Source organism: Pantherophis guttatus, chromosome 3 (assembly GCF_059756535.1).
Source record: "Pantherophis guttatus breed Tessera chromosome 3, ASM5975653v1, whole genome shotgun sequence".
NCBI classification, from domain to species: domain Eukaryota; kingdom Metazoa; phylum Chordata; class Lepidosauria; order Squamata; family Colubridae; genus Pantherophis; species Pantherophis guttatus.
The window spans coordinates 16,900,973-16,973,061 of record NC_142065.1 but is presented as its reverse complement, the minus strand read 5'-3'; the positions used below and the strand labels follow the sequence as shown (position 1 = coordinate 16,973,061).

General features: G+C 40.7%; 1 long non-coding RNA gene across 2 annotated transcripts; it reads right to left on the bottom strand.

Moving 5' to 3' along the window:
* Window positions 1-42,736: 42,736 nt before the first annotated feature.
* On the bottom strand, window positions 42,737-71,251 carry LOC132711184 (uncharacterized). Of its 2 annotated transcripts, none has more exons than XR_009622011.2 (3): window positions 71,101-71,251; window positions 62,983-63,124; window positions 42,737-42,778 (listed from the first exon to the last, which is right to left on the bottom strand). It is a non-coding gene; the product is annotated as an uncharacterized LOC132711184 (long non-coding RNA). The 2 variants fall into 2 exon arrangements; XR_009622010.2 differs by lacking the exon at window positions 71,101-71,251 and adding an exon at window positions 63,999-64,068.
* Window positions 71,252-72,089: the final 838 nt, after the last annotated feature.

Genomic DNA, 72,089 nt, shown 5'->3' with positions numbered 1-72,089 from the left:
CATTAACCATTCCTGGTGGCTAAGAATTGACACCAGAAGAGCAACACAGTGAGTGAGCAACTTCACATTTTATAAACAAATACATTTCTGTTTGCAGAACACAGTTTCTAGGAATATGTTTCTTGTCCCTGAAATGATTTATAACCTAAAAAGTATAACTCAACTTTGCTTAGTCTGGGCCAGGGGTGAAATCCAGCAGGTTCTGGAGAACCAGTAGGGAAAATTTTGAACAGTTTGGAGAACCAGTAGGGGAAATTTTGAACCATTTGGAGAACCGGTAGGGGAAATTTTGAGTAGTTCGGAGAACCCGCAAATACCACCTCTGGCTGGCCCCAGAGTGGGATGCGAATGGAGATTTTACAGTATCCTTCCCCAGGAGTGGGGCGGGAATGGAGATTTTACAGTATCCTTCCCCTGCCATGCTCACCAAGCCACGCCCACCAAGTCACATCATGCCCACCAACCCAGGCTTACAGAACCGGTAGTAAAAAAATTTGGATTTCACCACTGATCTGGCCCTTTTCCATAGATGTAGGCTACAATTCTCAGCCAGCAGAAGAGAGCTGTAATGTATGAAATTAACTTCACTGAATGTCATGGCTTAATTATTTTCAAGATTTAATGAGATCAGGGTTAAACTATGTACTCAGTCTCAGTCATGAACATAGTAAATACCCTTGGGACAGTGGTTATTATTGCTGCTTAACTTATTTTGCAGGGTTGTTATGAGCATCCTAAAAGAAATTGAGGACACAAATAGGGTAAACAAAGAAGATTAATATTCTAGGTACTAACACCTCCAATTTATCAGTCCCATCAATGTCTCATGAATTTACAATATAGACATTTGAGGGATATTGGTATTTCTCCCTGCCCCTCTTCAATTTCAAAATACATGTAATGCTATCTCAATTTTAGTTGGAGATGAGAGGTTTACCGTCTGGCCCACCGAGGCATCTGTACTACAAATTAAGTATGAATATTTAAAGTCAGTCTAGATGCCTCATCTGAACCCATAAAGGTCATCAAAAAGATCTTGAATGATTTATAACAATCTTTGTTATATTTCTCATTTCCTGCCTTCTCAAAGCAGAACTGCAGTTATCTTGTTGGACAAAGAGATTGTAATTAAAACCTTGAGGGACACCATAGCGTGGTGTTTCTTTCTTTCTGTCTCCCCCATCCTGCTGTTGTCCTGGTCAAGGTAGAAAGTATAAGGTACATGTAGTGATGTGGAGAGGGACATGGTGGCTCACTGGCTAAGATGCTGAGCTTGCCGATCAAAAGGTCAGCAGTTCAGCGGTTCAAATCCCTAGCTTCTGCCAACCTAGCAGTTTGAAAGCACATAAGTAATGCAAGTAGAAAAATAGGGACCACCTTTGGTGGGAAGGTAACAGTGTTCCGTGTGCCTTTGGCATTTTGTCATGCTGGCCACATGACCATGGAGACGTCTTTGGACAGCGCTGGCTCATTGGCTTTGAAACGGAGATGAGCACCGCCCCCTAGAGTTGGGAACGACTAGCACATATGTGCGAGGGGAACCTTTACCTTTAGTAATGTGTATTTGTTTGTGATTGTGAATGTTTTTCCTTTCTTCCCCTCTCTGGCAAAGCACTTTTTTAAAAAGTTGTCTTTTATAATGATTGCAACAATAAATGTTTGTTTGGAGCCTGGTGCAGTTGAGAAGTTCAATTACAATAATTCAGGAAAAAAAAGCAGTTCTGAATACAGCCTATTCAAAGTGAGCTCCAATTTCTCCCAAGAATTTTTCTTATTGAAAATTTATTTTTTCTCTCTCAAAGCTGAGGAGTTCTGCCATGATTGTATTTTGTGTTCACAGGTGTGTATACTTTTGCACCCAGGTATACTCTGGTGAACACCACAGAAACATTGGGCTCTTTTACAAAGATATGGCATAGCTGAAAAACAGATGCGCTGCATTTAATCAAAGCAGAAAAAAAAAATAGTTCACCAGTAGAAAATAAAATTAAATCATATGAACACCATTGTTTTGTAAATGTTCATAGAAAACAACTGGATTTGGTTTTCTAGACCAGAAAATTCAGAACATTTGGGTAAATAATGAGAAATAAAGGTGAATGATTTCTATTAGAAGTATATTTTAAAAAATAACTGAGATAGAAAGATGTCCATGGAGATTCTCAGTCATCCAGGTCATGGTTGTCCCAAAGGTGCTTTTTCAAGAGGTAACTAGACTTTCTTGTTTTCCTTTGAAGACATTTTGCTTCTCATCCAAGAAGCTTCTTCAGCTCTGACTGGGTGGTGGGGAATGGAAGGATTTATATTCCTTGAAGACAGCTGGTCATTTGCATTCTTTTAGAGAGTTTTTGAGGCCACTTGGAGTTTTATTTGTCTCCTCAGGATCACCTGAGTAGTGCAAATGAGTATGGAGCCTTCTTGGAATTGATGAAAGGACTTGTAGACTGAAGATAGATGATGTCGTATCCCTCCTGCTCTGTTGAGAGAGGGCTGCTCAATTTTGTCATAGATGGCCTCTTTGACCCCTCTTTCAAACCTCTCTGTCCTCGATCCAAAATGTGGACTTTACTGGGAAAAGAATGGCCTTTGTAAATGCAGATGGACTGCTGAATCTTGTCCTGAAGGATTTGTTCTCCTATGCTGTGCCATGTGTTTATGAAGTGATTGTTTTGTTTCCCCAATGTACAGATCTGCACGTCTCACTGCATTGTAATGCATATACCACGTTGCTCATTTTGTGTCTGAGTGTTTTATCCTTGGGGTGAACAAGCTTCTGCCTTAGTGTATTCTTGGGTTTAAAGTGTGCACATATGTTGTGTTGACTGAAGATCCTCCCAATCCTTCCATTCCCCATTATCCAGTTAGGGCTGAAGAAGCTTCTTGGATGAGAAGCAAAATCTCTTCAAAGAAAAATGAGAAAGTCCACTTGCCTCTTGAAAAAGCACCTTTGGAGACAGAAAGATGGAATACAAATAGAAAATAGAAACAGCTGCATAACTGAGAGCCAGTGTTATGGAACATACAAACCATGGTGTAACTGCTGGATGTTGCAGTAACGTTCAAAACACATTCCCTGGAACAAGTTCATGTACAGCCTGTTAGGGTAGTCTTAATATCAGCGGAACATTAATAGTCACTTTATGACACAGTTACCAGCAGGAGGCATATCTTTTCTGCCATGGTGCCCGGCTTATGCAACACTATCCCCCCCTCCAAAGTGAAATCTGGCTTCATCCCTGTTTGTTTTCCAGAAGCCCTCAGAACTTGGTTATGCTCTTAGGGCAGAGGCAGGGGTGAAATCCAGCAGGTTCTGGCGAACGGGTAGCGGATATTTTGAGTAGTTCGGAGAACCGGTAGCAGAAATTTTGAGTAGTTCAAAGAACCAGCAAATAACCTCTGGCTGGCCCCAGAGTAGGGTGGGAATGGGGATTTTGCAGTATCCTTCCCCTGCCACGCCCACCAAGCCACACCATGCCCACTAAGCCACGCCCACAGAACCGATAGTAAAAAAAAATTGGATTTCACCACTGCGCGGGGGTCTCCAAAGGGCATGAGTTGCAGAGGTGGCTCCATTGCCATTAGTCTCTGCTTCCCTCTCTCTTTTCATCACAATTTTAAGTTCTTTAGATTTCTTAAATCGTTTTATAGCTTTTACAGCACACCTCCCCTTATGTCGTTTTTCATGAGCTTGGTAGCAGCCATATAAATATGGTAAATGATTGAATCAATAACAGGCTTTGCAGTCTAGCACCTCTGTAGTGCAGTACTCTGGGGAAAAGTTGCTTTATCGCTTTTTTTTTCTTTTTCTTTTTAACACCGAGCGACCTCTGCCCTCTGGAACGAGGTTCCCCTTGAGATTTGAATAGGCCATCAGCGTCCTGACCTTTCAAAGGGCCCTGAAGACCTGGTTCTCGGCCCAAGGCCTTTGGCAAAGCGCGAGGGAAGGAAGCCCTTTTTCGTTGTTGCCAACCAGGTTTGTTCTCTCTGTCATCTTCACCCTTGTTTTATGTTTTGTGCATTTTCTCATTTGTGTAAACATCCAAAGTCACTGGGAGTCAGGCAGCATATAAATTTAATTAACCGATTGACTGATTATTACAGCTAATGGTATCTCATAGTTAAAGCCACCCTTTTTTTCCCCAACCGACTGTAGCTCTGTGAAAACAGTGAACAGCACAGCATACCCGGTCAAGCCTTCGGCTCTCTTGGCTTAATCTGGCTGCCCCCGTTGCCTTGTCACTGCAGGCTGTGTTGTTATGCTTTGCTCCTATCCTCCCGGTCCCTTCCTTCAAAAGGCTCGTTTTCCCCATAATAGAAACCTGCGTGCAATTATTTCAGGAGGACAGAAATTGGCCACAAGAGCAGTAAAAGTATCGGGGCAGAAGACGCCCTGCCTGACCCGTTCCTAGTTTTGAGCTCTGAGCACATGCCGTCTTAGTATATTCTATCAACCCTTAAAAGTGCTCACACACGCACACGCAGAGTCTATTTTAAGTGGAGAATTTCAGGGTGCTAAATTCTGCGTTTGAGCACTTCCCTACACACACCTGTTTCACACTCCACATGAAAAGAACATCTTTGCACCGTCCTAGGAGTGTCCTCACTGATGCCACCCTTCCTTCGCACAGAGCTCACCCTGAGCCAACTAGCATGCCCTCCAGCTGATTAAAGGGAGAGGGGGGGCATTCCCTCCAGCCCCCTGATTCTCGTGCTTGCTTTGCCTTGACAGTTTCCAGGGTGAGAGAAAAACAAACAAACTGCTTATCTTTAAGCCTGGTGAACTGGGGACAGATTACCATAATGCTTAACTTTTATTAGTTTAACAGAAGCCCAGTAAAATGGTGCCAGGCTCCATGACTTCAGCAGGGAGGTTGTGGGGGTGGGTGGGCGTAGGGCAGAGAAAGGGGAAAGTTTCTGCTAACGTAAAACCATCGGCTCAAAAATCAACACATGCCAGCCAAATTAGATAGTCCTCTTCTTACAACCGTTTCATTTAGCGACCGTTGAAGTTACAGCGGCACGTAAAGTGACCCACAACCAGTCCTTGCCTGTACACCTGCTGCAACGTTTTATTTATTTATTTATTTTATTTAGAAAATTTATATTGCTGCCTATTCGCACATGGCGACCCAGGAATATAAAAACATCGTATATAAAAAAAATAAAAGCAATAAAAGAAAATAATAAAATAATAAAATAATATAATAGCTCCCCACCCCACCCAACACATCACACAAGCCACTTAATGGTCACGTGATTAAGATTGATTAAAATTCAAATGCTTGGCAATCAGCATATATTTATAATGGTCGCAGCATCCCAAGATCATGTGATCGCCATGGAGCCACGGTGGCGCAGTGGTTAGAATGCAATACTGCAGGCTACTTCTGCTGACAGCCGGCTGCCTGCAAATTGGCAATTTGAGTCTCACCAGGGTCAAGGTTGACTCAGCCTTCCATCTTTCCGAGGTCGGTAAAATTAGTATCCAGATTGTTGGGTGCAATTTTGCTGACTCTGTAAACCGCTTAGAAAATACTGTGAAGTGGTATATAAGTCTAAGTGCTATTGCTTTTTGTGACCTTCCCAGCCGGCTTCCAACAAGCATAGTTCATGCGGGAAGCCAGTTTTGCTGAACCACTGCATGGTTCATTTAACAATGGCAGGGATTCACTTAACAACCACAGCCAAACAGTTGCTAAAATTGGACATGACTTAACAATTGCCTTGCTTAACAATGGAAATTCTGGTACTAATTCTGGTCCTAAGTTGAGGGCTACCTGTAATTTCAATTCAGAATTTAGTTAAACCTGACATCTTCAGAAGGATGCGAGGATTCCCTCGATGACCCCGGGGATGTTGGAAGGACACATAGTGCTGATCTCAGATTGGTGCAAATTCCCACATTGAGAAGAGGGCTTACAGTCTAAAATTTGCATATCAAAGGAAGGGGATGAAAGTGCTAGGTGAAGAGATAGCATCTTCCATTTGGAATCTTAAAAATCAGAAGTCAACGCCTTTTCTGACCAACAACCATTATTAAAAAGTATAACCTATTGTGAGCTGTAGCTTAGTTTTCTCAGATGTTGGAAATGCAGAATTTCTTGAATCTTATACGTTCAATTCTTAGCCATTTAATACAGGTAGTCCTTGACCTATGACGACAATTAAGCCCAAAATTTCTGTGGCTAAGTGAAGTTAGTTAAATGTTAGCTAACTGAGTTTTGTCACATTTTACGACTTTTCTTGTTAAGTGAATCACTACAGTAGTAAAGGTAGTTGTCAGGCCTGGAAGATCCTGTCAGGCCTGGAAGCCATCTTTTGCATTGGATCTTCAGGCCTGCCACATTTAGTACTATGGGAAACTGGGAGGGGGGGATTGTATGCAGCAGGAGAGATATATAGTCATAACAACATTCCTTTCTCTGAGAGTCAAGGACATCTTGCCCTGCACCTGGAGGGGTGTGACTGTGAGGCATCTCCAGATAGGATGCTGGGCAGGGATCTGGACTTTCCTTTGGGTGGGGAAAACCTGGAAGCTTTCAGATTCGGATTTTCCAGATGTGTCAATATGACATCTCTAATAAAATGGAACTTTGAGGAATTTCTAACCTCGGAGTCTTCTTGAGGGTGTTACTTGGAACCCTAGCAGTAGTAACATGACTGTTAAATGAATCTGGCTTCCAATTTATTTTATTTTATTTATTTTATTGGTTCGATTTATATGCCGCCCTTCTCCGGAGACTCAGGGCGGCTTACAATGCGTTAAGCAATAGCCTTCATACTTTTGTATATACCTGCTTAGTAGGGCTTTCGCCCCCCCCAAGCGGTGTTCTTTTTTATACAAAGTCAGCTTATTCCCCCCACAATTGCTTGTCAGAAGTCGCAAAAGGAGAATCACATGACTCCCTTGGGACCCTGCAACCATCATAAATATGAATCAGTTGCCAAGCATCTGGATCTTTTTAAAAATATATTTTTATTGTTTACATATAAATATATTGAATGCAGTGTAATTGTCCTGGCATTCCACTTCCCATGAAACAAAGGTAAAAACAAAATAACATAAAGGTAAAGGTTGCCCTCACACATATGTTCTAGTCGTTCCCGACTCTAGGGAGCGGTGCTCATCTCCGTTTCAAAGCCGATGAGCCAGCGCTGTCTGAAGACGTCTCCATGGTCATGTGGCCAGCATGACTAAATGCCAAAGGCACACCGAACGCTGTTACCTTCCCACCAAAGGTGGTCCCTATTTTTCTACTTGCATTTTTTATGTGCTTTCGAACTGCTAGGTTGGCAGAAGCTGGGACAAGTAACAGGAGCTCACCCCGTTACGCGGCACTAGGGATTTGAACTACTGAACTGCCGACCTTTCAATCAACAAGCTCAGCATCTTAGCCACTGAGTCACTGTGTCCCTAAAATAACATATGTACTATTTTAAAGAGTGCTAGTGTTGTACAGTTATTTCTGGCTATCATATTCTAGAATGTCAACTTATCTATCATCCTAATACCTACATTCTAATACCTATATAGTATCTCTTTCCATGTCCACCTAATCTGATTCTTTCGCATTCCAACTTCAAGCACCTGGATTTTGATCACAAGACCATGGGGATGCTGCAACAGTCATAAGTGTGAATAACAGTCATAAGTCACTTTCTTCAGTGCTGTTGTAATTTCAAACGGTCACTAAATGAACTGTTGTAACTCGAGTACTACTTGTAGCAAGTGATGGGGGAAGGCTAAGACGGGAACTATAGCCCCACATATATAGAGGATATCAGATCAGGGGGGCGGGGAAAGCACCCTAGAAAGCAATTATTCATAAAATGAAGGCAATTCTGGACTGCTTTAAAAAGATCAGAATTTCGTCTTGCTAATTATTAAGCACATTTTTTTTAAAAAAAACCCTGCATTATATTAAATCGGGCCGCGGCAGGGTAGTATGGAGGTGTATCTATCTATAGAAAATCTTGTCCCACAGCATTTTAAAAAGCGGCATTTCTGACTCACTCCCATTTAGTAACATATTAAAATGCGCATTGCAATAGCTATTTTCAACAGGGCTCCATTAACACTGTAGGTAAAGACTGCTGTTCCCCCCCATTCAGCTGTGAAATTCTTGTAAAAAGTGCAGTGAGTGAGAGAGAGAAAAAAGTTCCCAAATTGGCAACAGGTATTTGTTCTCACTTTCCCTTCTGCTTAATTTACCTCCCATACTTTACAACTCACTCTCTCTCACACACACACAGACTCCAAATCTGGATTCCTCTCTGTACTCTTATCTCACACTAGATATTTAGAGCTTAGTGCAGACAACACGTTGACTTCTATACTTTAGAACAGTGATCCCCAAACTTTCGGGCACCAGAGAATGGTTCAGTGGTGGGTTCCTCCCGGTTCCTCCGAACCGGTAGTGGTGACAATATGACATCACTGAACCGGTTCTTCCCCCCAGTCCCCCCGTTATTCTTACCTTTTATTTGGCCCCACCCCCAATCTATTGCTGCCTCCTGAGTCCCAGCTGATCGGCTAGAAGGAAAAAAAACTGTTTAAACTCTTGCCGTGGGGCTTCAAAGGGCCGCCCTACAGCTGATCAGTGTTAAAAGGCAGTTTGGTGGTAGACCAGTGCCTCCAAAAACAAATGAGTAGACCGGTGCCTGCAAAAATAAATGGGTAGACCAGTGCCTCCAAAAACAAATGAGTAGACAGGTACAGCTCTGCAAGCAGTTAAATGCCTGGTAGACCAGTACCTCTGCTAAATCCTAAAGAATTGTCACATGACCCTCAAGCCATGCCCACAAAATAAGCCACACCCATAGAACCGGCAGTAAAAAAAATTTTAGAACTCCGTGGAACTGTAATGGTTCCACGGAGAGGGGTTTTTCTGTGGACCGGAGGGTACGTGGTTTTGCAGGTTGCCTGCATCTGAAGGATGGGGCTTTGCTTGTTTACGTGGCCTGGTTGCTGGCATGCCACTCTGATACCGGTCCACTGCCCGGGGGTTGGGGACCCCTGCTTTAGAGCAGTGTTTCTCAATCTTGGCAACTTTAAGATATGTGGGCTTCAACTCCCAGAATTCCCCAACCAGCAAGCATGCTACTTAGATGATGGTTTAGCAATGCCAAATCCAGCTCATTATGAGTTATTCAATAAATCCAAATTGAACAGGCCATAGCTTAACATGATGTATTTTAAAAAAGGCAAAATAAAAATATGTCGACCATTCCTACCAGCTTAATAGGGCCATGTGGCTTCCTATGAAGCAGGAACAAACAAGAGCAGCCCCAAATGTAACAGCTTTGACTCAGCCACCTTTTCAATTAAGGAATGAAATACATATTCGTCGTGTATGCACTGAACCACAAACCGGCCATCCAGATTTTAGTTTAATATTGGATTTTGTGCTGACTGCTGGTGACTGCCTGGACAAGCCCCTACAGTTTTCTTGGCAAGATTATTAGATACACACATAAGAATGCAGAAAAATAGAGGATAGTCCCCGTTTAACAACCCTAATTGAGACTGGTGACTCCGTTGCTAAGGAAAGTGGTCATTAAGCAAAATATTGTGTGACTGCTCTGCTTAGAAACAGCAATTCTAGCAGTCTTAGTTGTGGTTGTTGTATAAATCACCTGTGGTCATTAAGCAAGACATCAGGTGTGACCACAATTTGTAACCTTTGGCTGGCTTCACCATTGTTGGAAATTGGCTGGAAAAAAAATCCGCAAATGGTGATCATACAACCACACTAGATGGCTGTAACATTTATTGATGCATGACGGTTGCCAGGTGCCTGACTCGCAATTGTAAGGATGCTGCTGCGATTGTAAATGCACGGCCCAGTCATAAGTCCTCGTTTTCAGTGCTGTCATAACTTGTTGGTAAACAGATGATCGATAATCAAGGATTACCTGTGGAACTGAAAAGCTCATTTCTTCTGCCCCCCCCAAATTACAGGTAGTTCTCGACTTGCGACAATTGAGCCCAAAATTTGTGTTGCAAAGTGAGACATTTGTTAAGTGAGTTTTGTTCCCATTTAATGACCTTTCTTGCCGCAATTGTTAAGTGAATCACTGCAGTTGTTAAGTTAGTAATGTGGTTATTTACTGCAATTGTCATAAATACAAGTCAGTGGCCAAACCTCTTAATTTTGATCACGTGGCCATGGAGATGCTGCAACTGTCATCCGTGTGAAAAATGGTCACAAATCACTTTTTTCAGTGCCTTATATTTTTGAATGGTCACTAAACAAATGGCAGTAAGTTGAGGACTATCTGTATTGTCATGTGTGAGGTGGCCATAAGTCTAAAATTACCTAATTGCCACAGAAAATCTTTAGAAGTCATGTTGGTCAGGGATGGTGGGCATTTAGGTCTAAAACATCTGGAGGTCGTCTGGTTTGTGGAAGACCATGAGGCTCTCGCCGCTAAGCAATGAGGATTTAAAATGAGATCTTGACCCCACCCAGGGTAGCTTGTTAATTTTTGGCTTAGCATGGTAAGTGAAGACCCCCCACTGTGCCTTATACAGATAGTCCTCAATTTACGACCAAAATTGACCCCAAATGTCTATGTTTGAAATTTGTAATGTGAGTTTTGCCCCATTTTACGACATTTCTTGCCACAGTTGTTAAGTGCAACTAGTTGACAAGTTAGTACCACGGTTGTTAAATGAATCTGGCTTTCCCTACTGATTTTGCTGTATCAAAAAGGTTGTAAAAAATGATCACATGACCTTTGGACACAAGCAGCGGGTCGTACATATGAACCCGTTGCCAAGCATCTGAACGTTGATCCCGTGACCGTGGGGTTGCTACAAAGGTCGTAAGTGTGAAACACGTTCCTAAGTCACCTTTTTCCAGTGGCGTTGTAACGTTGAACGGTTGCTACACAAACTGAGGACTATGTATAGTACGGATGGATCAGCAAAACCTGCACCGGGCCTGAAGCAGGTCAGAACTCTTGTCAATCTCCGATTTAAGAGAAGACAAGAGAAATCTTGAGGTTCTGTTTATAAAATGGTGAGAATTGAGGTTTATCATTCACCACCTATTTTTTTACCCTGGAGGGCATTCGGGCATTCAGAGAGTTAAAGCTGCCCAGCCCTAAAACCCTCAAGCCAAGCAGCGTTTCCAGACGGTACTTAAGGAGCAGCTCCCTGAAGGGTCTCCTCCAAACACCTGGAGGCAGGTTAAAAAAAAAAAGGCGAGGCCGTTTGCTTTATTTTTTATTTATTTATTTTTTTGTGCACCGTGTAATCCGGACGTTTCCCATATCGGCGGAGCCCGCCAAAGGCCTGTCCCTTTAAGACGTCTCCGGAGGCAACCCCGCCCCGGCGTGGATTCCGGACGTGGTTTAGATAGCGCAGACTAGGATTTTCCCTGTCTGAAATACTCCAAACGTATCCGCCTCTTTGGCTCTCCCCCCCCTCCCTCCCGCCCGCTTTTCCCTTTGGCCAATCCGAAGTTCAGCCCTCGCAGGTGGAAGCTTCCCATTGGTTGGGAGCGGAGTTCATCAGCGCCCGGGGTAAAGAAGGGACTCGGCCTGTCTGTACGCGGCGGCTTTTTGAAGCCACGTGGCTGGCGGAGGAGGGAGGGGCTGTCTGGAAAGGCAGACACAATTCATTACCCGGGCAATCAGCGCTGTTAAAAAGAGAGAGAGAGAGAGAGAGAGGGAGGGAGGGAGGGAAAGGTGGGGAGGGGAGGGGGGAGTTGTCTGTTAACCTCAAATTGACCTAACGCTTTCACAAAGGAATAAACAGTTTCTCCTCTCCTCTCCTCTCTCCCCCCCCCCCGCCCCGGTTCGTCTTCTCGAAGCCGCGAGCTGGAGCGCCTCAGCGTTCAACGCTTTGTGTCTGCTGGAAAAAGGGAGGGAAAAAAAAAGGGGGGAAAGAGTTCCCCAAATCAAGAGCAGCCGATCCCAGCTGCCGCATAAGGCTCAAATCGGTTCGAATTGACTTTTGCTGGATTTAGCCTGAACAAAACAAAACAAAAAACGAACCCCCGCTCATTTGCTCTTCCGCTTGTCAGACTTTGCCCGAACCGTTTTGTTCAGCCGAAATGTGCAGGGGTTTTTTTAGCCTCGGGAGGGAGGGGGGGGGGGCAGCGCCCGCCGCCCGTTCTGTAGATTCGGATTAAGGGCGCGGCGGAGAAAAGTAGAGGCAGAACTTGATCGGGGAGAAGGTTTGAAGCGAGGTCTTTCCAAGTCTCTTTCTTTGGAAATAGGAGGAAGCTGGGTCTCTGAAGCCCCCGGAGAGCTGCTGATAGCAAAAGTCAACTAGCATGGACAATTGGACTTTGCATGACACTCGGATTTCCCAATTCAAGAATGAAAAGAGTTGACTTCCCTTTGTGAAATAATGCTGGTTTTTACTGCCCTGATTCTCAGAACTGAACTGTAAGGTGATCAGTTTGCTTGAGTCACAAAGGTGCTTTAAAAAAAAAAAAAAGAGGCAACTGGACTTTGTGGTTTTTCTGTGAAGAGGTTTCGCTTCTCATCCAAGAAGCTTCTTCAGCTCCAGGAAGCTTCTTGGATGAGAAGTGAAACGTCTTCAGAGAAAAAAACAAAACAAAACAGAAAGTCCAGTTGCCTCTTGGAAAAAAAAGCACCTTTGGGACAACCATGATCTGGATGATGGAGAATTTCCATAGACAGTTTGGTTACATCATGGTTCCCAGATAAATAACAGATTTCCCCAGCCAACAATTGAAGTTTACACATCTTCCAGTTGCCAAGGTTAACATTGGCTTATAGTATTATTACAGTATTATGTGTGAGACACACATAAAAAAGACAAAGGTTTGATTGCATCATTGGGGATGCCTATAGAGACTTTTTGGACCGTACCCTGTGGAGACTGCCACACTTTGCCTTCAAAGGTTTTTTTTTTTAAAAAAATAAGGGCTCCCTTGAGTCAAAGTCAACCATTGGAGACTTCTTTGTCACATCAATGTACTTTTCTTGGCAACTATATGGAAACGGGTACTGTTGCCATCTCCTGGGAAATATATTGATTTCCTAGGCTATCTTACAGTCTTGGGATTCCCAAACCAATGTCTCATCCAAGTTTCTGAAGCTGGCATGTAAGCAGGGTCAAGATGGGAGTCTTTATTGGCTCTCTTCCAAAGTAGTCTAAATACAATATATTTCAGTAAGCCTGTGTGAATGCAAACAAGTACCTCCATCCAGATATAACTATGTCTGAAACAATGGAACTAGCTGTGATCCTCAAGAGGAGACTGGATGATTATCAAGTTTGGAGACTGCTCTTTGAGAGGGAAGGTGATCCTGTTTGGAGCAGCTACATACTATTTTAATTTGTAAACTATAATTTGTAAACTGCCTGGAATCCCTGGGAAGTTGGGCAGCATATGAATTCAAATAATAATAAGTTTAATTTGCCATATGAATCACCTCCTAGGAGAACTTCAGTTTTATTCAGACTGAAGTTTAGTTTAACTGGCACTCATCCAGACCATTATCAAGTTTGGGCATTGCTTTAGGATATTTTTCCACCCAACCTGAATTTGATAAAAGGATAAGACAGAACTGTATGCCAATTGCTCTCTTCCAGATAATTGCTCCTAGGAGCTTCATATCAGTGTTAAAAAACATAGGAGACAGAATAAAGTTCAAGGCAGCAGTTACTCCAGAATCAGTCCTAAAGGCAAATGTACAAAGGGATGAAGGAAAAAAATAATTCAGGTACTAATTCTTAGTACTGTGTTTTGTGGTTCTAATAATGCTCAGCTATGAAGAAAATTAGACAACACTTCAGCACTCTGTAACAGATAGCTTTGTGGTTCTTTCTCGTGAGCAAATTCAGAGATTACTACAGCAGTGAGTAGAGATGGTTGGATTCATGTAAGCTTGAGTTAACACTACTCTTGTGTTCATGAAATATGCTATGCTAAACAAATAAACCATATTATGGTTTAACAACAGGGTCATTCACATAATATATTATTAAGGCAATAACATGATTCTCACAACACACTGAACTACAAATGGTCCAACTCCTTTTAACCTTAGTCTATGTTGTAGGAACCCAGTCACCATTATTGACTAGTGCTCTTTTGGCTAGGGCAATGTTTTGATGAATTCTTGCATAGCCCATTTTAGGGAGGGCAACCATAGCTTTTCAGCTCAACATATAGGATTATCCTATCCAAAATTAAAAGAAAAAGATTTCCTCATAATACCTACTGACTACATAGACCAAGTAGTTTACTTGGTAACAAAATGGAAGCCATTTTCCTTGTCCTTCTGCAATGATTTTTTTGACTTCCCTTGCCTAGGCTGGGAATCCCCAGTGGTTTCCTACCCAGATCTTAAAATAATTAAATAGATGGATCATTTTCATTATTGGCAATTTTCCATGTCTTTGTTTTGCCCCACTTTCTTAACTGGGCCATTGAGTGCAGCGGACAAGAGCAAAGGAGGAAAAAAAATTACATGAATCCAACATTCAGCGGAAAGAAAATAGATGTACCGTGTGCAACGCAAAACAGGTGGCTCAAGGTTTTAAAATTACCCTTGTCTTCATGCCTGTCAGCCTTGTGGCATAGTCTAGACAAGGAGTATACCCAAATGAAATAATTCAACTTTATTGTAAGGTTACATTAACAGAATCCTGCAAGTCTGAAAGTACATTTCTCCCCCATTGCCAGATCCACATTCCTTCTGTCAGCTCAGCTGCCTCTTGTCCCTCCAGGATCTTCCCCCTGTCTCTCAAGGTCATTCCCACATGCCATTACAATGGCATGGGGGGCCATCAGCCATGTTGCTGGGAATTTTAAGAGCAGCATCCTATCAGAATAACTCATTGGGGAAGACTGCTATAGGTAATGCAGGGGGCCTGGCTGTTGCTTAGCAACCAGAATACTCAAAGTATAGACTGGCCTAGGATTTGAGAACATCAAGGTAGAAAACTGAAAATCTCATACACTACATAATTCTGACTAATGCTGAGGAAGATGTGAAGCCTGTATAAATAAATGTAATATTTTGTATATTAAATATAAAATATATAAAATATATAATATTAAATATATAATATTTAAATTGGGATATTTAAATTTATTGGGGTTTTAAATCTGAGCCACTTTATTTAATTATTTTAAATTTTATATTGTTGTTTTGTTTGTGTTTTTAAACAGGCTGTACACCGCCCTGAGTCCTTCGGGAGAAGGGCGGTATAGAAATAAAATTATTATTATTATTATTATTATTATTATTTCAAATACTCTTAAGAAATGCTGGAATAAAGTGATGTAAGGACTTTTGCAACTATACCAACTAATTCTAAAAGCTGTGATTTGTTTAACTCCCCCCCCCCAAAAAAGAAGGAACGAGAGAAAAGGAAAAAGAGAAAAATGAACAAAAGAAGTATGATTTGTGTTGGAATAAAACCCTATAATACTGATGGACTCCAGATTTCTTCCACCACTGAGTAATTTGCTTGAAGAACTAGAAGAAGTAATCACTGAAGCTGATTCTAACGGAACTTCTGAAATAAGACTTCAATAATTTTTTTTGTTTCTCTTCTCTTTTTAATAAACTGTTTTTTAAACAAAATGAGAAGGGCTTACAAAAGGGGGAAAAGTATCATTTTCGTCTCATTTGCTAAAATGAGAGAAAAAGAGTTATAAATGAGAGAAAAAGTTATAATGTTGTTTGAGACAGAAGGGTTCACTTCTGGATTTTATTTATTTATTTATTTTTGGTAGATTTGATACAGCTAAAACATTGCCAATGTTTCCAAGGGAACAAATATGCTTCTGCACTTTCTCAGAAAAGTAAAGGTAAAACACTTCAGAACTTAATCTCAAATTCTATTTTTTTAGAGTATGATTCCTTTTACACATTTTAATTAAAGCTACAATTGTGATAATTTTTGTTTGTTTGTTTGACTACATATGCTGGAATTATATCGTTCATTTCAAGAAATAAGCCAAACCTGTTCCCAACACATTTTAATTACAAAGTGAATGTATTTTCTAACCAATGTAATTGGGGGATAATGTGAAATCACAGTATTAAGTCGTCTTTTTTTAAAAAAAGAAAAGAAAAGAAAAGAAGGACAGCCATTTGGTCATCTTAATTCTGAAATCAGGTAAAATACAAATAAAATGTAACTGCAAGAAAAAATGTTCATTAGCTCAGTGCAACAACTGACTTTCTCTAATGAAATCTTTTCCCATTAGGAATACAGAAATAAAATTTTCCTATTCTTTCTCCTTGCAAGATAAGAGTAAGGTAACTATGTAATATTTGAGGCTCCTTACAGCAAGACACTTTGTACAAATTCTCAGGTCTTCAATATCAAAGATGAATAAGCAAAAAACTAGAAGAGCGAGATGTGGTTTTTTGATTAAAGAGCTGCATATTTTCTTATGTCAAAAGAGGCTCCAATTATACAAATTGCAGCTGTCAATTTGTGGTATAAAGTAGGAATATGCAAGGAAATAGCACACAGTGATACAAGCTTTGGCATTAAGGACAGAGAGATTTACAGCTCTGAGAGCAGTACTGAGGTATGCATCTTAAGACATTTCAGGAAGCCATCGTCTTGAAAATATTAGTTCCAGTGAGAGAACATTCCTAGAAGTTTACTCTAGGGAACAGCTATAAAATGCTCTTTCCAAAACCCAGTTTCCTTTTCCTCGGGAGAGTAAAAATGGGCAGTTAGAGTAATTCTTTTAAAACCAGGTTTTGTTTTCTCTGAAAAATAAGGCAAAATCTCCTTTGACTTAAGCTGATATAGGTAGTCCTTGACTTATGACCACAACTGAGCCCAACATTTCTATTGCTAAATGAGACATTTGTTAAGTGAGTTTTACCCCATTTTATGACATTTCTTGCCACAGTTGTTAAGTGAACCATTGCAGTTGTTAAGTTAGTAACATGGTTGTTAAGTGTATCTGACTTCCCCATTGGCTTTGCTTGTCAGAAGGTCTCAAAGGGTAATCACATAACCCAGGGACACTGCAACTGTCATAAATATGAGTCAGTGGCCAAGCATTTGAATGTTGATCATGTGGCCATGAGAATAGAATAGAATAGAATTCTTTATTGGCCAAGTGTGATTGGACACACAAGGAATTTGTCTTTGGTGCATATGCTCTCAGTGTACATAAAAAGACAAGATATGAGGATGCTCCAATGGTCATAAGTGTGAAAAACAGTCATAAGTCACTTTTCTTCAGTGTCTGTATAACTTTGAACGGTCACTAAATGAACTGTTGTAAGTGAAGAACTACCTGTACCATGGGGATATGTCTGAAATACTTTCTTGCCAGGAATGTTTTCTCAATGTAACTAACTGTGAATTTTCTAGTGGTCTATCTAAGTGTCATTGAAGCCTGAACCTGGTTATGTAGATATTTATGTATTTATTGAGCTCAGTTAAGGTTAACAAGGAGCTGTCGCCGGGTATGACTATCTGAAAGAGCTAAAACTGGAAGAAAAGTTGTAGTAACTTTGGCATCTGCACTTGGCAGCGTGAATCAGACTGTGATAGAATGGCTTCTAGCAGCTGCTTCCCTGGGAGCAGCATTGCAATGTCTGTTCCAGCTGTGAATTCAAATTCCAAAAGAGATATTCAAATGTGGAATAAAATAGGTCATATGAAAGGTGTCCTCCTTCCCACCCTTTCTCCCCCCCCCTTTGGGAATTAAATGTGTAGAATTCTTCTTAACCAGCTGCCTCAACATTTCTATGTAATTTTTGGAATCTATTCCAGTTTCCTAATGAACATATAATAATAGTAGGAAGGTAAAAGAGATTTACAATAAACCTTAATAGTGAAAAAGAACTATCTCTGCAGGTTTAATTGCATTTGACTCAAGTTTTGAAGTAAGGGATATTTCTTCATAGGCCAAGTGCTGTATGGAATTAATTGCAGAATTGTCTAAGGCTTATTTGAAATTTAAATATAGGGAACATCCAGAGACATAGCGTGTGCTTAGAAGAATCTGTAGAAAGAATCCAGTTTCTGACAAGAGTGTCTTTTGGCAAAAGGGAGGGGAGAGAATCTCCTACAGGTTTGGCCATCTTTTTGCAACTTAATCCAAAACAATCTCCTTTGTTTTCTTAAACACAGTTCTCTCTGCTATCATCTTTCCCTTCAGCTGCACTCTTGTCCTAAGATAAGTGCACATGGCACACTGCTGCTTTACGATTAGTATATCATGCAGACCTACTTAATTAAGTAAACAATTGGTGAAGATTTTGTGTGAACCCAGCCTTACTGTAGACTCGTAAGACAGCAACAACATCTGCAGCAGGTCAGATAAGGGTGTCTAGTAGCAGCTTAGATTGAGGGTTATTTTGTAAAGGTGCAAAGGGGCTGAGCAAGAAGTTTCAGTAGTTAAAGAAACAATCTTAAAAGCTAGATAAGCGGTTCCCCAAAAATACTTGCAGAGTTTTTGTTCTGAATCCATTCCTTCCCAAAGGTTGAGCATGTGAGCAATTGCAAGAAATATATGCTTAAATAGTTGCCAGATGCACCACTAATGTCCACTTCGCCCTTCTTTAATTGTTGGATCCTTGTTTAGACTTAAGCAATGCATTTAATTTCTCACAAGGCCTCTGATGTATCCTCCTTTTGACGATAGGGAATCATGAGGACAGCTAAATTTAGTTGTGACACACTTTTCGGGACACTGGGTAGGCCCATTGATAATTCAAGGATCCATCTCCCAAAGGCTTCATCTGCCCTTGACTTAATCCTCAGTCACCTTCTACAAATACAACCAGATGATGATGATTATTTTTTTTTAGGATGATCAAATAGTGTTTGATAAAAATAGCTGTATTAAGTCTACTGGAAACTGGGCATAATAGAAAATGGCAATACTGTATTGTAACTGTTGGAAGAAAAAAATCCCTCTGGTTCAGTTCCAAGCTGGGAAAAGTTGTTGGAAATAAACGGAGGCTGGAGGCTGATTGGAAAGAAGATCCATTTATTGGTGAACAGAACCACCAGGGTTGTGGTTCTGGGTCAGCTAAACAGAACCTGGTGGTTCTGTTCATTAATAAGTGGACCTTTCCAACCAGCCTCCAGCCTCATTTTTATTTCCAGCATCTTTCTCCCAGCTTGGAACTGAAACAGATGGATTTTCCTTCCAACATAATCCTGTATTGGAGCCTTTGGGGGAGGGTCCAAAGTCCCCAAAATCACCACTGTTCTGGAGCCTAGAATAAAGACTTTTGAATATCTTGGCTAAATTTGATTTTGAGGACATTTGTGATTTTATTCTCTTATTGATTTTTTAAAATTTATTTATTTTTATTTTGTTATCCACCCCTGGAATAGCCTGAAGGGCAGAATAGAAATCTTCTAAGTAAATAAATATGTGCTTCATGTTTCTCAAAGTAAGTTCTATTTATGTGATACTATCAAAAGCACATTAGTATTCATGTCGTCTATCTGTTTGCTTCAGATTAAAATATAGAGATCTGAAACATTCCCTTGACTTAAGCAAAATAAGAAATCGATGTAACTTCTGGCAGCATATTTCCTCAGAAACCTCTTCCGATTTTAACACTGCCTTGATTCAAAGAAATCTCTCAGCTGAGTTCAAAAGAAGGAATTTTAAAAGAATAGTCTGATTTTTCGTAAAAATCCTATGGGTGGGAGACATGACATCCCCTATATAGGCAGTGCCCAAGATGTGCTCAAACCAGTCTGCCATGCAAGGGATTCTGGGAGTTGCAGTCCAGCATTGGGGAAGTCTGAAATAAGCATATAAAAGTGGTATTGAAACTGGCAAATGTGCCCCAGAAGGTCCAAATCTGGGAGGCTGCTAGTGGTTTTCAGAACCCAACCGGGGGTGGGTTCTACTTACCTTTATTACCGGTTCGCAACGGGATTGTGCGCGCATGTGCAGATCGCCGATGATGACATCCAGGGTGGTGAGCAGGGCCTCCCACTGGTTTTACTACCCGTTCTTGCAAACAGGTCCAAACCGGGGGGCAACCCACCACTGAACCCAACTCAAGATGCTCGCTACGGGATGGAGGACAAAGGTTTACACAACTGAATCCCAAATTGCTTCTTTGTAGTTTATCTCATGCTCTTAGAGAGGACAATTCTTGCAGATCCCACCATCTACAATTCTATTTGTACATCAAAAGTTCTGTTTTTTTTATAGTACTGTACGGTTTATATTATGGAACAAATTGCTTTTGAAATCGAAGCAGCACTCTTTATTAATACTTAGCAGGAGGCTTATCACAGGTTTTCACCCAGCCTTTTACAGCTGTGTGTCTTCTCTGCTTTTAGTGTTTCTTTGATTTATATCCTGCCTTTTGTCAAGAGCAAAAAGCAGCAGTAAACAACATGCACTTCCCCAACATTTTTTTTAAAACAGTCACATAAGGTAGACTGAGCTGAGTAGAGAGAATGGTTCAAAGTGAGATTTTCATGAAAGGATGGATCTGAACTTGGATCTCCCCCATCCTAGTTTGCTAAAATAGTTAACAAACAGCCTAATTCCAGAGTAACTATTACTTATTTCCTTGTGGCTTTTAGGAAGTTTGTGACAACCTGGTTATTCCAAAAGGCTTCAGAAAACATAAGGATTAAATATCCAATGTCATGAATAATATTGTTAATTAGCATTGCAGCAGTGGTAGTACTAGTTCATTAGCTCAGATTGCTGCTTTTTATTATATTTATTTTGAACTGTAAACTTACTTTCAGTTTGATGGAGAAACATACCAACAAATCAGAGGAACACCCACACAGGATCACCAATCTTAGGTCTCATGGCAGAAACTGTAAGGCAGGGTCTAGAAACTATAGCACTCCTACATGAACAACCAAAAGCATGAATCTGGTATGTAGACTACACTCTCACCATAATAATAATAATAAAAAGAAAGGACTAAAGAAAACATATGAAAAAAATTAATAACATCTTCAAAGGAATACAATTCGCAAGTGAAGAAGAAACCAACATGCTACCTTTCCTGTATATCCTCATCATCAGTAGAAATGATGACAAATTAGTAAGGCAAGTCTATTGAAAAACAACCCACGCTAACCAAGTGCTCCATTATCAAGGTAATGACCCATCCTCCCACAAGAGGAATTGTGTAATAACATTACTCAAACAAACACAAGCACACTACAGCAACACAGGGCACCAGAAAAAGAAAACTGTCCGACTATACAACATCTTCCAGGAAAATGAATACTTTATTAAAAAGTGCCTGGCTACTCAACCCATTACAACACAACTAAGATAACCTATGAGAAGGATGATACTGCCATACATCAAAACATCTCAGAAACAACCAACATACTATTATAACCACACGGCATCACTGCAGCACATAATCCAAGTTCTCTAAAACATCTTAAGAAATGGAAAGATCCAGTAACACAAGAAGAAAAAATAGGAATCATCCACAACATACAATGTAAGAACTGTAACAGCTACTAAGTAGAGCAGCCAAGCTGAAGACTAGCAAAGGATACCCATGAATAACAACTAGCAATCAGAAGTCATGATGAAAACTCCTTAATCTTGCAACACATGGACACATTCAACCATAGTTTCAACTGGAAAACTATTGAGCATCCTAGACCAAGCTAAATCCAAAAACACTAGGGAATTCCTGGAAACTTGGCATTCAGACAAATCAGCCACCAATAGACACATAAACTTAAACTACATTTACACAACATTCAAAAGAGACATTAAAAAAAGCTAACAAAACAAAAAAGGCCAGAATATATGCTCTACAGCCACCTACACTCAGATAAGCAAGGATTAATACCAAGCAAACAAGCAGAAAGCAATACCCTAATAAAGGAAACATACCAAGAAGAAAACCACACCACTATCAAAACTGTCAGGACAAGCTACTGTATATAAATAGGGAGCAAACCCTACACTCACTAGCACCGATGATACTATCTGGTCATAATGAAATGTCCGCAAGCAAACAACCAAGTTCAGAGGGCACCAAGGACTCTCCAGAACTGTAAATCAACTGTCATTAATAATTGACTCATAAAGTAAAAATAAAAGTAAAGCGTATACCAGTGGAGACACATCCATAGTAAACAAGCAAGAGCTGCACATACCCCTTTCCTAGGGGTAGAGATTCAATTCCTCCTATGTTGCTTTGTACCAAAATTTTATAAGCTCAGAAGAAGAAGAAAAGGTATAATTTAGTATCCACATGGCTCCCTGAACAGGATGCTTGTAGAGAACACTGCCAATCTTTTGGATCAAGGGTTTAAAACCTTCCTACATAGAGAAAAGATGCTTTAATCAAAAAGCCAAGTGGAATCTCTAAGGATCAGAACAAACTTTACGGTACTTCTGTTTCTGGAGCAAATATTTGCTGTAGGATGCTGTGGTGGATGGTGACTAAACCAATCTCCATAGAGTAATAAGGGATGTGATACATGAGCATTAGTCTTTACATGCTGCTGAAGTTAAGAAAAGGAAATTTCTTGAGTTCATGACTAGACCTGCTGTAACATTCCATTTATGAAAATGGAGCAGAGCATTAAAGGACGTTAGCAAACTGTATGACCCTCTTCATATGACATACTTGACCAGGTATTGTGGCTAGCTTCTTGCAAAAGATAGGAAAAGTAGGTCAAGTGATCCATACGATTAATCCTAAATAAGCGATATTTAGCCCCAGAACTATTGACAGTCAAACTAGTTTTCCTTGTCATCTAGATTATCTGATGGGCTTAACCAAGCCTTTCTCTGCCCTTTGCAGTGAAGATGTCTGCATAAAAAAAGAGCTTTTCTCATGACTCTATGCCCATCTTCTCCTGTTAAAAAAGGATGGGGTAGGTATGTTCATGGTGATGCCAAACTAATCCAACCATTTCCCTTCTCCTTTGCTGCCATAGCATCCTCCTGGCATTAAACCCCAGAAAACCAAGATTTTAAAAAAGGCAGCTTGATAGTAATTGGAAGAGTTTGATACAAAACTTCAGGTGTGAATAAAATAGGACTCTTAATTGTAGGGGAAACCATGGTAGGAAGATATTATTGAACACATGCATAGCTGGAAGTTTAATCCTCATAAGCATCTCATTATCACTGTGGAAACAGACGATGGACTGCATTTTAGGGTCTAACACAAAAAATACAGGGGTCTTATTCTCAGTTCACCTAAGAGCGTACTTTTTAAGACTTAACAAATTGGTTGGATTTGGACACTATCCAAGATTATCCAATCCTAGATTAGACTCAAAGGGGTTTGATAGTTGTGATTCATAACTATTCATAACAGCCGTGGCCAGAGGAGCTTTCTATCATGTTTGCCCGATTCGTCAATTGTGTCCCTTTCTAGACCGGGACTCATTACGCACAGTCACTCAAGCCCTCGTCATTTCCCGACATGACTACTGCAATGCTCTCTACATGGGGCTCCCATAGGTCCAGAATGCGGCCGCACGAGTAATTATGGGAGCAACATGGCTCTCACATGTAACACCTCTTCTACGTAAACTGCACTGGCTTCCGGTGGCCTTCCGAGTGCACTTCAAGGTGTTGGTTCTTATCTTTAAAGTGCTCCATGGCTTAGGACCTGAGTACTTACGAGACCACCTTCTGCAACCAATAACCTCCCACCAACCAATATGCTCTCACAGAGTAGGCCTACTCATAATACCATCATTAAAACAATGTCGTCTAGTAGTTCCAAGGGAGAGAGCCTTCTCTGTGGGGGCACCTACTCTTTGGCACAAAATACCCCCTGGAATACGAATAATCCCAGATCTTCGCACTTTCTGACGTGCCCTGAAGACCTTTCTGTTTCAACAAGCAGGGCTAACATAAACATCTAAATTCTGTGCCAAGGTCTTAACAGATACACTAAGTTGACTCAATTTATTATTTACTGTTTATAAAAAAAAATAAAAAAAATTATATGTATATGAAATCTTATTCTGTTCACTGCCCTGAGTCCTTCGGGAGAAGGGCGGTATAGAAATTCAATAAATAATAATAATAATAATAATAATAATAATAATAATAATAAGCCATGAGTACTTTATCCATAACATGCTACTGTGTTTAATAATTTATATTTGGGGTTTAGGGAGTTGTCTGATCCGCCCCCACTGATTGCAACGTTATGGGTCACCCTGGATGGAATTTGCCTTGCTGTTGTGCAAATTAACTCCTTTTAGGCTTGCTGTTTCGATCTTGACATGGCATGGCTCTTCGTTAGATTCAATGAGCAGTTGGCTCTTGCAAACATGGAAAAAGATCATAGCTACAGTATATTTTTTGTATGAGAAAAGTTTCCTTCTCAGTTCCTGGTATCTCTAATGAAGAAGATCTTAAGTAGCAAATCTCCCAAAAAAAAAAACAAAAAAAAAACCAACAACAACCCAAAAAACCCAAAAAACCTCTGTCAGTCCATATAAGTAATAGCTGTATAAATGCATGCATGCATGAATCAACCAGTGCATTTCCATGAGCATCAATCTTCCTGTATTTATCTTACCAGGTGCCTGCCAGACTCCATACCAAAATGACAACTTCTTGAAAAATGTTAATTTAAAAGGAAATGCAAAAATCATGCAGAGCATGGCTTCTGGAATTCCTCCCAAACTCTTAATAATAGCATCTCGATAAGTCAAATAATGAGGAGAGAGGATGTCTTAAGAATGGAGCAATTGGAAACATTCTGAGTTGCTGCCCAATTATCTCTCCTACAGGGATGTATTGGAGATGGGGTCCCCCCCACTATTTTCTATTCAAATGGAGGAAGAACGGGTTCAGGAATGTATTATAAAGTGGGCTAAGAATTTTGGTTATAATAGCTAGACAGATCAATGGGAGAACATGTGGTCAAAAGGGTTGGAATGTATAATATGTTCTGATCTTAAAGAAAATTTTTATAAAATGACATATTGTTGGTATAGGATGCCAAAGAAATTATCTAGAATGTATAAAGGGATTCCAAACATATGGTGGAAATGTAAACAATATGAAGAATTGTTTTATCATGCTTGGAAGACTTATAAAAAAAGCTTTAAAAAATGGTTTCAAATACACACATTGATAACAGAGGATTTTAAAGATTAAATTTCAGTTGAAGCCAGAACTTGTCCTTTTAGGACTGATGAATATACAACTAGAAAAGAGTAATGGAATATTATTTTGACGCGTGAAGACTGAGGTAAGATTATTACAGGCGGAAAGGTGGAAAGATTCAGCATTACCACTATGAGGAATGATTGGGGAAATTGACAGAACTTGCTGAGATGGACAAATTGACTTCTTTGACTAAAGATAGGTCATTGACATTCATCAATGACTAAAAATACTTTATGGATTTTTTTGCATAAAAACAAATAACTGTGACTTGTGCTTTTGATGATTAGAAAGAATAGGTTATAGAAAAAAGGGAATTATGGTGTACTCTTAGAGAGAGAATTTCAATTAGAATTGTATTAGAAATTTCATTAGAATTGTATGTATAAAGAGGGAGATTGGAAGCTATTTTATATATATATATATATAAAAAGAAGACAGATACACACACACACACACACACATACACACAGGTTTTCTGTTCTTTTAGTTTCTTTTTATTCTTTTTTCTTTGTCCCTTCTTTTCCTTTTTCACATTTACATGTTATTTATGTAAACTCTCTCAATAAATATTATTTTAAAAAAGAGAGATCCAGGCCATTTTTAAACTCAATCTTCTTCTACCAGCTTCTTTCCTGGAAGCCACCATGTTTGGTCCCTTTTATGTCCTCTTTTGACACTGTTAATGGACTGCTGCTGCTGCTGATGGACAAACAGACAAAAATCCAAGACCATTTATAGAATTGCTTTCCAACGCGTTGTTTAGTTGGAAAATAAAAATAAAAATGGTGGAGGGTGCTAAAAAGCTAAGTGTTAACCTCTGGAATAATCTATCTAAGGATGCCTACTTGTGTCATATAAACATTTAGCAGAAAACTGGAACTCAGTGCTTCGGTTGGACATTCTGATCACAGAAAAGGTATACTGAGTTGTTATAGGAAACCTAAAAGGAATTATGAGGAGCAGTCACGATGTTTGCTTCCTCAAACAGGTAGTCCTCGAGTTACAACTGTAATGGAGCCCTGGGATTATGATGGTAAATCATGATGATCGTAAAATGAATCACCACGTGATCGGACCTGTTTTTAGGATATTTTTTTATAGTGGTTGTTAAGCAATGTCATAATCAGTAAGTGAATGTTTGTTTGCTATGGGACATTTTTTGCTGAAACTGTAAGTAAACACTTGTTTCTATCAAAAAGTCATAAATTACGTTTACATAGCCATGGGCCATAAATGATTGCCGAGCACCCAATATGCAGTCATGTGACTGTGTGAGATATGTGTGTGTGTGGATGTCAGAATTTCAAAACCAGGTCAAAAGTCCCTTTTCCGGCATCTGTCATAATTTTGAATGGTCATTAAGCGATTGGTCATAAATCAAGAACTCTCTGTATACCTTTTATCTCTGGTTGCTTGGTATTTTCTGAACAGGCAGTTCCTCTCTTTCCAGCCCCAGGATCTATTTTGTGATGCTCTCAAACTTTGACTTGGTGTTGGAACAGGTTCAAACTGGAAAAGACTAAGACCTTGAATACTGCAAATCAAAACAAACAATAGTGAACTAATGATCAATGATCAATATGATCAATACTAAGTACTGATTAATACTAAAGCCTACAGTATATCAAGTGTAGGAAATTAGGAGTCAAGGCGGTTCAAAAGAGTATAGGGTTATTGCATGCCAACATTCTCTACAAGAATCTGAACTACTAACAGTCAAAGCAAATTGGCAGTAGATAAGAGTCAACGGAATTCAAGATGGGCTGGAGTTGGATTTCTTGTGGGCATAAAGGGACTTGAGACTGATGACCCACTTGACCCCTCCCACAGTCTCAGCCTCATCATCTTCTACATCCAACTTAGTATGGATTAATTTCTGGGTTCCTATGACAGTTAAGTTAAATATCTTTGAAGAGGAGAAATTCCTAGTTTTCCTCTTTATATTTGTGTATGTAATGTGACTTTAATGTTGGCCCATCTCAAAGACGCCTGACATTTCACCAATGTGATTATGCTGTCATACTCTTGATCGTACAAAGTAGAAGTTGCAAAACACATCTGCAATAAAGAGTGTTTTCATAAAACACAGCTTCATCCCAGCAACGACAAGCATGACTGATGAGTGTGGAGGACAAGGAGAAGGGGGACTATGTGAGGGGGGCGGGTAGTAAAGGAAGGAGCCTAGGAAAAAATGTAACATATGTGGGGCAATCACAGCCTGTCATTATTAGCTAAATCTGTTCCTCAAAGAACACTGTGGCATTCTATCACATTGTCAGAATTTTATGCATTTATTCTGTACCGATCAGCAGACTGAAAACCTAAATGCTTGTAAGGAGGGGTGGGGGGGAGGAAATCCACCCTTTGTTGTCAAGAAAAAAACTCAACCTTTCTCCCCTCTTGACAACTGTCAGACTAAAATAGTCTGAAGTACAAGACCTTTCAGGCTTTCAACTGGCTCTACCGAGTGATGATTTGTATGTGGGAGCCGGCTTATCGCAGGCACATAGCATTCTCGTCTCACCTGGCACGCAGTGCGGCTTAGTGGATTCAGTTTCCATGTTCAGCTGCCTGTCACTGAATCGGTTCAAAACAGGAGGCAAGCTTGGCAAAGGCATGTCTGACCCAAAACTGCAGTTTGGAACATCTTATTCATGTATTTATGCATTCATTTATTTAGCCATCCAAGTATTTATAGACTGCCCAGCTCCACAAGGGTTCGAGGGGGTTTACAATTAAGAGATACATTAAAATGTAAACCAATTCTGATGTGTTGATGCCTTTCAACCACCATGCTTCTGTAACCAGCATAACAACAATGTTTCAAAGGTTGAAAGGACTTTCCTAATCTCCTGTGGCAGGTACAGGTCACCCTCAAGTTATGACCATACCTGCCTGCCCATTATGGCCATAAGTTGTGACAAATTGGGTCACTTACATGACTGGATATTTTTGTTAGGATGGAAAATAAATGAAAGTGTTAAAAAACCTTTCTAGCTATGCTGCAGTTCTTGTTTTCCTTAAATAACCTTAAATAACAATGTTATTTAAAGTTATAAAGTGAAATGAGTTTAACTTAAGCCTGTAGTTTACTCCTAAGCCACTACAAATTTTAGTAGATGACATTCCTGATTGCTTGAGTTCCCCAATGTTAATCTCAATCCTAATCCTAATTATGCTTATTTGATTTAGCTATTCATCTGAAGTGTTTTCATATACGTAACTATGTGCTACTGACAATGCTTTTTATATTGTTTTTGGAGCATAAAGGATGGCCCAAATTTTCTTTTGTTAGAAGGCACATTTGCATCTTACCATTTTCGTATAAATTGCTTTGTGTTTTATGTTTACAAAGAAAGGGCTTTTCTGAACTGTAATCTAAGAAGCTGAAGCCTCTCTTTATATGGATTCATAGAATTCCTAAATCCGCTAAGCAGGAATGCCATTATTTTAGGGCCAGGAGCTCATGGCAACTTTCTGATAAAGGTATGAGAAAAATGAGGTAATCATATTTTGAGATGCTGCAATACATTAAGGGAATTTGGGTTATTGGTAGCCTTTTACTTTACTTTACTTTTATTTGATTTGTATACCGCCCTACTCCTGAAGGACTCAGGGCGGTGAACAGCCAACAATAAAATACATACATACAAAATTTAAAAAACAGAAATAAAATTGAATTAAATAGTTTGGCCCAGACAGATTAAAACCCCAATCAATTTAAAACAAATTTAAACTTTGAGGATTAAAAATATTAAAATATTAAAATTGTTTAAAAAGAGGGAGAAAGTTAGGCCAGCCTTCTTTCAATGAAAATCATTTTATGATTGAAGGCAAACTGCTGGGAATTGTAGGATTATGACTTCCCAGACTATGGAAAATCGAGTTACAATATACCATGAGCAGGTCAGGAGAGTTTACATTAGATGTGGATATCTGGGGAACAAAAAGATGGAAGTGGCCAGAGTGGTTAGTGCCTAAAAACAGGACGCAGATGCAAATTGAACATTTTTTTAAAAACTCAGATCAAATAATCAGGACTGACTTGAAAGGTCTTATATATGCCAGGCTTTGAGCCTTTTCTTATTTGTATATAATGGTGGCATAATAGGACCCAATAGCTGCTTTTTTCCTGTTGTATCTTTATAACATTGCATTCTTCCAATTCTTTGATAGGTTTAAGATGTATTTAAGATGTAACTTGCCTCCAGAAGTTGTGAATTCTCCAACACTGGACAACCATTTGTCTGAAATGGTATAGGGTTTCCTGCCTGAGTAGGGGGTTGGACTTGAAGACCTCCAAGATCCCTTCCAAGTATTCTATTCTATTCTATTCTATTCTATTCTATTCTATTCTATTCTATTCTATTCTATTCTATTCTATTCTATTCTATTCTATTCTATTCTATTCTATTCAGCTCCCAGAACTCCCCAGCCAGCATGCCAAGGTTGACATGCCTTAGACCACACCTGAGGCAATTTTTAATTATCCTTGCTTATATTGGAAAGAAGGTAGTGTTTCCCCTTCTTCTGACACAGATTTTGCCATGATTACAATCTTAACACAGTCATTCTTTTGATGGTGGGATCAGCATGGCATCTATTGACCATTTTAGGCAGGGGTGAAATCCAGCAGGTTCTGGAGAACCGGTAGCGGAAATTTTGAGCAGTTCAGAGAACTGGCAAATACCACTTCTGGCTGGCCCCAGAGTGGGGTGGGAATGGAGATTTTGCAATATCCTTCCCCCAGGAGTGGGGAGGGAATCGGGATTTTGCAGTATCTTTCCCCTGCCACGCCCAACTGGCCACACCACGGCCACCAAGCCACGTTCATAGAACTGGTAGTAAAAAAATTTGGATTTCACCACTGATCTTAGGCACACATGGGCATGTCTCTTTCCCACTTGTCTCAAGATAATGTCTTATTCTGCTTTAGGTAATGGACACTTGGACAGAATGGATTCTTTTGGACACGCACAATCCCCAATCACCCAAATTGATCCTCAAAAACTTGGATTAAGCTTGACTCAGCCTTCCATCCTTCCGAGGTGGGTAAAATGAGGACCCAAACTGTTGGGGGAATATGTTGACTCTGTAAACCACTTAGAGAGGGCTGTAAAGCACTGTAAAGTGCTGTTGCTATTGCTATTAGCCTGAACAATAGCTGATCCATAGTGGAAGCAGAAGGGTTAATTGAAGAAGCTAACTGCTATTTCACTTAGCAGTTTTCCCCTTCCAAGTAAGCTATGGTTTGGATAGTCAAACTGGCGGCCCAAGGGCTGAATATGTCGTGCGCAGGCCATGCTGATCCTGGCTTCGCAAAGGCAAAAAACATCATGATACATCACAATTCGGCCCGTGACACGATCAAGTGTGACACCCATGGTTTGGACTGTTTTACCTTTTAGCTGTCATCTAGAATAGCATTAACCCACATACAAAAAAAAAGCATAACTATGAACTTATATCAGTGAATAGTTGAGCTCTCAGCAAGTTTTGACAGAAAACCGAACCATGTTGAGTGAGTCATCTGTCAAAACTCACCTCCTTCCTGAAGCTTATCCCATGTTAAGGAGAACCATTGGTGGATGGTTTTTTTCATGGGCTGGTGATATTTGGTGAGAGGTGAAGCAGATAGTCAGGGAATCCATAATTTCTGTTTGTAATTATCCTGGATTCAGTAAATAAGAACAGTACCATTTGCAGTCAGTGAGATTGTGCCAGTACTGTACCGTTTACTGTTGGCTCAAGGAGATGCTTTGTCACATATAATGCATGTGTGTATATTTTGGGGGTGGGTGGGATCCAACTTATCCCTTGGCTACAATTTAGCCAGACTGAACCCTTGGTTCCTGCTGCTTCTTATGAAGTTCTAACAACTATGGCTAACAATACCAGGGAAGGCAAATGAATCTTGCCAAGATCCCAGGGGCCACTGATTGGGTTGAATGAGACCTGTAAGATGAGGTTTCCCAACCCTGATATTTAGAAATGGGGGGGGGGGGGAAAACAATGTAGCTATTATTTTACTGTAAACTAACTGAATTTGCTCATCTAGAAACATCAGAATCTAATTCAGTTATTCCCTTCACTGAATTTTGTGATGTTCTCCATCCAAAACATACTTCAAGGAGATTGGAATGTTAATGGAAATAGTTTAGAACGAATTGCAATTTTTATTTTTTTTAATAGGAATTGTTAGAAATTTGCATAAGAAAACGCACATACCAACAAGGGCAAATTTCCATGTGGACTTAAACAATGAATGGGAGGTGAAATAAAAAGAATTTGTGGCTTGGAGGAAAAGAGTTGATGAGCTGGATCATCTGGACTGCTTTCCTATTCAGAAGCAAGCATAGCCTTCTGCAGCACACTAGAATCATCCTGATTAATCTCTTCCTATAGCCTCCAGATTCAGAAGTTCAGTGGATCTAAATGCCTTTTCAGCATGGCCTTGATAACTACCACACTCAGGGATAATGAATGGACTGTAATACAATTTGTGATGGTTCATGGAAATATATTTGGGGATTTACTACATAAGTATAATATAACTTCACTTAATTTGCTTACGGTTCACTGAAGGCAGCAAGGAGGTTGCATTTAATTATCATCAATGACAAGTGAAGGGAGTTTGTTAAGAAAGGAAAAGTTGGTCACTATTACCTTTAGGCTACAGTCAGGCATATTTTAGCTGCTTTATATACCTCTGCAGCTTGGTGTCTCCTGCCAACATCATGTAGCTCATTTCTTCCAGAAGAGAGCAAGGTTATAATTATGCACAGAGATGGCGAGAGAGAAGATTTCACAGTGTAAATGGGTGAGTGGACTGGCATCCCATGAAACAATATAACTTCCACCAAATTAATTAAAGGAGATCAAATGTATCCATTGGCACTGTTTTTTAAGATGAGCAGATTGGTGGGATTTATCAAGCAGCAGCTATGAATATATAATGGCACATTATAGATTAGGTTGTTGAAGAATCACACTACACAATTTGGGATGATTTTTAGACTGAGCTAGAGTGTCAGGCACCAGGCCATGTAGTGTGTTCTGGGGAAGGAGATGTGCATTCTGGGCCTTTCTAGTTCAAATCTAGTGCATCCATGGAACCCAGTAGTGCATAACTCACTAAATCGGGGTTTTGCAATCTTGGCAATCTTAAGAAGTGTAAATTTCATCTCCCAGAATTCCCCAGCTACCTTCAGGTCGCCAACATTGAGAAACACCACACTAAATTGTCTCTAACTAGATTTTTTTATCACCGATAGTGCTGTTGATGCTGCAAGTCCTCCTTTCTTGCAGCTTTGAAAATTGGTCCATGTTTTCTCTTCCCTCCTCCTTTCCTGGATATTTTTGTCCTTCTTTCTGAAATGTGATGCTCTCATTATTAATCAACATTGACTGTGTGAGAGTAAAGAGTAGGGAGTATCCTATCATGTGCAGCAGACATGAACTGCAAATCGTAGCTGGCAGTGCCATCCCATCAAGTAAACATCTGGATCACATTTGCATTGGCACCACAAGAAAACTGGCAAGCTATCCAAAACAGAATGTTGATCTACAAAGATTTAAACATGTGCCATAATTTGTTAGCATGCTAACTTCTGGTACAGTCTCTGCCTGGGAGCTACATTATCACTGAAATCATTCTGATTCCTTCCTCTTTGCTTGGACTCAGTAAAAAGAAAGCTGCTTGAACAATTTCAGAACACGATTAGAGATCAGCCAGGAATATTTCCAAGGTAATTTCCTACCATTGTTGTTTAGCCATGCCTGTCTTTTTATGACTTGATCAGCATCTTATTTTTTTCTTCTTCATATTTTAGAGATGTATTTTAATAACAGCTTCTTTGAATTCTTGCAGGCTTCTAAAATATAGCTATTTTTAAGCTAAAAATAGCTTTAAAAAACCAACCATTTTCCCTTCTATCAACTCGTTTTTCAATTGTTTTCAATTTTTCCAAGTATCAGATGGCCTTCTTTGGGCCTCAGAGTCCTTCAGAAGCCTCTGGGCTTCAAAATACCTCAGATTTAGCTTCAGCATTACTGGTGGATCAGTATGATTTTACTTTATTGAGCAATAAATTATTGGTTCTTCTTGTTAGTCCAAGATATTTTGAATATTTTTTCCCAATACCATAATTCAGAGTCATCCTTTTTTTTTTTTTTTTTGTTCAGACTTTTGGACGATCCAGTTTTTACGACCATATGTCACAACTGGGAACATCAGAGCCTATCACATTATGTACTTTTGTTGTCAGTATGATGTCTTTCCTTTTAATATTTTGTTTAGATTTGTGGTCTTTCCTCCAAGGAACAGATGTCTCTTTACTTCATGGCTATAATCACCATCCCTGTAAATTTCTGAGCTTAAGAACATGAAGCTGTTACCATTTCAACACCATCTCCACTTTCTTGCATTGGGTTGGTATTGCTTGATGATACAATAATAGTTTATTTAATATGGAGAGATTCCTTAGTTCTTCCTCACTTTCAGCTGTCAAATGCTATTGTCAACAGGTCTGACAATGTCAATGTTTCTCCAGGCAATTTTATTTACATTTTTGGGGTTTGTTTTTCTAGTCCAGCATTTCTCTTCATATATTTTGCTAGTAAGCTAAACAAGATGACAGTACAGATAGTCCTTGACTTACAACCACAAGTGAGTCAAAAATTTCTGTTGCTAAGTGAGTTTTGCCTCATTTTATGACCTTTCTTGCCACAGTTGTTAAGTGAATCACTGAAGTTGTTAAGTTACTAACACGGTTAAGTGAATCTGGCTTCCCCATTGACTTTGCTTGTCAGAAGGTCACAAAACGTGATCACATGCAACCATCAGGAATATGAGTCAGTTACCAAGTGTCTGAACACATGACCACGGGGATGCTGCAATGGTTATAAGCAGTGGTGGGATTCAGCCGGCTCAGGCAGGTTCGGGAGAACCGGTAGTTAAATTGCTGGCTGGCCCCTCCCCTCCCCTCCCCGCCCTTCCAGGAGTCCCCACGCACTCCATTTTGGTCCCAGGTAGGTGCAGGGAGGCCTACTAGGCCCAAAACAAGGCGTGGGTGGTGGTGGAGGGTGACACGTCCCCCCTGTGGCCTTTTTTTGCTCCCGGGGGAGGGGAGTGCAGGAGGCCGAGTGCTGCCTGTCACACCCCTGGCCACACCTTCCATGGCCACACCCACCCAGCTGGTCATTAGGGCAGAGAACCGGTTGTTAAATTATTTGAATCCCGCCACCGATCATAAGTGTGAAAAATGGTCATAAATCACTTTTTTTTCAGTGCCATTGTAACTTTGAACGGTCACTAACTGAACTGTTGTAAGTCAAGGACTACCTGTATACAGTCATGGTTTACTATTTCCCCAATTTTGAATCATTCCGTTAGTCCATATTCCATTCTGGCTGTTTCCTTGTGGCAGTGAAATTGCATAAAAGTTGCAAAGAATAAACCTTTTTTTGGGGAGGGAAGGCAGTATTCCTCAGATGGGAATCTGTGATAAAAAAAAAAGACTCTTTCTCAATACACCACCTGCTTAATTTCAGGAGATCTTGCAAAGTTGGGGTATATAAAAGGATTCTGGGTTACTATTGGTCGTCAAGTAAGAACTTTCAACTCTTAAACTTAACAGATTCAGAAAGGACTAATCAGCAAGAAGAACTGGCACATTATCGTTTGATGCTTCCAGATGGCTAAAACTCTCATCTTTTTCTCCCTGCTCTTTGTTCCATATTTACTGCTATTTAATAATACTCTGCTTTTAGGAGATGTCTATGATAGCCTGAAATATGGGGGAAGAGAATGGGAAATTGGCTTCCCCCACACACAAAAAAAACTCCAAGTGACAATTGCTACAGGTGGAAGTAATATATACTGTCAGCATTCAATTAGCCCTGAGTTAAACTAAAACTCTTGGGAATATTTCATAACAATCTAAATAGCTCCTATGTGAACTCTCTGCCTTTCACTGAGTCTTTTCTTTTGAAAACTGGCTTGATACAGGATTACAGAGGGATAAAAGGCATGTTTGATTTGGCTACAAATTTTTTGAATCAAACTCTTCCATGTTTATATATAACTTATCCGGTGGGTTTCAGAACTGTGTCCTCATTGCTAAATTATGTGGTATAGGTCAGTGGTGAAATCCAAATTTTTTTACTACCGGTTCTGTGGGTGTGGCTTGGTGGGTGTGGTGTGGCTTGGTGGGTGTGGCTTGGTGGGCATGGCACGGGAAGGATACTGCAAAATCTCCATTCCCACCCCACTCCAGGGGAAGGATACTGCAAAATCCCCATTCTCTCCCCATTCCAGGGGAAAGATGCTGCAAAATCCCCATTCCCTCCCCACTCCTGGGGGAAGGATATTGCAAAATCTCCATTCCCACCCCACTCTGGGGCCAGCCAGAGGTGGTATTTGCTGGTTCTCTGAACTACTCAAAATTTCCGCTATCAGTTTTCCAGACTGCTCAAAATTTCCGCTACCGGTTCTCCAGAACCTGTCAGAACCTGCTGAATTTCACCCCTGGTATAGGTTCCAAGTTACACCTCCTTCACCTACGGATAAATGCAATCCAAGTTAACTTTTAAAGTAATCTAAGCTAAATTTTCCAGCCGAGTTTAGTTCTGAATTGGGGGGGGGGGAAGTCCTTTGTGCAGAGGACTGAAAAAAGCTCAGCTTTAATTCCTTGCAAAGAGTTTCCTTTTTCCCTGCCTTAGTCCCTCTGGAGAGGGTTCTTCCCCTTACCGCACCTCCTAATTTTCTGCAAGGGATGAAGGGTGGAAGGGAATCAAACTCAATTTGCCAGATGCTCCATCCTTGACGTTATCAGCCTAGCTGTTCCTGTTTCTAAGATACAAAACAGCCGAAGAAGAAAAATGATTTTGGATGGAAAGCCAAATGCGAAGTTCAGAATATGTAAGGTTGCAAATGTAATGTTTTACCTGATGCAATCCACTTAAAAAAAAAAAACCCATCAGGAAACACATTTGGAAGTTCAGGGGCAACATTTGCTCTCACAAATGTCTGAAGAGCTGCAGGAGGCCATCTGGGGATGCGGAGATGTCAGTGGAAGTTGACACAAATGTTCTTTTGTGCTTTTCTTAGCCATTTGGAAGTTCTTAAAAGGGAGAACTCCCCCCCACTCCACCTTTCATTCCTTGGAAGCCCAGTCTCCCCAATCGCACATGATCATATCACCCTGTCGAAATCAAGCCATTTTGCCAACAAATGTTGGCAATGCAATCTGAGGACCTGGGTGGATACAGTTGTATGCGGCCCAAAAGTCATCCACATGTTTTAAAGGAACAGTATAAAGAGGAAAGGTAAATTGAATGGGAACTGGGAGAAGTAGAGAAGCAATCTTTGATTCTATGACCTGCTTCATCCATCACACTAAGCCACAGTTGGTTTTAACCACGTTGACTGAGTAAATCCACAATCGATTGTCCTCACACATCATCCTAAACTATGAAGCATAATTTGTAAACCACAATGACTTGGTTGAATGAAATCATACCAGCTACATTATAGAATAATTACAAATACAACTAACTGTGGAAAATTTGTTGCAATCCCACCCCCCTCAATATGAGCCGTGGTGGCGCAGTGGTTGGAATGCAGTACTGCAGGCTACTTCTACTGACTGCCGGCTGACTGCAATTTGGCAGCTCAAATCTCACCAGGCTCAAGGTTGACTCAGCCTTCCACCCTTACTTCATTGGGTAAAATGAGGACCCAAAATTGCTGGGGGCAATATGCTGACTCTGTAAACTGCTTAGAGAGGGCTGTAAAGCACTGTAAAGCAGAATATAAATCTAAGTGTTATTGCTATTGCAATTGGTTATGGAACAAAGCCACTTATCAATACACACACCTTTCTCCTAAACAGATGAGTAGACAGAAAAAATGGTTAGCTAGTCAAGAACTGGATTTCAAGTTTCAATGGCTCAGAGTCATATTAATTATCCAGCTGGAAATAAAGATTTGGGTAATGTGGTACCCAAACACTGAAAAAATAGCAAAAGAATTTTTAAAAAATGTGTTAGGTATTGAACCTCTGTGTGTTTTGCTCCCAAGAGGTAGCTTCCTGTTTCTCTTCCAGTTACCTATCTGTCACCTGAGATCAGTGGTGAAATTCATTTTCTTTTTACTACTGGTTCTGTGGGTGTGGCTTGGTTGGCGTTGCAGGGGAAGGATACTGTAAAATCTCCATTCCCACCCCACTCCAGGGGAAGGATACTGCAAAATCTCCATTCCCAACCACTCCAGGGGAAGGATACTGCAAAATCTCCATTTTCACCTCACTCTGGGGCCAGCCAGAGGTGGTATTTGCTGGTTCTCTGAACTGTTCGAAATTTCCACTACCAGTTTTCCAGAACCTGCTGGATTTCACCCCTGCCTGAGATACAATAGTTGATGGGAATTAATGGGGAGAAGTTATTTTTTTAAAAGCACTGTGTACCAGATTTCCTTTTTTAAAAAAAGGCACTGCATATCAGATATCCTTTCAACTCTTTTATTGCCTAGTCTCTTGATAAAGCAAGCAAAAATTAACATTTTGTGGAGTGTATATTCAGCCTTACAATTCGCCTGGTGCCTGCAGGTCTCTCTGAGCTATTTTCTTACTATCGTGTTGTCAAAAGTGCAGGATTTTGGGGAGCGAAAGTCATGGGGTAGTGTTCATGCCAATTTAATGGTGTTAAAATGATTAAGCATGGCAGGCTTTTAAATAATGAGGTTCGAAAAAGGTGTTAATAACATCTTAAGAGCTTTCATAATATTCTAGGCTACCATAAAATGTTAATAATTGGGCCTCTTTAACTTTCATCTGCCATAAAATAGGGGGAGGAAACCTAACTGAACGAGCAGTAATTGGAAATTTTATTTTAATTCAGACAAAGGAGGAGTGGGAAGGAAAGAGCAACGTTGGGCTTCACCATTCTTCATTCAGAAAGAAAATGAAAATGAAGTTCAAATGAATTTGAACTTTCTTTTTCTTTTTTTTTTAAAAATAATTTTTATTGCAATTTTCCTTTACACAACTCTAGTACATAATCAACACTGTGCCATTTTTATATACTTTGGATCAACATTCCATACAATATATACAATATATACATTCAATAACTAATCCTCAATAACCTTATGTATATTTCCGATTTTTATTTCTATTATCTATCCAGGTATACCATTTTTCCCAAACCACGTAAAATTCCGAATCATCTTCTTCTTTTAGTTCTAGGGTAAGTTTATCCATTTCGGCACATTCATATATCTTCTAAATGATCAGTCCCTCTGGTGGTGTATTGATGTTCTGTCCCCGTCCCACACGCACACACACCAACAGACGTCCAAGAGTTAAAAACCAAACCAGCCGACAAAATCCTTTTCCTTATGATAACGGAACTTGGCAGCAACCTAGTGGCTGCCTGCCAAGAGTTTATTACTCACGAAGGGAAGAGATAACTTCTCTCCGCTTCTGGTACATCAAAGTAAAATGTTCAATAATTACAGAGTAAATTAAGTCCAAATATAATCCAGCAAAGTCTATAGCAAAAGTCCGGCAATGCAGAATGGCATGGAAGCTTTCAGCTTTGTTCGTCACAAGGCTTGACTGGCCACCATGCTCCCTTTTATACCCTGGGGTGGTCCAGTGACTCAGCCTAATCTCTGGCACGCCTTTTCTTCTGTTGCGCGCGCTTATCTCTACGACGCTGTCGAGGATCCAGCCAAGACTCATTACTCTCATCACTGTCCACCTGTGGCTGCGTGGACGTGCTTGGCCCTGGCCCTATCTCTTGCCCTTCGGCGGACACCGAAGGCATTGCCAAAGAGGAGGGTCCTGGAGAGGTAGGCCTTGCCAACTCCTCTCCTTCACTCTCGGAGTCCTCTCCTGCCGATGACACAGGCTCAGGTAACGGAGCCACAACAATTGCGTTCCTTCCAGTATTGCGCAAATACAATTCTTGCCACTGTTAATATGTGTAGAATCAAATATCTTTCTATCAAATTTTGTTTTAAGTATTCCCAGGAGAAATGTTTCTGGGTTTAGTTCATTTTATTCAGTTTATTTGACATTTTATTAGCTCTTGTAAGCATCCTTGTATCTTAGTCCAGTACTTTTTCGCTTTAGGACATAGCCACCAAGCATGAAAGAAGGTACCTTGACATTGGTTACATTTCCAATATTTTGGGCTTAGATTCGAATACATTTTAGCCAGCCTTGCTGGGGCTAGGTGCCAACGGTAAAGCATTTTGTACTGATTTTCCTTATAAGCAGCAGCAGACTTGGTTATAGTATAATTTTTGTTCCAAATTCTTTCCCAATCAACTAAATCTATATCATGCCCTATGTTTTTAGCCCATGCAATCATCGGTTCTTTCACCACCTCCTCTACTCTATCATATTCTAATAGATAATTGTATATTTTGGATATTAATTTTCCTTTGGGGCCTATCAACAATTTGTCTAGTTGTTTTGGTTCCGTGTCAGTTCCGTATTCTTCCACTTCTTTCTTGTATCTAGATTGCAGTTGTAAATATGGCCACCAATCAATAGATATTCCCTGTTCTTTTAGTACCTGATTGTTTTTAAGCTTTCCCTGTTTATCTAAAATTTCTGAATATCTGGGCATTTTGCTTATGTCTAATGAACTTTTTCTAAACTAAGGGCCAGGGGTGGGGTTCAGCCGGTTTGGACCGATTCAGGCAAACCGGATGTTAATTTTAGATCTGGTTCGCTGATCCAGTAGTTGCAAGGACTGGCTGGCCCCGCCCACCCCTCCCCTCCCCTTCCAGGAGTCTCCACATGGCCCGTTTTGGATGCCAGGTATGTGCAGGGCATGCACAGAGCCTCAGAAGGGTGAAAAATGGGCCTACCAGAAGTACGGGCCCATTTCCAGCCTCCAGAGGGCCTCCAGAGCCCGGGGGAGGCCATTTTTACCCTCCCGGAGGCTTGAGGAAAGCCTCCAGAGCCTGGGGAGGGCAAAAACAACACCCCCATCATGGTGCAAGAGGCCGAGTAGGCCACGCCCACCATGGCCACGCCCACCCAGCAACCAGGCAGGGAACCGGTTGCTAAAATTTTTGAATCCCACCCCTCCTAAGGGCCCATTTGGTCTCTGATGAATGCTAATAAAATAACAGAATTGGAAGATCTTCTAGTGACTAGTCCAATCCATGCTCGAGCAGGAGACCCTGTACCATTCCAGACAAATGGCTGTCCAATCTTTTCATAAAAATCTTGAGTGATATCAAAAAGTAGTTAACTGAGCCAAAACAAAAAATTAAATTTAAATAAATGTAATATGATTTAAAAAAATTAATCCAGCATTGCTGTGAAAACTTGCAGAGGTGTAGAGAGATACTATTGACTAAAAGGAATATAAGGAATATACACTTGGTGTGGACTTTCATGGCTGGCATCAGTGAAGCACTGATGAGTTTTCAGGCTGAGTGGCAATGGTCTAGTTTTATTTTGGTCTAATGTTTTGTCAGCAGCTATGGCTGGCATCTTAAGGGGCCAAATGAGGTGCTTTGTGACATCTCTCTCTGTCAGATGAATTAGGCTGACTGGGCTCTTGTATTTGAAGCTGGCAACCTGCTCTGATTGGTCCATGTTACCAATCCAAGAAAATTGGTCCCTGACTGATTCTTCATCTGATTGGTCAATTTTGAAAAAATTCTTAGAGTACCAGTTTCTGATTGATCTGTCTTTGAGCCTGTCTGCTGACTAGTTCATTGTGTATGTGGACTTCTGATTGGTTTATTTTGGAGAATTCCAAGAGATCTGGTTCCTGTTTGGACTGTCTTTGAGCCAAGATCTTGCTAAGCAAATCAATCTTGAGAAAGTACTCAGATTAATCCTGTCTTGATTCTGATGATACAAGGGGAGGCAGAAGGAAACTCTAGTAGGCTTTCAAGAGTGAATTATTGCACCTTGTAACAACAAGGCTGAATTCCACTAGCCCTTGTGTTGTCTATTCCTGATCAGGCCTACCTTAAAGAGCTGAAAAAGTTGGGCTTTGAGAAAAGAAGGAGAAAAGAGATGGACACGGCTAAATTATGAATGTGGAGATAATTACTATGAGTATCATGAACTGTAGAACAAACCAACTGATGAAAGCTGGACCAAATCAAGGCTGACTGCTTTGTTGAGTTGATGATTGAGCATGGCGGTGGATGATCAGTAGGAAAAATGATTATTCTTGCAAGATTGAAAAAAAAAAGTAGAAGAATGGGAAGGCAGTGCAAAAGGTGGATGAAACATGTCTTAGAAATGATTGGAATGACCTGGAAACTAATGGAAGAATTAGAAATTATAACTGCAGAGCGGTTGGGAGGGTGAACATTTGTCCATGAAGTCAACAGGAACTGGGCCTTAACTGACAGCACTTAACCAGTGATGGGATTCAGCCGGTTCGTACCACTTCGGGGGAACCGGTTGTTAACTTTCTGAGCAGTTTGGTGAACTGGTTGTTGGAAGAAATCATTAGGGCAGAGAACCGGTTGTTAAATTATTTTAATCCCACCACTGCACCTAACATCATATTAGAAAATGAAATTTGGTAACAATTTTGGAGCTTTATGAAGACAATGTTCTGGGCTTTGAGGGGACACATGAAGCCCTGGGATTGTAGACTGGGGGGATATATCAAATGTTTAATTTTCTAAAAGCAATCTGCAAAGGAAAATTATATCAAATGATATTGAAATACATTATAGGAAATATCACCTAAGAATTAACTTATAACTTAGAATTCTTATAAGTAAAGAATAACACTGTTATAGGAAATATATGTATCAAAGGCGAAACTTAAGAAAAAGTAATTGAAAAGCAGGAAAGAAACGAAGGACAAGAAATTAAAAATAAAATGAAAGAAGGAAAAAAACCTAACCTAGAATAAAAATAAAAATGAAATGAAAACCAGCAGAAGGCTGACAATTTAAGGTACATAATAAGAATCTAAGCCCACATAATGCAAAAATAAAAAATAGAGGACTAAGTCCCATCATAGATTAGCTGGAGGGTTAACTCCTTTCACGTGACAATGAAGTTCTTCCTTTTCAATTCTACAAAATCAGATTCAAAGAAAGTATTTATTTATTTAGATGCATTTTTTATCCTGCCTTTAGTATTCTTATAAATTAATAAATCAAGGCTGCAATCATACCTAACACTCCTTTCTCCTCATATTTTCCCCACAACAGTCCTGTGAGGTGAATTGGGATGAGAGAGAGTGATTGGCCCAAAGAGACCCAGCCTGTTTTCATGCCTAAAATGGAACTAGAACTCACAGTCTCCTGATTTCTAGCCTGATGCTTTAACCACTAGATCAAATTGGCTCTAATTTCTTACTTATGTATCTACTATGTAAGTATCTAACTATGGAATTGGTCTTCCAACAGATTCAGTAGCCTGGGAGCATCATACCCTAGCACAGAATCTTAGAGTGGCCAAGGGTCATTGAGGCACTCAATTCTAGTCCCCTGCCCAGTGCAAGGATCTAGATTAAGCTCCTTTATGTCTTTCTGGCCACTATTTGAACACATTCAGTGAAAGAGAAACCTACCACCATTTCATTGCTGAAGAGCTTGTAATTCTCAGGGTTGTTTCTCATAACATTCAGATGAAATCTGCTTTCCTCTTCTTAATGCCATGCATGAAACCCATCTTTATCTGTAGACAGGGAGACAGAAATATCAAGATAGATAGGGGGGCTGGACTAGAAGACCTCCAAGGTCCCTTCCAGCTCATTCGTTCTAAAAATATTTCTAAGACTATACAAAGAGCAACTAATTTTATTTTAGGGTACTTAGTCAGGTTGGCATTAAAATGATTCATTGGAGACAGACTGTTCCCTACAGACTATCTACCTCCCCTCCCCTCTGATTGAACAAAATGTCCTACAAGTTAACCAAGAGGACACATTTGAGAGAGGTTCATCATCTTCATACTTTCCCATACTAAGATTAGACACCATGCATTTCATTGTTAATTGATGTGCAGTTCATCAACAACATCTGCATATCTAAGTAAACTGCAGGTAAACTATTCAGGTTTGGAAATCTGAGTGGAAGAGAAAAATAGCACAAAAATCAGCTCACATCAGTTCTACCAGCATAATTCTCCCAGAACCAAAAGACCCCTCACCAAAGTCTTCTCACCAAAGTCTGCTTCACATAAGCCAGGGTTTGTTTAACAAGTCAAATTGAGCCATACTATTGAATAAACTCCTTATTTGTCATAAATAATGCTAAGTTCCAAATCTTTTATTGATTTTATAAACTTTAACTCTTTTTTTAAATATAAATCCCATGTCAACTCATAATGGCTGGATACTTATAGCACATTATAACCAACATACTACTTTGGGAATATTTTTAATGAGCAGTGTAGTAAAAATTGCTACTGCATAAACTTAAAATAGGGACGTGGTGGCTCAATGGCTAAGACGCTGAGCTTCTCGATCGAACAGTTGGCAGTTCAGCGGTTCGAATCCCTAGTGCCGCATAACGGGGTGAGCTCCTGTTACTTGTCCCAGCTTCTGCCAACCTAGCAGTTCGAAAGAACGTAAAAAATGCAAGTAGAAAAATAGGGACCACCTTTGGTGGGAAGGTAACAGCGTTCCGTGCGCCTTTGGCATTTAGTCATGCCAGCCACATGACCACGGAGATGTCTTCGGACAGCACTGGCTCTTCGGCTTTGAAATGGAGATGAGCACCGTCTCCTCAAGTCGGGAACAACTAGCACATATGTGCGAGGGGAACCTTTACCTTTACCTAAACTTAAAATGCTAAGCAAACATGTGTGTGTGTGTTTAAAAAAATCTCCCAAAAGGCAGCATTGGTAAACCATGTCTACGTTTTTGCCAAGAAAATGGCATTGATCATGTCCATGTTATCACAAACAGTTGAGTCAATCTGAGGGCATTGAGTATGCACCATTTAAGGAATACATCTTACGGCTTCATGAAACATGTGCATCCAACTTAATATGGAATGACTTTCCTCCTGGTCCTAGCTAGAAGAAATTCTTCATTTCATAACGCCTGGAGCCTCTTCCTCCCCCCCTCAGGCATGCCAAAGTGACATTGCCCTTGAAGTCAGTCCTTTGGCGTCAACTCCAGCAGCAGCCACTTTATGCTCTAGCAAAAAAAGAGTCTTCTGTACAGTCCAACCATTCAGCCATGATAGATGTGAGCAGAGACATCTGCAAGATCTGAGGCTTATCTTAAACCTCGCATGTGTAAAAGTTCCAAGCCTTTTCTAGACGCAAGCCTACAAAAGAAGGGGAGCTTGCATTGAGATACCTGTTGTGGCCCGTCAGCGGCCTGTGCAGATTGTATCTGATTCTGACAGTGAGAAGGCTGGTGTGGTGTTGCGCCAGCAGCCTGTGCAGTTGGCACTCGAGTCAGACAATGAGGAGGCTGGAGAAGATGTGGTGCCAGAGGCAGGGATTCAGCCAGGGCCTTCAGAACCTCCAGAAGCTCCTTTAAGTGAAGAGGACGAAGAGAAGGACACTCTTCTTGATGCACGGGCGCGCAGAGCTGCCAAAAGGCAGGAGTGGCTCCTCAGGAGGAGGTCTCCTCGAGAGTAAGGCTTGGGACTAATTGGCCACTTCCTTAGCCTATTTAAGGAGGAATGCTGACTGAAGCAATTTGTAGGGAACAACTTTAGTTCACTCTCCTTCGTGTCTGGATTCCCTGCAAAATTGCTTCTGGGCTTTCTGCCAACCATAGTAAGATTGTGATTACTTTATCTTTGGTTTCTTGTAGGCTGTTAAAAAAGTTTATTAACAGCCTTTGTTTGGAAAAGATTGAGTTATTTTACTAAATTAAGTTTTGTACAGACTTTGTGTGTGCTGCATTATTTGGGGTCCATAGCTGGGGCAGAACAATACCATGATGTTACTTTCACAATTTGCTTCCCCATCCTCATCTCCACACACACACACACCCTTGAGGCCCTCTGAAGATGCATCTGTGGGATAAGGGTCAAATTCATAGGTGCTATTCCAATCACTTGTGCTAGATAAGTGTCTTACTGTGCAGGAGAATGAAATTCTTCAGCCAATAGGATTTCTGAATAGTTAAGCAAGTGTATTCTTTGTCTTTCCACCCTTGTAACCCGCGTGTTAGTGTCTTTGTGGCTAAAGTCAGATCTGAACTACAGATTTTCCAGTCTTCACTCATAGCCACTGGCCACACAGATTGTCAAAGCATCTAGATAAGCTTCTGCCATTCTTGGGATTTCAAAATATTTTTACCATACCTTCTGGCTGCTTCTGTTTTATACATTCGTTTTGGCACCAAGAGACAAAGACACCAAAAACTGCTTTTCATTTTCACTTCTGTAACATTTTTAGCAACCCACCCGTATCCATCAGTCACCTCATTGTTTCAGTCTATTTGTGGAGAGCAGAGCCAGTATGTACTCTTGGTGTCTGATATTGAACCATCAAGACATTCGCTTTTTCTTTTTTAACACGTTAGGTATATCAACTTTTAATTTAAAATGGTGTTTTCCCTGGCAGGCTCATTTCACTGAAAATGTCAGGGAAAATGTCCGCCTCCATTCTCAGTTCTATGAAATTGATTCCGTTAAATCATCTCTAGCTTCTTTCTTCTTGGTAATTAAAAGCAAAAATGGGACTTTGAAGAAACATGATAGGAAAAAGTATTGACACTTTTGAACTTTGGTGTTGGAGAAAACTCCTGAGAGAACCATGGACAGCCAAAAAAACAACCAAATAGATCAGTGTTTCTCAACCTTGGCTGCTGGACGATGTGTGGACTTCAACTCCCTGCTGGCTGGGGAATTCTGGGAGTTGAAGTCCACACATTGTTCAGTGGCCAAGGTTGAGAAACACTGAAATAGATTATCAAATGAATCCACCCAGACTTCTTTGTCAAGGCACAAATTATCCTAATTTGGACACATTATGCTGACCTAGCTCTCTGGAGAAGTCTATAATACTGGAAAATTGGAAAGAAAGAGAAGAGGAAGGTCATTAGTAAACTGGATGGATTTCATTATGATGGGTGCACTGTTGGAAGACTGAAGGACAAGACCAAGAAAATCCTTCTGGAGAAAAAAAATCTATGTGGTTGCTAACGGTCAAGACTGGCTTGATGGCAGGTCATCATCTCTCTTGAGGACTGTAGAGATTCTCAGTCATCCAGGTCATGGTTGTCCCAAAGGTGCCTTTTCTGGAGGCAACTGGACTTTCTTGTTTTCTCTTTTGAAGACATTTCACTTCTCATCCAAGAAGCTTCTTCGGCTCTGACAGGATAGTAGGGAATGGAAGGATTTATATTCCTTGTGGACAGCTGGTCATCTGCATCTTTTTAGAGGGTCGTTGAAGCACTTGGAGGTTTATCGGTGTCCTCAGGGTCACCTGATTTGTGCTCCTGGTTCCTGTAATCTGCCATTTTTCCTCTGGAAATCCATTCCTATTCCCACACCATTCAAAAGGTGTTAATCCCAAACTGTATAGCTAAAAGTCTGAAGAGATTCTCAGTCATCCAGGATGCAAAAGGATGCTAATGACCAGCTGTCTGCAAGGTATATAAATTCTTCCATTCCCCACTATTCTGTCAGAGCTGAAGAAGCTTCTTGGATGAGAAGCGAAACGTCTTCAAAAGAAAAAAAACAAGAAAGTCCAGTTACCTCCTGGAAAAAGCACCATTGGGACTCTCTTGAGGTCATCTAAATGGGATGAGACTGCCTTCATCCAGAAGACAGAGGTCCTGCTGTCTGATCTACCATGAGCAAGAATCCAAGTGCTGAATATCTAATCTAAATCATAGTCGTGAATTTTTTCTGTATGGAGATCCAAGTAAGCTCCCTCCCATTCCATTTTTCGGTGGCTTTAGAGGGACAACCCCAACGTACATTGTCCTGTAAAAAAAAGTTTGGGAACGCTTTATTTAAAATCTACTTTTACACTTTTGTGATATGTGGTTTAAAATAATATGTTTAAGATAATATGTGGTTTAAGATAAGCTGTCTTGAAGTTAGCATGAAAGAAACAAGAACCAGAGAATGCTTAACCTTGCCTTCTTTCCCCACCAACACTTCTATCATTTACTTTCTCGTGTTTTCTGTCCTATATTTAAAACGTTATTAGTTTCTTCCCTATATTTCTTAGGGACAATCTCTAGACTTTGCCTCCCTAGTCGTGATCTATCAAGATAATGTTGATTTATGACTATAATCGTACCCAATAGAGCAGCAATTACCCCTGCTCACTGGAGATATTTTGGGTTATAGTCCCAAACTTTCAGAGGGTATCTAACTAGGAGATGGTAATCCAAGCAATGTCTTTCACATCTCCAGAAGAGGGTGATCTGCTACCTAGAGCATCCTTTGATCAGTAACACTGCTGCTAGACACACTGTAAGCAAAACCTTTTGCACTGCCTAATGAGTTGCTAAAAGCAACATTACTGCAGCTCTCAACAGCAGGGAACTGGGGGAAGTGTTGATGGCAGCACCAGAGGCACTTTTGAGAGCTGTTTAGGCAATGAAAAAGCCAGATGCTATTTCTTAAGTCTTAGAGCTTCCTGGCTTTCAATGGCATTTATTAGAGGTACACTCTAGGCTACGGTCTTGTACAGTTTGCACAAGCACAGCTAGGGAGAGAGAGAGACATATCCTTTTCCTGATTTTGCTTAGCCTCTGCCAGGCTAACCTTCCCTGCTTTCCTAGTCACATTCAGCTTGTAATAAGTGGGGGAGATATAAAGAACGGAGCTTCCCAATTATTGACCTTGAGCTGTGATGACACAGTGGTTAGAATGAAGTATTGCAAGCAAACTCTGCTCACAGCCAGAGGTTCGATCCTGACCAGCTCAAGGTTGACTTCTTCCAGCCTTCCGAGATTGGTAAAATGAGGGCCTTGATTCTTGAGGGCAATATACTGATTCTGTAAACTGCTTAGAGAGTGCTATAAAGCAGCGGCCACCAGCTGGTGGTCCGTGAGAAAATTTTGGTGGTCCGCAGAAAAATTATTTGCATTTTTAATATAGCACTAAATCAAGGGTCCTCAAACTACGGCCCCTGGGATGGATACGTGCAATGAACATTTGTGTTGCTGCACAGAGTCTCCCCCTTTTGGGTCTTCTTGTGTGGGTCAGAGGGGGGCAGAAATTCCAACTTTGGGTCTGCTTCAGCCTCCTGGTGTGGGGCTTTGGGAGAAGGCTGGAGGGAAGTGCCGCTAGTGGCAAAGAGCCGGAGGAACTTGTTCCAGTGGGACAGCATTATGGCCTAGAACTGGCTGACCATCTCAGCCTGCTGAGCCTCTAGGCACCAGTACCTGCCCTTGTACTCCCACAGTTTTTCCCTCTGCTTGGAAAGTCTATGCTCGTAGTCCTCGGTGAGGTGCTTCTGCTGAGCCTCCTTCTTGGTCAGATCCAATTTGAACTGAGCTGTTTTGCCAACACTTTCTCGTGGTGGCTGCTTAACTCCAACAACTGCTTCCTGTTGGGGCTGTAAGGAACCCGGGTGGGGAGCAAGGAGTTGGCCATGCCCACCGAGTCACATGACCACCTAGCCACGCCTATCCAGCTGGTCATTAGACAGATTATATTAGTGGTCCACAAGATTCAAAATTATGGATTTAGTGGTCCCTGAGGTCCGAAAGGTTGGTGACCCCTGCTATAAAGGTCTATGGAACAGTACATAAGTCTAAGTATTATTGCTATTGCTATTTACTTCTACCAATTTGGTTCCAATTTGAAGGGAACGCAATGAACTTGGACTGGAATGACATGTTGGTTCCAGAGCTTACCTAACAGTGCACTCATTCTTCTAAGGCCAATCTATCTCTTGGGATACCATTAGAAGAACAAGGCCAACATACTGTTCTGTCCCCGTCTCACACACACACACAAACAGATATCCAGGGGTTAAATAAAATTGGCAGACAACAAATTCTTTCGATAAGAGGATTGGCAGCAACCCAGTAGCTGCTTGCCAAGAACTTTATCCATAAAGGGAGGGGTTGTTCCTCTGACAGATTAAGCCAAACAAAATACACAAAGTTCAAGAATTGTCAAGTCCAGTCCGTATTAATTCCAAGGCAGATATCGTTGTTGCAAAGATACAATGTGACTCGCTAGTAGTTAGTTTTGTCCATCACAGAGTCTGAATGGCCACCTCACCCCCTTATATCCCCTGTGGGGTGTGGTCCAGTGACTCAGCTTAATCTCTGGCACGCCTCCTTTTCTGCTGCGTGCGCTTGTCTCTCCGACGCTGGCGTGGATCCAGCCAAGACTTATCTCCGTCACTGTCCGAATGTGAGGAGATACCTGGCTTCTGGCCAATCTCTCCTCCCTCGGGAGACACCAGAGGCATTGCCAGAGAGAAGGGTCCTGGAGAGGGAGGCCTGGCCAACTCCTCTCCTTCATGTTCGGAGCCTTCTCCCTCCGATAAGTCGGCCTCGGGGGTCGGAGTCACAACATTGTCTTGAGCTTTTACAGAAAAGTCAAAGAAGTAAATAAATCAAGCATACATTTTGGATTTTGTAAGGTTCTCCTTACAATGGGTGAATGCGATCAGTGTTTTCCCTGGGCATCTCCCCAATATGAGAAGGCACCAACTGAATGATTCATAGGTTCCCAAAAGCAATGATCATCATTGCACAGTTTGCATTCTTTAGACCTCTCTTCCACATGAACTGCACCAGAGGGATGATTTGGGGTACAACAGCGAGGTGACATGAACATGTGTGGGCATATTGCCTCTTTCATCATGATTGAGAGCATTAATGATCGCTTTGTACAGCATTTATCTAGGCAAGAATTACTGTATGGCCTAAAGTGGTTACAGCCAGAGGTAGTATTTTCTTCTTCAGCAGTCACCTTCAGAAGTTCTGGGTACCCCATCACTGGAGGTTTTTAAGAAGAGATTGAATAGCCATTTGTTTGAAATGGTATGGGGTCTTCTGCTTGAACAGAGTTTGGACTTAAAGACTCCAAGGTCCCTTCCAACTCTGTTATTCTTAAATATAGGCCATGGCTGAAGGTCCCTTCTTCCTTCCTTACATATCTTATAAAGCAATCTTGGGGTTTTCTGCAAGATAGAAGCCTTGCTAGAAAATTGTTTTGCTGAATTGTTTTGAAGGGTCTTTTGCTGAAATTTATACTTGATTCTATATTATTCTCTTGTTGTTCTCTATGTTTTTCTTCTTTTATCTTTATAACTTGATTTTTAACTTGTTTTTGAGTTGGAGTTTTATGTAGTTCCTGACCCTGGAATTAGTTTTGACCTTCTGCAGATGTTTGAATGTGTGTTTTATATATGCTGTAGGTCATTGAAAGTCACTTTGATTGCTATGGGATAGAGACACACACCTGCTGAATTTGTATTGGTTCCTGTACAATTTAGGATTCTTATTCATGTAAGGTTCCTAGGTAGCATACAGAGCTTAGAAAGTACAACTATGTGATTAATGGCAGATGTGATTTTCCTCCCTTCCCCTTTTGATCCTGATTTGACCTTTACATCAATTGTCTTTTCTATCTGCTTATGTCCCACCCCTAATGTTCTGACCTGCTCCATCTCATATTTCTGCTCTGCTTTTGCTTCAGATGATGCTCTCTCTTTAAGCTACCCCTGTCCCGTCTTGTCATAAGATTTATGACTTTACTCAATGCAAGAACCCAGTTTTCATGTCAAAACTTTGTTCCAGACAATGCAAGATTATAATACCGCCATTAGCTGCGGGATGTCATAATGTCTTGATTGGGGTTTGACCCAGGGATGAAATTCAGCAGGTTCTGACAGGTTCTGGAGAACCGGTAGTGGAAATTTTGAGCAGTTCGGAGAACCGGCAAATACCACCTCTGGCTGGCCCCAGAATGGGGTGGGAATGGAGATTTTGCAATGTCCTTCCCCCAGGAGTGGGGAGGGAATGGGGATTTTACAGTATCCTTCCCCTATCACGCCCACCAAGCCACACCCACAGAACCGGTAGTAAAAAAATTTGGATTTCACCACTGATTTGACCTTCTCCAAAGCATCTTCTGGTTAGCTGTGAACTGTTGTTTTGAAACTCTGTGCTTATATTTCCTACTTTTGTGATAATGAAGTAGTCATATCCATTTGACTTAAAAAATAAGAAATGAAAAGAAACACAGGTCTCTCTAACAATTTCAAACAAGACATTCTGAAGAAGTTGTTTCATCTTCTCTTCTTTAAGGCTGGTGTTCTTAACTGTGGTCTAGAAATACCATCTTTGTGAGGACTGAAACAGCAATTTCATTAATCAGAATAACAATAACCGAGTTGGAGGTCTTCTAATCCAACTCTCTGCTGAAGCAGAAAACGCTATAATATTTCAGACAAATGGTTGTCTAATCTTTTCTTTAAAACTTCCAGTGTTGGAGCATTCACAACTTCTGGAGGCAAGTTGTTCCACTGATTAATTTTTCTAACTGTCAGGAAATGTCTCCTTAGTTCTAGGTTGCTTCTCTCCTTGTTTAGTTTCCATCTATTGTTTTTTGTTCTGCCTTCAGGTCCTTTGGAAAATAGGTTGACCCCCTCTTCTTTGTGGAAGCCCCCTAGATATCAGAATACTGCTATCATGTCACCTGTGGTCCTTCTTTTCATTAAATTAGACATACCCAATTCCTGCAAATGGGACACGGTGGCTCAGTGGCTAAGACGCTGAGCTTGTTGATCGAAAGGTCAGCAGTTCAGCGGTTCGAATCCCTAGTGCCGCGTAATGGGGTGAGCTCCCGTTACCTGTCCCAGCTTCTGCCAACCTAGCAGTTCGAAAGCACTTAAAAATGCAAGTAGAAAAAATAGGGACCACCTTTGGTGGGAAGGTAACAGCATTCCGTGCACCTTCGGCATTTAGTCATGCTGGCCATGCTGACCACAGAGATGTCTTCAAACAGTGCAGGCTCTTCGGCTTTGAAATGGAGATGAGCACCGCCCCCTAGAGTCAGGAACGATTAGCACATATGTGCGAGGGGAACCTTTACCTTTACCTTTAATTCCTGCAACCATTCCTCATGTTTTAGCTTCCAACCTTAATCATCTTTGTTGCCTTTCTCTCTTTCTAGAGTCTCAACACCTTTTTTTATATCATGGTGACTAAAACTAAATTAGGCATTTTAACTTGCGTTGGATTGGGGTTATATTGTTGTGAGCCGCCCTGAGTCCGTTGGAGATAGGGCGGCATATAAGCCTACTAAAATAAAAATAAATAAATAAATAAATGCAATATTCCAAGTGTGGTCTTACCAAGGCATTATAAAGTGGTATTAACACTTCACACGATCTCAATTCTATCCCTCTGCTGACTCTATTAGATGTGACCCTTTTGAGTGAATGAAAACTGCCAATGATGCAAACAATACCAGCTGTAGCAGTGCTAGGCAACTAAGCTGTGGCTAAATTCTGCTGCCACCACTCACTCGTAATCTGGGATAATTACATTATATATTTACTTACGGCAGTTACTGTCCATCTCACACCAAAACCTATAAGGCCAAATCGCAAGCAATATTGCTTAGCCTCTACCAGAGTCAGGAGCCTTTTCAGGCATCAAATACTAGACAGCAGCAACAACAAAACTACAACCATTTCAAATGGCTGAGCTTAAAATCTTATGGAACCTCATGTAGGTACATGCAAGAATGTTGAAATCACCTAGCATTCAGGTGTTATTTGGAAACATGGTGGGTGCCTTGGACCAGTGGTGGGTTGCTACTGGTTCGCCCCGGATCGGGCAAACCATTAGCGGCGGCAGCAGGAGGCTCTCCCCATCTGCCCGGATGCTTCTATGCATGCACAGAAGTGTTGTGCATGCACACGCACGCACACGCCCATTAGCGAACCGGTAGCGACGGGTTTTGAACAGGGGTGAAATTCAAAATTTTTCCCTACTGCTTCTGTGGGCGTGGCTTGGTGGGTGTGGCAGGGGAAGGATACTGCAAAATTGCCATTCCCGCCCCACTCCAGGGGAAGGATATTGCAAAATCTCCATTCCCACCCCACTCTGGGGCCAGCCAGAGGTGGTATTTGCCGGTTCTCTGAACTACTCAAAATGTCCGCTACCCGTTCTCCAGAACCTGTGAGAACCTGCTGGATTTCACCCCTGGTTTTGAAATCCGCCCCTGCCTTGGACCTGTATCTTGTGTGGCTGACTCCTACCTTAGCAACCATTGCCTTGTAAAGGAGCATTTTAATTCTCCTTTTACAGGGAATGTGGGCACTAATGCCAAGAGCCAAATTCTGCCAACCAAGATCACATCAAGGAGCCTTTTCCCAATTACATCTACCCATCTCAGCAGGTCCAGCAGGGAGAATACATTAGGGGTTCCATCTGCTGAAGAGTTCCATGTGACATGCCTTTTCGGCTGTGGCTTCTACCCTCTTGAACATAATTCTCACCTGAGGTAAGGTTATCCTCATCCTTATTAGCCTTCTGGAAAGCTCTTAAAGCCTAGTTTTTCCAACAGCCTTGGTGATCCCATAGGGAACCTCCAAAATGGTGGCATTGGGTTTAGGATGTAGTTATTTCCCTGCCATCTTGGATTTCATATTTAATTGTTTTAAATGGTTGTTAGCTTTGTTTTTAATTGTTTGTTGGTTCAGTTATATTTAGTTGTTTTAAATGGTTTTTCCTTTTTTAAGTACAGTAGGTGACATGATTAGAAGTTAGATAAGAAAGAAAGAAAAAGTTTCTTAACAAAGGGTGATATGATTAAAAGCTAGAATAAGTGATAGAAATAAAAAAAGGGGGAACATTAGCATATACATTTTTATAACATAAAACGAAAGTAATAACAAGAGAAAATGTAGAATAATTGAATAATGATAACTATAATTTAATATAAGTATGCATTATTATTAGAAATATATAAGCGGATTGAATGTAAGGATTATGATTAACTTGATTAATTTTATTTGTATTAGAATGTAGGACACTCAGGTGGCACACTGTTCACGCATTGATTTGATATTTTTATAAAAAATAAAAAAACCTGAAAAAAACTTTGTTTTTAATTGTTCGTTGGTTCAGTTATATTTAATTGTTTTAAATGATTGTTAACTTCATTTTTAATTGTTTGTTGGTTATACCCTCTCACCCAAGTCACATAAGTAAGATAGGCAGCTATATACATTTTCTAAATAAATAAATAGATAAAATAATCCATTAGAAAAACACAAGATGTTAGATGCCTGTTGGATTATCTTAGCTTCTGGGTCTTGGGAAGCTCAGAAGGGCAACTATATGAGCTCTTGGAAGGAAGGAAGAGACACAATTGTGAGGTCTATTTTTTAAAATTCTGTGAATGCTTCTCCTTTGCGTTGTGCTGATGTCACGTTGTGGGTGACATCCAAGGATGATGGATAGTATATTTTAAAGTTAGATTATTGCAACACGCTCTACATGGGGCTACCCTTGCAAAGTGTTCAGAGACTACAGTTGGTCCAGAATGCAGCTGCGCGAGCTATCGTGGGTGTACCTAGATACACCCACATTACACCAATTCTCCGCGAGCTGCACTGGCTCCCTATTGGTCTCTGGTCACAATTCAAGGTGTTGGTCATTACCTTTAAAGCCCTACATGGCTCAGGGCCAGGTTATCTTCAAGACCACCTTCTACCACATAGCTCCCAGTGACCGGTAAGATCCCACAGAGTTGGTCTCCTCCGGGTCCTGTCAGCTAAACAATCCCGGCTGGCGGGCTTGCGGGGGAGGGCCTTCTCTATGGCTGTCCCGGCTCTCTGGAACCAGTTACCTCCTGAGGTCCGGACCACTCCCACCCTATTGGCCTTCCGAAAAGCAGTGAAGACCTGGCTTTTCCAGCAGGCCTGGGGCCGTTGATCTCGCTGTTGCGATCTTGTGAGATCCGGCCATGAATGGTGTGAATGGATTTTAATATTTTAATTTTATAATGGTTTTATAATGGTTTTTTAAAAAATGCATTGTAAGCCTCCCTGAGTCTCCGGAGAAAAGCGGCATATAAATTGAACTAATTGAACTAATAAAGTTTAGATTCCCGTTTAAGGATTCCAGAGACCCATTATATTTTAGGTCCAGACTCCTTCCAAATTTCAATGATCATTTGCTTTGCTCCTTCTCTATTCCTGCCTTAAAAGGCTTGCCTTTAAAATACATGGAATTTTCATTTCTATTCCAGGAACCGATCAGGAAATGGACATTTGATTATTCCCAATCCATCTATCCCCCCTACCCCACCACCACTCAAATCATCTGAATCTCCTTGAATATTGGTTTTCAGTCTGATTCTACCAGCTCCCGTTGATTCTGCTAGGCGTTGAGCCAGAAGTCTCATGCTTAGCCAGACAGCTGGTTTGACTCCAAGCAGACATCCAAAGGTGAAATCTTATCTGAGAACGCAGGAGGGGATGCAGATGGTGTCTACAAACTGTCCTAGTAATAACAGTCAGAGAGTTTTAAATGGGAAAAAAGCCAGCTTAAATCCGGTCTGGAAAAGAATGAACACGCGGCTCGATGTACAGGTTTCACAAAAAATTCAGGCTCTTTACAGGGAATAGATTTCTAATTCACCATGCCCACATTTTGCAAAAATAATGACCTAATTCTCAATAAATCAGAAGAGATGCCCTGCATTTTCTCTATAAAAAAATGTGTTGTGCAGATAGTTGTAGCGGCTCTTAATAAATTCTTTAATAATAACATATTCCCCAAGACTTCTCTCTGTGTTATCTCTTTTCTAACATAACAGTTTGTTCCTTCTTCACTGGAGACCACACTTACCCCAGAAGCGGTGGTGAAATCCAAAATTTATAACTACCGGTTCTGTGGGTGTGGCTTGGTGGGTGTGGTGTGGCTTGGTGGGTGTGGCAGGGGAAGGATACTGCAAAATCTCTATTCCCATCCCACTCCTGGGGGAAGGATATTGCAAAATCTCCATTCCCACCCCACTCTGGGGCCAGCCAGAGGTGGCAATTGCCGGTTCTCCGAACTGCTCAAAATTTCCGCTACCGGTTCTCCAGAACCTGTCAGAACCTGCTGGATTTCACCCCTGTCGAGAAGAGGCAACCTGTGATTGGTTTCTCATATCTATTGCAACCTCCCCCAACTTCTATCTCCCCAAAATGCTATACTTGACAACATTCCAGAGTGCAATAGATAGGTAAAATAGATAGGTAAGACCTAGCAAACATCAGTAGAAGGTTTTTTTGTCCACCCATTATTATAAAGTCTCCATTGAATGTTCCTTTTCCTTTTATCAGGCCTTCCAATGAATCTTATAGATTCCCAGCTGAAAACTTAGAACTAAGGAGAAATTTCCTGACAGTTAGAACAATTAACCAGTAGAACAACTTGCCTCCAGAAGTTGTAAATTCTCCAACACCAGAAGTTTTAAAGAAGATATTGGATAACCATTTGTCTGAAGTGGTGTAAGGTTTCCTGCCTAAGCAGTGGGTTGGACTAGAAGACCTCCAAGGTCCCTTCCATCTTTGTTATTCTATTCTATTCTATTCTATTCTATTCTATTCTATTCTATTCTATTCTATTCTATTCTATTCTATTCTATTCTATTCTATTCTATTCTAAATTGAAGCATCCCAGATCCTGTTCAGGGTCATCAGAACTGAAGCCTACAAATGCTTCACCTGAGAAAATAAACGGGTTAAGGCTAAATCTTAGCAAGATGGTGTGAGGTTTTGTTTAAAAGCCATCGATTTCCATTAAAGTTCCAAGATGGGCTGTGGATGAACAATTCTATGATTTGGGCATCCTTTTGGCTCCACACTCCTGAGAAAAAAGCAGGCCTGAGGCCTTTGCCAGATTGTGCAGAGGTGCTCCCTGCAAACCTGCTTGGGAAGTAAGCCTCAGTGACCATCACTCATGCCATCATCAACTCAAGTGAAATAAGCCTCTCTTGGGATAGTCATGGCTAGTGGGGGATTTTGCACAAATCCATCTTGTGTACCAATTGCACCAGTCTTTGGACTAGAGTTCTATTTATACTCACCCAGGTCTTAATCGCCTCCTGTTTGTACTATTGTAATGTGTCACACATGTCACTATTCTTGATGTGCATTTGGAAGCTGTAGTTGATCCAGAATGCAGCAGCACAGGAAGTTTGGGGCATCACTGGATAAGCCCGTGTAATACAATGGCTTGCTGAGCTGTACGGGCTCCAGAGGAGCTTCTGGATGCAATTCAAAGTGCTAGTTAGCATCCATAAAGCCCTACATTGCTCAGGGTGAGGTTATTTGAAGGACCACCTGTCTTCAATTATTTGCCCTATCCCATGGGTGTCAAACTCGATTTCATTGAGGGCCACATCAGGGTTTGACCTTTGGGGGGGTCGAGCTGGGCATGGCCAGCATAGGCAGGGTCACTCATGTTGGGGGTGCCTATGGTGGCCCAAACGCTCTGCCAGTGAAAACGGAGCTCTGTTTTCGCTGGCAGAGGCACCGTGGGCTGATCCTTCGCTGTTTTCCAAGACGGCCCCGCCAGATCTAAACACCTCACAGGTTGGATTTGGCCCATTGGCCTTGAGTTTGATACCCCTGCCCTATCCCATCTGACAGGTGAGGTATACTTGGGCCCCATTTAATAGAATTAAATGGGGCAATCTTGCAGGACCCATTTAATAGAATTGCCCCATTTAATAGAATTAAATGGGGCAATCTTGCAGGATCCAGAATACCTGCCTCTGTTACAGCCCTTGTCCTGTAGAACAGCATCCCTCTAAGATTCAGATGGCCTCAACCCTGTTGTCCTTCACATTATACTGAAAGACCAGGATTTTCCTTCAAGCACTGACCAAATAATGAGATGAAGCCTGGAGTCAGTAGTTTGATGTTTATCTGTTTTGTATGGAAGGGCTTATCTGGACCTCTGATAGCAATAGCACTTAGACTTATATACCACTTCACAGGTTTTACAGCCCTCTCTAAATGGTTTACAGCAGTGGTGAAATCCAATTTTTTTTACTACCGGTTCTATGGGCGTGGCTTGGTGGGTGTGGTGTGGCTTGGTTGGGCATGGCAGGGGAAGGATACTGCAAAATCTCCATTTTCACCCCACTCCAGGGGAAGGATACTGCAAAATCCACATTCCCTCCGCACTCCTGGGGGAAGGATATTGCAAAATCTCCATTCCCACCACAATCTGGGACTAGCCAGAGGTGGTATTTGCCGGTTCTCTGAACTGCTCAAAATTTCCACTACTGGTTTATCAGAATGTCAGTTTCTTGGCAGCCTAAATTCATGGAGTTTTTGCGAGCTGTGTCAAAAGTCTTTCTTCCCTTTTGCCTTTGTGAAGTTGGAGAAATAAAGGCTAAGATATTTGTCTGTATTGCTCCATCCTTATGGAATAGCCTTCCATTGGAGACAGATTAACATATTAACAGAGTTGGAAGGGACCTTGTAAGTCATCTAGACCAACCCCCCATCCAGCAAACCTTACACCATTTTTGACAGATGGCAGTCCAGTCTCTTCTTGAAAGCTTCCCGTGATGAAGCTCCCCACAACTTCCGAAGGCAAGCTGTTCCATGGGTTGATTTTTCTTACTGTCAGAAAATTTCTCCTTATTTCTAGGTTGAATCTCTCCTTGATCAGTTTCCATCCATTATTCCTTGTCTGGCCTTCAGGTGCTTTAGAAAATAGCTTGACCCCTTCCTCTCTGTGGCAGCCCTTCAAATATTAGAACACTGCTATCATGTCTGCCCTGGTCCTTCTCTTCACTAGACTAGCCATGCCCAGTTCTTGTAACCATTCCTCATATGTTTTAGTCTCCAGTCCTCTTCCAGAGAAGTTGCTTTTCTCTGTACTTTTTCTAGAGTCTCAACATCTTCTTTTATAGAAGTTTTGTGGTGACCAAAACTGGATGCAGTATAGACCCCAATGGTGTCGTCCTTGGTGAACTTCAGGGAATGAAAATAGAACTGAGAGGAGGCGCATTAGATCTATGATGTTGCCATGAAGTGGCCGCGATGGGATGAACTTTATTGTAATTTTAATGGAATGTTGCTCATTTTATATTAGATGCTTTCAGTGATTTATAAACTGCTAGCGGTCCATGTAGAATTGGCAGTGTAGAAATGCCACAACAAACAAACAAGCATAATTTCCTTCCATTTCTAGTCCTCCCCTTCCCCAGTAATACCTCTGCTTTTTCTTAATTTTAAAATACAGGACAAACATTTTCCCAACTCAAGTCAGCAGGGAAATTTGCTCTTGACATTAATAGGAGTATCATCAAATCGTTGTAATTGCCAGTGGTTCTCTGATATGTCTTGCTACAAGAACAAATGGGAACAGATAAATGCAGTTGTAATGAGAGGTCATTTATTCCCTAGACCATTTCCAAACCTAGTGCCAGCTTTTAATGAATTTAAAAGTTTCTAAAAATTGAAAAAAACAAACTTTAAAAAAATCCCTACACATTTACTATAGTTTTTATTACGGCTGCTTTTCTGACGTCAGGAAAAAAAAAACAATAACCCCCAAATAAATGCATTTCACATAAAGGTATTTGGGTACTATTTTTTTTCTTTCTTCTTTCTCGCTTCCAGCTCCCGTGTGGCCTTCAATGTATGAAATTAGAATCAGTGGCTTTAGTAAAGACATATCAAAGAGCTAATGTTATTTGACCTTGTGAAAGTGCACGATTACGATTCCATGTTCCCACAGTGTAAGTGCTGGGCAGTTTAAGACATAGGCCTCATATCTATTTATTTTTTATGAATATGAAATTTATCAGCCACTGAAACTAAATGTCTCAGTAAATTTGCAACTCAATCTCGCCACTTCCAAAGCAAGAGTGACAGCTCTCTCAGAGAGCTCTAACTAAGCAGACGTTGGGGTGACCTCAACCTGTATGTTTGAGTCTTTGACTGCCCGAAATGGCCCGTTGACACTTGAACACTTATAGTGATGCCAACTTATTTGAATCTCATTACGAGTCATCCACAAATCTACTAGACTTCGTCTGAAATTGAGAACTTACAGCCTTGCAGAGCATAAAAGTTGGGTAAGGAGAGAATGGAGAATGGAGCAGAAGTCAATGAAACTGCAAAGCACATACAAATACTAAGGATCAGGTGTGAATGGATTTCAATTCATAATAACTAGGTTGGTGAATTCATCCATTCTGGGGCTTTCCACAATTCAATGAATTCTATATCAAGTATCTGTTTTACGTTGTGTTTATTTTCTATAATAGGATAAGATCCAGAAAAGCGAAAGTCACCCAATTGGTACATTGTATACATGCAGCCATTAGTACACAGCTCACCTGGTTTAGTGTATTGTGTGAACACAGCGAGAGCATTGCACATTCTTAGTAAATAAAACTCCTTGATGGATGCAATCAGCTTGGAATCTGTAAAGTCCAGACAAATTACCGTAGGTGGGCAGGAGAAGTAGGATACATTACTGAGATGCTTTCTGGTCTTAACATAATAGGGTAAGCAATCTTTTGGAGCAGATTTATTCTTTTGAGCGTATGTTAGAGACATTTAAAATGGTTGCTGAAAAGACTTTCTAAACACGTTATTTTTCTAAAACTTTATATGCTCCGTCGTCTCACCATTTACCGTATTTTTTGGACTATAAGACGCACCTTAGTTTTTGGGGAGGAAAATAAGAAAAAAGCTGATTGGTGGATGGATCGGCCTCCCGGAATACCCCCAATCAGCTGTTCCCAAAGGTGAACTTTAGCAACAGGTTCGTTGGTTGTGACCTCCGCGCCTTGCTTTTTTTTCAGCCTCTGAAACCTCCATTTCGGAGGCTTTTTTTCCCAGCCTGTCAAACGGATGTTTCAGAAACTTTTTTCAGCCTCTGAAACTTTCGTTTCAGAGCAGGGCAGGGCTACATTTGGACTATAAAATGCACCCAGATTTTCACCCTCTTTTTGGGGGTAAAAAGGTGCATCTTATACTCCTAAAAATAGGAGTAATTCTACAGGATACTTTCTAATATATCCTAATATATTGGGTGTGGTAGGTGGATATAATTTCCAGCAAAACATTTCTTGCAACTATCCACCATCTTTATTTTCTAGCAATATCTGTAGGACCTGGGGTTTGTATACAAATGCATTTCTGGAAGTAAAGACAGGCAGGTACTTCTTTCTGCAAGATGCCAGCTTTCAATCTACTTATTTCTAATTAAAAGAATCTTTTAAAATGTTAAAGACATTTGGACCTGAACGTCTGGCAGGCAGCAAGAAAATTGTTGTTGGACAAAGTGGATTTGTTGGGAACCATATTGCTTATTCCTTTTTGTGGGAACAGTGGGAGGTGTGGTGATTCCTAGAATAATCAGAGATATCAACACTTCTGCTTTTGTACCAAAAATGACCTCTTCTCAGTCTATTAAGAAGACAGAATAGATTATGGAAACATTTCCCTGGAACTAGCACAATATATTGGAAAGCATCCAATAAGAACAAAGGCACGAAGTCTGGAGATGTCAGAAATATGCTTTATGAAATTAATAACAAGCGAGGCCTGAGTGAGAAGCCTTAGATTTGCCTGGAGGAAGAGCTTGGTTATGGAAGGAATGCCGAAGCAAAACAACAGTACAAATTTCCTTTACGAAGTCCTCATCTCAAACCCTCCCCATGTCTCTTTCTTTTTATTTGCAAAAGCTGGAAAAAGATGTGCAGGCACCACACATATGGAAAAGACACTGCTGGCTTTGCCGTGGCCAACTTGCCATAGTCCACTTGCCATGGCCAACTCTCCATGACCTCCATGGCCAACTCATAGTGAGACGCATTACCCCAGCCAACTTGCTGCAGGCCAACTCACCATGGGATGAGAGTTACACTAATATCAAAGAAATGGTGGAATAGACTCATTAAAGAAAGGATACCAAAGGAAGGACAAAATGAAATGCAAATCACAAAAAAAAATTTAAAAAAAATTTTTTTTTTAAATAGTTAACATGAATTATTGAATTGTCATGTGGTGAGTTATCCCGCAGTGAGTCGGCTGTGGTGAGTTTTTCCTGCAGTGAGTTGGCCATGGCAAGATGGGTGCAGTGAGTTGGCTATGGTGAGTTGGCCGTAGCTGTCAGGGTTCCAAGTAACACCCCCAACGAAAGAAGACTCCGAGGCTTGAGTTTCCTCAAAGTTCCATTTTATTAGAGATGCCATATTGGCACATCTGGGAAAACCCAAATCTGAAAGCTTCCAGGTTTTCCCCACCCAAAGGAAAGTCCAAGTCCCTGCCCAGCACTGACATGTCTATCAAATGGTCCAATCAAACACTGTCCCAACTGAAGATGCCTCCCAGTTCTAGCCTTCTAGGTGCAGGGCAAGATGTCCTTGACTCTCTGAGAAAGGAATGTTATTATGACTGTATATCACCCTTGCCCCATACAATCCCCCCTCCCAGTTTCCCACAGTAGTAAATGTGGCAGGCCTGAAGATCTTATGCAAAAGATGGCTTCCAGGCCTGACAGTAGCGTGTTGGGAAGAGGGCCTACAGAGAAGAGCAGCAGGAAACAACCTGAAGCAACCTGCTTCCTCCTTTTTGTTCTTCGAAGTGGGGGACTTCACAAAAGCCATTTCCAAGAGGTGCATTGCTGGCATAGCCATCACAGCAAGTCTCTCCTTCCACAATTTGCATAGGCAGAATGTCTCTTGACCTCTTTCATGCCACCCATAAAAGACAACAAAGTACATTGCCTTTTCTTTCTATAAAAAAAAAGGATGCACTTTACATTTTTCTCAGCTTTTTAACCAGGGCCTTAGGTCAGTCGCAGAGAATGGGTGTAAACTGCCTCGTGTGTTAGAATAACAAAGGCAGGCTTTTAAAGAGGGATAAAAAAATGCATGCTGATCTCATTTAGCAGCACTGCACACAGTTATTTTAGCAAAAGGATGGAAGCAAGGAAGTTCACTGACCTTTCATGTACAGCAGATGCTATTGTCAAATCCACATTTCCATTCCCAGGAGGCTGTTGACCATGAGTCTCTACTGGGTCTGCTCTTACTCCTGATTTACTATGGGGCAGAAAGATGGAATGAAGCCCCTGTCTTTTCTGTGCTGTTGGCAAAATCACATTGATTATTCTCAGTGGTGAAATTCAATTTTTTTTTTACTACCGGTTCTGTGGGCGTGGCTTGGTGGGCGTGGCAGGGAAAGGATACTGCAAAATCTCCATTCCCACCCCACTTTGGGGCCAGCCAGAGGTGGTAATTGCCAGTTCTCCGAACTACACAAAATTTCCACTACCGGTTCTCCAGAACCTGTCAGAACCTGCTGGATTTCACCCCTGATTCATCTGCCTTAGGATCTTTTCTCATGCCCAAGGCAAAAGAGTGCCTTAGAGCAGGGGTCTCCAAGCTAGGCGACTTTTAAGACTTGTTGACTTCAACTCCCAGAATTCCCCAGCCAGCATGCTACTGCCCAAATTCCAAATGAACATTTTGGGAATCCCAGAGGTGCTTTTTCAGGAGGCAACTGGACTTTCTGTTTTTTCTTTGAAGACGCTTTTTCGCTTCTCATCCAAGAAGCTTCTTCAGCTCCAAGAAGCTTCTTGGATGAGAAGCGAAAATGTCTTCAAAGAAAAACCAGAAAGTCCAGTTGCCTCTTGAAAAAGCACCTTTGGGACAACCATGATCTGGATGACTGAGAATCTCCATAGGCATGCCTTCTGGGAAATAAACGCAGAAATAAGCTTCTGCTTTCATTGTAGCATGGATCTTCTTAATTATATTTATGAAAATAATTTTAATAAAAAGAAGGCAGTGGGGCAAGCTATCCCCATAGCATTTCACTAAGAATCCTAACCTAAAATCATACATCAAACCAATATCTCTGACCCCATCTGGATGTGCCAAGATAGTCACTGTCATGTTCAGCCAGAAACTTGATCCCCCAACCCCCATTCTTTAGTAAAGCAGAATTTTATGGCAACCTTTCTATGTGCACATTGAGAAGGAATTGACTTCTGCACAGTCAGAAGCCCAAAAGGATGTTGATGCTATTTCCTCTTCTCAAAACCTCCAGCCAAGAGTTGAAACTAAACACAAAGGGATGTTCAGAAAACTCAGTCTAACATTCTTCCTGTGCATGTTTCGATGAATTATTCCATTCCAGTTATGTTCTGAAATTAAAACAATAGTGTTGCAATATTTTCAGGATCAGACTCAATAAAGATAATAGGAGTTAGAGCTTTAAATATATTTCTTTTTAATTATGATAGGCATTCTATATTCACTGAATATTCAAGGTAGAAGCGACGAGAATGGTGAGGGTGGCTCCTTATATATACAAGGGGTGGAGCTAGGAATGGGAGTGGTAAGTTATGAATACATTAAAGTCCAAAGAATAAGTTAACCTCTGATGTTCCATATATACATTATTTACACATTGGAGAATAAGGCATTTACATCTGACAAATCCCCCTCTAAATGCCGGTTCGTTACACAACACCAATTACATTCTGATTCAGGACAATATAATACATATAATTTAGAAGTTAAATATTTGTGTTGTTTAGAAGGTAAGGGTTTTGTTAATATGTCAGCTAACTGTTCAGAAGTATCGCAATGTATTGCTTTAATGAATCCGTCTTGAGACAGTTGTCTCACATGCTTAAACTTTATATCAATATGCCTGGACCTTTGTCCAATTGCATCGGATCTGGATATTTCAATGGCCGCTTTATTGTCTTCATGCATAATAAATGGTAAGGTGGGTTTCTTCCAAACATCAGTGATCAGATCATTGAACCATACAAGGTTATTTGCAGCTTTGGACAAACAAACATATTCCGCTTCTGTAGTAGAAGTGGCTACTAGTTCTTGTTTACCAGTATACCAGTAAACTGGACAATCATTCAATAGAAAAACATAACCAGAAGTACTCTTTCTGCATGATGTATCACCAGCCCAATCTGCATCAGCATAACAAGTAATTTTTGGTTCTCTGTCATTATTGGGTTCCAACATTAAACAAAAATCTAATGTACCCTTCAGATATCTTAGAATTCTTTTGACAGCTTCCCAATGATACAAGGTTGGTTTACTAACATATCTTGACAATAGATTGAGAGGTAATGCAATATCTGGCCTAGTCCAATTAGATATATAAAGGAGTGAACCTATAACTGATCTGTAAAATGTGTTGTCTTTAAACTCAGGGGAAGATTCATCAGTGTTTCTAAGAAAATCAGTTTGCATAGGGGTGTCACAGGTTTTAGCATTATTTAAGTTACATTTGTTTAGGAGTTCGATGATTTTATCTTTCTGTGTAAGTTTGAATCCCCTTTTAGTTTTGTTAATTTGCACACCAAGGTATTTATTCACTTTACCCAGAGATTTCAGTGAGAAGTGTTCATTTAACTTATTTACAAAGATTTCCCTGCTCTCTTTATGCTTTCCAATGTATAAAATATCGTCCACGTAAATTAATACAAATTCAATATGATCATTACTCTTTTTTACAAAGAAACAGTTATCAGCAGTGGTGGCGTTGAAATCCATGGTCTTAAGTACTTTTACCAAGCAATCGTACCATCTTTTGCCGGATTGCTTTAATCCGTACAGACTCTTATTTAATAACCAAATTTCGTTCTTATTAGTGTATTGACTGTGTGGTGCTCTTACATATATTTCCTTATCTAATTTTGCATGTAAGTATGCGGTCTGTATGTCATATTGGAATACGTCCAGATTGAGTGCAGATGCTACTACAAGGGCTGTTTTGACACTCTCTGTTCTCACTGTGGGTGAATATGTATCAGTATAGTCTTCTGGATATTTTTGTGCATAGCCTTGTGCAACTAGTCTAGCCTTGTATAAGGTATTGCCTCCTTCTAAGTTCTTAATTTTATAAATCCACCTGGTACCTATAATTGTTTTATCCTTAGGTGCGATCGCAGGTGTGAATACATTTAATCCTTGTAAACTTTCCATCTCTTTTTCCATAGCTAGTTCCCATTTTTCTCTTTCTTCATGTGGAAGTTTCAATACTTCTTCATATGTATTAGGTGTTATTTGTTCTCCATTCATATGCATTATGTAATCTTTGTATTTATTTGGTATTTGGTTTCTATTGTTTCTAATAGTTCTTTCAGGCTTGCTATGATTATCATGCAAATATCTAGCTTCCTTTTTTGTTAATGTGTCTGTCTTTATTTTATGCTGACTATTAGTCCAAGTTTTGGTTTTGTTCTTACTTTTGTTAATATTTTGATTTTCTGTTGTTCCTTCCTCGCAAGATATCGTATCTTTACATTTATTAGGAAATATTTCATTAAGGTGCAATTTTGACCAATTGGCCTGTTCATGGAACACAGCTGTTCTGGATACTATAAATTTGTTATTACTATCAATAAATCTGTACCCTTTGGTTCCAGTTTCGTATCCCATGAATCTTAATCTCCTGGATACGTTTTCTCCCTTTCTCCTCAATTGTTTAGGTATGTGTACGTCTGCAGTGACTCCAAATATGTGCATGTGTGATAATTTGGGTTTTCTATTGTACATCACCTCATATGGTGTCTTATTCACAATACTGGACCAGGTTCTATTTTGAGTGTAATTCGAATAATGTAATGCCTCTGACCAAAATTGTTTGCCTAAACCAGCATCCTCTAATGTGCACCTAATCATGGTTTGTAGTGTGGAATTTTTCCTCTCTGCAACTCCATTTTGAAATGCAGAAAAAGGATTGGACGTGAAATGTAACATTCCTCTATCCTTTAACCATTGGGAGAATTCTTTAGACATGAACTCACATCCCCTATCTGTCATAATTTGCTTTATTCTGATATTATGTTGTGTTTCTATACGTTTGTAGAATTCCTTAAATTTCTGAAATGTTTCATCCTTGTGCTTTAATGTGTAAACAAAACCATATCGGCTGTAGTCATCCACTATTGTTAGGAAGTAACGTTTTCTATAGGTAATTGAGGGACTTAATGGACCAACTAAGTCCATATGTACCAAATCAAAAATATTGTTAGTTGATCTGTTAGATTTTTTTGGTCTGGGACTGGTTTTTAGTTTGGTGGACTTACATACTGAGCATTCCAAATAATTTTCACAATTTTTTATTTTGACACCTTCTGCGTGTTCAGTCATTTTTTGTACTACAGGAAAGCTTGCATGTCCTAACTTCCTGTGTAAGATGTGAGCACACTCATCATGAATTGGTTTACCTATTTTTGGTTTCTTTTCCTTGTATGTATTTTTGTGATCATGAGTTATTCTACACTCATCATTGTCACTGTTACTGACATTTTCATCATCTGCTTCAATACAATCTTCCATATTTGAATCAATGTTATGTAAACATCTTTCTTTAGTTATCAGATAGGGTAGACCTCCTTTTATCATTACAGTACCTACATTTGTTTTGTTCTTTTCTATAGTTGCTTTCCCCTTTGAGAAAACTATATTGATATCAGATTCTCTGCTTAATTTTATGGCACTTAGTATGTTGTGAGGTATTTCTGGGATTAATAATACCCCCTCTATTTTCCCTAGACCAGGCAAGGTCACATTTCCTTTGCCTAGTACTTGAACCTTTTCTTGATTAGCTACCTTTATCACAAACTTATCTTCTATAAATGAAGATAATATACTTTTGTTGTTGGTGGTGTGATTTGTTGCACCAGAATCAATAAGCCAATTGTTATTCTCATCCTGCTGTGTTCTGGTGCTGTCTTGTTTATTTAGCCCATTCAGTGACCCAGATTTCCTCTCTTTTGAATTTTCTCTACCCCCTCTACCTTCTTTGTAATTTGGTGGGCTTCTATATTTGTGTCTATCTGTGGAAGATTGTCTGTAATTATATTTGCTCCTATATTCTGGTCTATGTCTCTCTCTTGAGACTTTGGGGCAGTCTCTTCTACTATGTTCCCTGGATCCACAATTGTAGCATCTAAAGGCCTCATTATGTTTATCTTGAAAGACTACTTTCCTAAAAGGTTTGTGGTCTGTTTGGTTACTGGATCGATTTTTTCTTGAATTGTCTTCTGCTATCAATTTGTTAGATAGACTTTCTATGGATAAATATCCCAAATTAATGGTATCTAAGTGTGACATAAAGCTATCCCATGATGGATCAAGTGAATTGATAATAACACTTTTCATTGTTTGATCTGAAATCACTTCCCCCCTCAATTGTAGCTCAGCTCTTATTTTGTTTAGATTTATCAAATGCTCACTTATAGAAACCCCTGGTTTTACTCTAGAGGAAAAGAAATCCTTAGACATTCTTGTGGTTGTAGCTACGCTATCGCTGTGAAATAGATTAAACATGCATTGAATTATTTCTGATACAGTTAGGTTTGGTTTGATGCTATGATACATTGCAGGAGACACGCTAGATATTATTATGAAAAATGCTCTATGATGTAAACAATCTATTTTTAAAGTCCAAGGTCTTCTTGGAGGGCTAGTTATAAAGAATAGTAAATTTTCTTTCATGAAAATAACCTGAAGCTGTTGATACCACTCTTGTAAATTAATGCCATCAATTCTAAGTTTTGGGAAGTCACTGGGTAAGTTACCTACATTATTCTGTCCATTACTTACAACCTGGGGCAGTCCGTGATCTCTCAAGTGCAGGAAATTACAGAACGGCATTGGGATGCTTGCAATGAGTCTGCGCGGTTCTCTGGCCAGTTCAAGTCCTTCTGGGTCGTCTACGTAGTTTCGCACATGCGCGTTGCTCATTTCTTCTTTGGTGGCGTCGTGGAAGGTTCTCTCCCTTTCAGCTCTCTCGATCCGCTCCTCCTCAGATGAGTCGGTCTCTGGCTCGGTTTTTGGGGTTCTGGTGGTGGTGACGGTTCTTTTCTTCTTTTTGTGTGCGTTGGTATTCGATTTTGTCTGTGGTGTAGGGCGAAATCGGCATGGCTCTCTGGGCTCGGGCGTCGTCGCTTTCGAAGTCAGGATGGGAGCGTGCAGGTCTTGAGTCGCCGGTTTGATTTCTTGCTTCTTCGTAGATGTCTTGGTAATTTTCAGTCTTGGCCCAAAAGCAGCAAAAAGCGTTTTCATTGCTGATTTTACTTGAGATTTTGTTAAATCGTCTTCACTTTCTGATTTTGGATCATCTGAAGAGTTTGAGACTTCTTTCTCACTTTCTTCGTCTGATAGTGTTTTTCGCGCCAGAAATTTTGAACTGAGCGTTTTGATTGGCTCTGCTCCATTCTCTTTTGAAGTTCGTTGAAACCAAGATGGCTGCCATTCAAAATTTCGCGCGGGATCACATCTTTTCTTTTTAACAACTATTTTCTCAGTAGTCATCTCACTTACGATTTTTTGATCTTTGGGTTTTTCTTTAATGACGTTTTTCTCTCTCGCTGCTCCGCTGTTCTTCAGCATCTCCTGGAGGTCCGCGATGAGACTTTCATCATTCTTTTGGCTTTTTAGTATCTTTAATATCTCTGACCTGAGTTCGTTATTTTCTATTTCGATTTCTTTCTGGTCGTTATTTTCACTCATTAGTTCTTCTTCTTCAGTGGTGTATTCTTCGGATTCTCTCGAAATCGCATTGGTGGATTCGTTGATCATCTCTTGATCAGTTTCTATTTCTTTGCTGTAGGCCCTGGTGTTGGGCCTATCTTTCTTGGACATTTTTAATTACTTATTGAGTCAATTAACCATCCTCTGCTACCAGCTTGTTGCAATATTTTCAGGATCAGACTCAATAAAGATAATAGGAGTTAGAGCTTTAAATATATTTCTTTTTAATTATGATAGGCATTCTATATTCACTGAATATTCAAGGTAGAAGCGACGAGAATGGTGAGGGTGGCTCCTTATATATACAAGGGATGGAGCTAGGAATGGGAGTGGTAAGTTATGAATACATTAAAGTCCAAAGAATAAGTTAACCTCTGATGTTCCATATATACATTATTTACACATTGGAGAATAAGGCATTTACATCTGACAAATAGATGGTGCTGTTTTTATCCTCTGATCAAGCATTTATATCAGGGTGGGGTGGGGGGAAAAGTGAGGTTTGCTTTTTGAAAAGGAAAGGAACACATTTTTGTCATTCTGCAGAGCATTCTTGGAAAGTTATATAAAAGCTTGGAACATACTGTGCCCACTTTCTACTACTCAAAAGCTCCCCATTGGTTAGAGATGGCAATTTAAATTCAGCTCAGCAGCTCCTGTCATGCAATTGATATTTTAAAGCTGGCATGTTCACGTTTGAATACTCCTGGATTCCCATAATGCTTCCTTGCACTTCCAATACCTTCAGAATGATTAGGAATGCTTTTCATCCCATTTCTCCCCAATTTCCCCCTCCCATCTATTTCTTTTGTGTCTTTGAATCCATGTTGAATCCTGACAGCTGCCTTGGCTGGTCCCTGCCATTTTCTTGGTGAGTTTTTTCAGGGGTGGTTTGCCATTATTGGCTTTCTAGGACTGAAAGTAAGAACCAGCAGGTTCTGACAGGTTCTGGAGAATCGGTAGCGGAAATTTTGAGTAGTTTGGAGAACCGGCAAATACCGGTTGGCCTCTGGCTGGCCCCAGAGTGGGTTGGGAATAGAGCAATGGTGAAATCCAATTTTTTTTACTACCAGTTCTGTGGGCGTGGCTTGGTGGGCATGGCTTGGTGGGCGTGACAGGGGAAGGATACTGCAAAATCTCCATTCCCACCCCACTCCAGGGGAAGGATATTGGGACACTGCTAACGTGTCTCTGCTGGTCCTTCTCTTCACTAGACTAGCTTCTCTTCACTAGCCATGCCCAGTTCCTGTAACCATACTTCATATGTTTTAGTCTCCAGTCCCCTAATCAGATCAGCCCAAGGCCACCCAGTTGGCTTTATGCCTAATGGAGGACTAGAACTCATGGTCTCCTGGCTTCTAGCCAGTGATGGGATTCAAGTAATTTAACAACCGGTTCTCTGCTCTAACAACCAGTTTGCCAAACTGATCAGAAGTTAACAACCGGTTCTCCCGAAGTGGTACGAACTGGCTGAATCCCACCACTGCTTCTAGCCCAAAGCCTTAACCACTACACTAGACTGGCTCTCTTAATTTTCCTTACCTTCAGTTCTTCAGACTTCATCTCCAAGCACTTAAGCTGCCATAATTTCTTTTCAGACAAAGAAGTGAGTTAACTTTTGACTGTGTAGCTGGAAGGGTGTCATTTAGCAAAGGATCACAGTCATCTGGAAGGCAGCAGGTCGTCCCATGTGCTGCTGCAAATCACACAACAAACAATGTCTCAGAAGCTTCCATCCATCCCTTGCCATCTCATTGTCCACCATCTGGAATGCAATAAGGCTTCTGAACTGCTTGGTGGAACTCTGTGAGACAAGCTTGTGTGCATTTGTGTGTGTGTGTGTTTAAAAGGCTCCACTGCGCCGGAACACTCAAAAGTTGGAAGTCCTCTATCATCTTGTTCCCTCTAGATTTCCTGGCTTCTCTTCATCTCAAGAACATGTTTGATTCATTCTACTTTTCTCCCCAAGTAAACAATGCAATGGCTGGCCATCACGAATATCTGAAGTTACCCTGGTTTTGTTGCAGAGATCAACTCCACTTGGAGGGTATTATTTTTTTTTAAATTTAGAACAATGGGAGAGCGGAAAAAGCGACCCAGTCAAGGTCAAAGACAACATGGATGGATTGGGGAGAGATTTAGCATTTCCCTTCCCCTTTTCACATCCGTCTCCCTCTTTCCTTCTTGCAACTTCTTGCAAAAGGCGGAGCTGCACCAATTCAAGAGACCCCTTAGATGGAGCAAAGAATTACAGCACCCAATTGTGATATCTTCACTGCCCTCAGTGATTGTCTGCACTTTTGCAATCGAAGGCTAGTTGTCTTACCCAGGGGTGGGATTCTACCGGTTCAGACTGGTTCAGGCAAGCTAGTAGCGCCGACGATCAGTTGGGAGTGAACTGGTTCGCTCCGATGATCAGACGGGCCCATCCACCCGCTCGCGCTCTTTTCCTACCTTTATCTTCTCAGCTGATTCGCGCAGTAGAGTGGATTGCCGCGTGAATCAGCTGTGTTACTTCTCCGAAGAAACCA